Genomic DNA, 71,430 nt, shown 5'->3' with positions numbered 1-71,430 from the left:
CGGAGCCTGCCATCCCTCCTTTTTGGGACTCTGTGTGCAGGGGCTATGTGGCCTTTTGGCGGGGGAGGACGGATACAGATTCCTCTGCTGCGTGGCTCTGTGGTCCAGGACAGGGACCGTTGCATGAGATCTGTAACCCCCCTGCCCCGCTACAAAGTCACGTACCCCTCCACCCACACAGAACCTGCAAACCACCTCCCATACCGACCAGGGTGCGTACTGACTGCAGTGTGTGTGTGACCTGCTGCTGATCCTGCTCCCATGTCTGTACCCTGGTAAAGGTGATTGTACTGTCAAATTACCAACCCCCTTCCCCCCCTTCAAACACAGTCTCCTCTAAAAGAACATGACGGAAACAGTAATTAACAGAAAAGTATTTTTTATTATCAACTAGACAGTTAGGGGATGAAACTGGGATGGGGGCTTGGGTGAGGCGGGAAGGAAAGGACTTCTCAAAATTTAGGGAATGAGAGCTTTTGGGTACTTGAGCACTCTGCTGGGGTGCAGTGACAGTTTACACGGCCTCTGGCGCCCCTCCTTCTGGTTATTTTGGGTGAGGGGGGTATGGGACTTTGTGGCGGGGGAGGGCGGTTGCAGATACACTGCAGGGGGGCTCTGTCCTCCTGCCTGAGGTCCTGCAGAACATGCACAAGGCGCAGGAGCATGTCCGTTTGCTCCCTCATTAGTCCAAGCAGCGTTTGAGTCGCCCACTTGTCTTCCTCACACCACCTCTCCTCCCATTCGCTGTTGGAGCGCTGGTACAGAGAGAGGGTCTCCCTCCACTGGCTCTGCTGGTCCGCCTCGGCTCGGGAGCAGCCCATAAGTTCAGCGAACATCTCGTCCCGTGTCTTTTTCTTTCGCCGCCTAATCTTTGCCAGCCTCTGTGAGGGGGATGCTGTGGCAGGTCTGGAGACAGTCGAAGCTGTGTGATGGGAAAAAGGGAGTGAATTCCTTGCAAAGATAAATTTTTGCGAACAATGAACACAGTCTAGTCTGTCTCTGTGAATTCTGGGTTGAGATCCCAGTGACTGATGGGGCAAAAATCATTGTAGCGGGTGGTTCTGGGTAAATGTCATCAGTCATCCCTTCCTCCGGGAAAGCTACAGCAGACAATCATTTCAAGCCCATTTTCCCTGGATTGCCCTGGCAGACGCCACAGCGTGGAAACCATGGAGCCTGTTTTGCCTTTTGTGCCTGTCACCGTATGTGTACTAGATGCCGCTGACAGAGGCGGTCCAGCAGCGCTACACAGCAGCATGCTTTTGCTTTTGCATGACAGCAGAGATGGTTACCAGCCATACTGTACCATCTACCATACCATAAATTGGTAATAAGATGGTCATGGTTACCAGTCCTTTTGCACTGCACCATTTGCTGCTGTCATAAGTGCCCCTGGCTGCTCTTAGCCAGGGGCGCAAAAGCCAAAATTGGGAATGACTCCCTGAGTCAATCCCTCCTTTTTGGTATCTAAAAATAGAATCAGTCCTGCCTAGAATATGGGCAAGTGTACTAGAGAACCACTGTATCAGAGAACCAGAGAGCACAGCTGCTCTGTGTCAGATCCTGCATAGATTATGAGCTGTATGCTATTCACAGGGGGTGCTCCTGCAACAACCCCACCTGTTCATTCCATTCTTCCCCCAACCTTCCTGGGCTACCATAGCATTGTCCCCCCACTTGTGTGATGAAGTAATAAAGAATGCAGGAATAAGACACAGTGACTTGTTAGTGAGAAATGAGTGGAAGGCAGCCTCCAGTTGCTATGGTAGTCCAGATAGGACATTAAGGAGTGTGGAGAAGAGGAGCCCAGCATCCTGCTGCTAGTCCAGGGGCTTTGAATTTTTTCTTTACACATGAAGGGTGGGGGCTGATGAAGCTCAGCCCCCTGTTGCTATGATGAAGACGGTTACCAGCCATACTGCACCATCTACCATGAAAAATTAGGTTCACCTGACATTGGGGGACCTGACAGATGCTAGTCGGCATGGTTACCAGTCCTTTTGCACTGCCCCATGTGCCAATAGGCTGATGATGAGGACGGATACCAGCCATATTGTACCATCAGCCATCCATAGCGTGCGGGGAGCAAGGATGTTGGTGTTGAGTGCTGCACCATCGCGTCTATCTGCAGCATTCAGTAAAGATAGGGTGACATGTAAAAGAGTCAAGAGAGGATTGTTTTCCCTTTCACTTCTGGGGGTGGGGGGGCTGCGTAAATTGCCTAGCTATGCCCTGACCCACCGCGGACACTGTTTTTGACCCTAGAAGCATTTGGAGCTCAGCCAAGAATGCAAATGCTTTTCGGAGACAGCAGGAACTGTGGGATACCTTGAGTCCTCAGTCCCCCCTCCCTCCATGAGCGTCCATTTGATTCTTTGGGTTTCCGTTACGCTCGTCACGCAGCAGCGTGCTGAGTCTCTGCTATGCCGTCTGTCCGGAGATTTTTTAAAAATACTTTGGACCAGGCGTAACATTACAGTAATTCCCCTAATTAGATGCAGGAGTCTCCGAGCGAGATCACCCTGAGGACGGTCACTGAAGGAGATAGAGAGCGCATGCTGCGTGAAAGCCAGCACAAACCAGGGCCCTGTGCAGCCGTGCTCGGGGAGGCAATGCTCCCTGAGTACCTCATGAAAGCCTCGCGCGGAAAAGTGTGCTACCACGGAGCACCCAATAAGGCAGCTCTCCCCAGGAACCTCCTGCGGAGGCTTTTCGATTACCTCCAGGAGAGCTTCGTGGAGATCTCCCAGGAGGATTTCTGTTCTATCCCCATATATAGAGAGACCTCCTTTTCACATACTTCACATTCCTGTTATATTAAGAATAAAAGTTTACATGGTTAAAGCACTTACCGACTGCTCCTTCCCCTGATTCAGGATCCGGGTTAATGGCCGGGGACGGTTGGTAGGGGATCTCCGTGACGGTGATGAAGAGATCCTGGCTATCGGGGAAACCAGCGTTGTAAGCGCTGTCGCCTGCCTCGTCCTCCACAAACCCTTCCTCATCTTCACCGTCCGCGAACATCGCCGAGGAACTGGCCGTCGACACTGTCCCATCGTCAGAGTCCATGGTCACTGGTGGGGCAGTGGTGGCAGGCTCTGTAGCGTCCGTTTGCTGCTTTGATTTTTTGGTAGCCTTGTCTGGGGTCCTTGATTTTCACGCGGCGCTGCGTTGCATCCCGCCTGTATCTTCTGTCTCTCATGGCTTTGGAGACCTTCTCGTAGGTCTTTGCATTCCGTTTGTTGGAGCGCAGCTCCGAAAGCACAGACTCCTCGCCCCACACACCGATCAGATCCAAGAGTTCCCGGTCAGTCTATGCTGGGTCCCTCTTTCTATTCAGAGATTACATGAACTCCTCTGCTGGAGAGCTCTGCATCGCTGCCGGTGCTGCTGAGCTCGCCCCGATGTCCAACCACGAAATGAGATTCTAACTGGCCAGACAGGAAAAGGAATTCAAATTTTCCCGGGACTTTTCCTGTGTGGCTGGTCAGAGCATCCAAGCTCGGACTGCTGTCCAGAGTGTCAACAGAGTGGTGCAGTGTGGGATAGCTCCCGGAGCTAGTAAGTTCGATTTGCATCCACACCTAGCCTAATTCGAGCTAGCCATGTCGAATTTAGCGTTACTCCACCTGTCGGGGTGGAGTACCGAATTCGAACTAAAGAGCCCTCTAGGTCGAATTAAATGGCTTCCTGGTGTGGACGGGTGCGCGGTTAATTCGAATTAACGCTGCTAAATTCGAATTAAAGTCCTAGTGTAGACCAGGCCTCAGAGGAGGGAAAGAGACATTAACTAATTCCCACAGTCCATGGGGACCGAGGAGGGAATAACTGCACAGCTGGGTGGGAAGTGGTCAGAAAAGAGTGACGCGTGGAGAAGGTTTTGGATCAATCTTCCCTCCACACCTTCCCCAAATGCTCCATTCAGCTTAACTGAGGCAGTTCTGGGGGAGAAATATTCTGTGCCTGTAAAGGGCTGGTGCAGATCACTGCCTCCTGGAGCAAATGGGAACCTTAGTAACGTTTCCTTCCCTGTGCTGCTGAGGGGAGCACAGTGCAGGTCGGTGCTTCCCCTGCTTGGCCTAGTGTAAAATTTCATTCTTCCCTTTTTCATTTATTAGAAGAAAATTTCTTGTTAATTTCACTAAATTTTGCCATGATGTTTACCTTTCATTTTAAATAGATAAAGAGTGAGGCCAATGAAACAAACAAGGAAAACCGGGAGAATCACACTCAGAGCCACCATCCATGGATTCGCCCTCGGGAAAAAGAAATCTGAAAAATAAACCCCACGGGATAGGCATTAGTTTGGAAACAGGGACAACGCTATTTTTTTCTCTATTGCACGTAACTATGTAAATAGTCCCCAGCAGGACGTATGTGAGATAGGAGTGAAAACATGACCCCCTCTCTGCTACACAAAAAACCAAAACCTGATTTTAAAAATTACTCCAACCAACACAACTTTAGCACTGATTAACCTGTGAATAAACAGGCCTGGTTTGATTCATGGTATTCAGAGCTTCATTGAGTTCAGGGGCAAATTCTCTGCTCACAAAACAGCACTGACTTCAGTGGAGTTATGGCAGCAAACAATTTGCTCCTCACTGTTCAGCAGCATTCAGAAATTGCAAGAGTATTTTAGTGAGTCACTAATAATTTCCCCAATTATTTCAATGAATTATAATTGCAATTAATCCAAACATTAAGTGCTGAAAATTGATTCATCTTCTTTTGCCGTTCTTGTTTTTAAAGCATTTAAATCATCTAACCAGGGTGGGCATTTCAAACATGCCTAAGGCCTTCTCCACACAGGATTTGTGCACTGCTTTAGTGAAATTGGTGTAACACTCATGCAGTCATCGTTACATTGATTCCACAGCTGACCACGTATCAGGACTGCCCCAATGTAACTAAACTGATTGACAAGACTTTAAATTGTAAATCAGCTGAATAGTGTCCTTTCTCCATTAAGTATAAATCAGTAAGGAACTGACTTAAGCTAAAAACATGGGACACTCTGAAACTGAAATAAGAGCATTCAGACAAGGGGTTTCATCAATAACTCAGTAGCTAATCAGTGCAGCTTGCGTGTGTAAACAAAGGCAAAGTGAGTTATGAGCACAACTCCCACTGAATGTCAGCGGAAACAAGCCCACGTAATTTGGTGACATTTCACTTATTGAAAAGGTAGCAAACAAACCATAGTGTACAAATTCACAAAATCACTGTGGTGAAGTTAAGTTTTTAGGAACAAACTCTTTCAAGGTTTGGTAAATATTTCTTCTCAAAATCATACTCTTTTTTTAAGAAAGATTTTCAGTAGTATCAGAGTTAAGATTAAATTTACATGAAACCCAAAACTTTGATAATTCTGAATCTTCAAAATTAAGGCAATCAGATTGCCTGAGTTGTGACCTGTTAAGGTACCAGTTTCTGAACTTCTTTGTTTTTATGTAGGTTGTAAAATATGCACAACAGATACTTCAGTTCTTTGTTTCCTATGTTTTGTTTTGTTTCTGATTAAGGTGATTAAAGTGTGTGGGTTTAGCTGGTAACTGACCTGCTATATAAACTGTTGATTCCTTTTCTTGATTGAGAACGGTGTTCCTGATCCAACAGGACAGGTTCTGGTTTGAACGTTCTTTTATAATAATAGAATTTTCTGTTTCAAACAGGCCACTATCCCCTAGGGATTTTGCTTCAGACAGAGATGGTAATTCTTGCCCACTGGGATCTCTCCATAGCACCTTGGGCTCTGGGTACCACCCAGCCGACTGACAAACCACCCAGATCCCTCCATCCGGGTGACTCTCCACAGAGATTAGAGGATTGGAGCCCAAAGCTAGAAGAAAATTACATAAATGTGTGACAAATCAATGGGGCAACTTAACAGCTAAAAGAATGAGTGAGAGATTGTGGATCCCTTACTCCCACTAGAGATCACTTGATCACGTAGAAGGGATAAATGAACACTGGAATTTCTTTATTCCCAATACCCATGAACACAGGAAACGATGTGAACAAATATTTAAAATAATTTCAATGAATAAGTGAGAGATATTGTCCTCTCTACCCAAGAACAATGGAGCACTGAACACATTTGGAAATCTGGTCACTTCATTTAAATACCTAGTGGGATATGAATTTTTCAGAAAGCCAGTTTTTAGTATATTGGATAAACATTTTGTTTGTTCTATTTTTAAATAAATAAATAAATCTAACTGGCTCCATGGTTACTGTGTCAGAGCAGCAGGGGACAAACGCTCGGACTCATCCACTAGCGGTAAATACATAATGTCTCCCTCCCTCACCACCATCGTTATGTGGCCTCAGCCAATCAGAAAGCTACAACTGATTTTGACTGCACCCCAACTAACTACCTGTAGTGACCACATCAGAAGGCCCTATAAACCTGGCAGTCCCACCTTAGCCTCGCCTCAGAATGACTGCAGAGAAATTGGAAGAGCACAGGCTGTCCATACTTGAAAGGCTACAGCAGCACAGCTTCACTACTGTGGTGCTTCAGTGGAGACACTACTTACACCAATGTCAGGACTTCTCCTGGTGTCATAGGTAATACACCGCTCTGAGAGGCAGTGGCTGGGTTGACAGAAGAATTCTTCTGTCGACCCAGCCCTGCCGGCATGGGGACTTAGATCAGCTTAGTTTTGTCACTCATGGGGTGTGCATTTTTCACACCCCTGAGAGACAGTTAAACTGACCTATTTTTCTAGTATAAACCAGGCCATATTTTTCTAGACGTCTTTTCCCTCCTCTCTCTCCCTCCTTTTGAAGTCAGCCAAAAACTTCTTTTGGGGAAGGAAATCTCTTGACCATTCTGAAGAGGTCTTTAATAAAACGTTGGGAAAGTTTTCAGTATATTTTCCAAAGTGTATGAACATGGTCGTGTGCTGAAATCTAGTCACGCTGTGTTACTCTAAAATAATTCACAAGCTGCTAGTCACAGTTGTTGCAGTAGAAAAGAACAAAAACTGCAGCCCAGACTAAGATAATACAGACAAGAGCAGCTGACCTGCTATCTTCAGGTCCAATGGGGCTTCTTCATAAAAAGAACCATCTTGAACAAAACAGTTGTATTGTCCTTCATCTGAGCGTCTGATATTAAGAATCCGCAAGGAAACATTTCCATCCGTGATGCCAGCTTTCGAAAGCTCTGTCCTTCCATGATAGTCTGGCATCTGGTTCCCGTATTGATCCTTCCCATGCTGATACAGGTGGACAAATGAAAGGAACTCAGATCGGAACCATCTCACCTCTATGTTCTCAGCGCTCATCCTGGGAGACAGGTGACAGGGTAACACAATGGCCTCACCCACAATGGCAGTGACAGGGTGACCAGGACCGGTCACACTGAACTGGGCTGTGAAATACACCAAAGCAAAAAGAGAACAAGATTAAAGATTAAAAAAATATATTCATGACTGATTCAATAGGTTCAGCGTGAGGCAGACACCTGGCATGCAAATTTTCAACCTGAATATTTGAAATTTGGAAAAGTTACAAGCAACTGAAAAGGGCATTAATAGTAGAAAGTGACAGGCCAGCTCAGATAGAGGTGTCACTGAGAACTCCCCTTATATTACTTTGATATGCCACAGAGCTATTTCAGTGCCCCATGAACGGGCAGGGTGACCTGAGTATATACACTGTGTACCTGAGCTCTGTGATCTGTTCCGGCCTTCACTATATTTCTGATGTGATTCTCATTGTTGGTTTTAATATGAGAAGGATGAAAAGATGAAATCCTGACTCCATTGAAGTCAATGGAGATCTCTTAGGATTTCACCCTAGTGTTTTGGGATCCAGCCTGTTTGGACACCACCTCTCACCTCATATAACACAATTTTCCTCCTCTGCTCCCCCTCCTGCAGTTTTTAGTGGGCCTGGGTCATGGCTAAGGACATTTTCAGTAAAGAGTCTTCAACTTGGGTCACAGAGGATGCAAGCACATGAAGTAGGATGCTCAGCGTGACCCGAGGTGCCTAGGGCAGCCCATACTGGAAATGCCAAGGGCAGGGCAGGCTGCAAAAATGAGACCAGATTCTCCCAAAACCAGTGGTTTACATTATAATTAGATTCACCAGCCAGTCCCTAAACCCTGTTCCTGATCCCCCACACTGGTTATCAAGAAGCTATAAAAAAGAAATCACACAGCCTCCTTTACTGCATTCCAGTCTCTGGCTCCCGATCAGTGAACAGGTTCAGTACAGTAAGAAGTTACTTAAAACTCTGTTTACTTTATAAAATGTTCTTCTGATTCCCCCAAAAGACCAGCCACATTACCAGATCAATACTAGTTTGAATCTTACCCAAAATACCATGCTGCCAGCCAATCCTTTAGTATCTAAAACTAAAGGTTTTATTGTAAAAGAAAAGGAAAGAAAGAGAAGAGAGTTGTTAAATGGTCAAAGCAATCAGATACATACATACATACTTCAGAGTCCACATATAAGGTTCTTAGCAGCACTGGTGAGTTTCCTAACTTGTAAAGTCCCTCTGGAACACATCCACAGCTTGGATGGGTCTGTCAGCCATTTGTCCAAAGCATCAGTTTGTATAGAAATTACTCCAGAGGTGAGAAGCAGGATTGAAGACAAAATGGAGAAGATGTAGCTGCCTTTTTATATCCCTTTCCATGTGGCTTGTACATTTGTTGTCCCAAACACAGGCTCCCAGCACATGGGTATGGAAAGGTATTTGGAGTCTCCTGGCCATAGTCATGTCCCTACATATCGTGCTGACTCATAGGCAGAGCCCCTGGTTCATTGTGCCCCTGATTGCCCTTGATGGACCATCAAGCAGGCTGGATAGTGCTGATGCCTGGTCTGCCTGGGCATGTCACCCAGATGCACAGCACAATTTTGAGACACAAATATACCACACATATCTTTAACTTATGATCCAAAGATGATACATACCTGTAAACATGATCATATTTAGCAAATCATAACGTTTCCACTGATGCCTTACATGGCATATCTTGTATATGATTTATTGTGCTTTTGTAATATTGTTATCAATAATATTATAAATGGTCACCCATATTCCATACCACATCACACTCAGATACTATTGGAACCCAACTAAAGGACTTCTTTGAGTGAAAACAGGGGCCTGGTGAAATTGTCTGGGCATATGCATATGATCTCCAGGAGAGAATGAGCAAAGTGGAGCAGCGAGACCCTCGACGAGTTCCAGACCCAGATATGGTTCTGAAAGAGCAGTTGGTGCTGGGGCTCTGGGATGATTCCCGCTGCCATGAAATGAAAAGGAGGTTTAAGAAAGAGCCTGGTAAGAAGTTCTATGAACTCATGCCAAACCCCCGTACAAGAAGTGGGGGCCTAGTGAATGCAACTACTGGGGAAAAGGTCCTGCCCCAAAACACAGATAACATTGGAAAGTTTAAGTGAAGGGGTCCAAAAACTGGCAGTCCAACAGGAGGAGATGCTGCAAGTGATGACTGAGTTGATGAAAGAAAAAAATCCCATTAGTATGTCAAAATATCCAAAGGCACCGGGATCACCGAAGATCCCCACTGAAGGATGAGCTGGGAAGGCATATTTGTTACACTTGTGAAAGGCCAGGGCATGCTAGCTGAGAATGTTCACTGAGAAGGAGAGCAGAGTCCCAGGCACTCAAAACCAGTGTGGCACCAGGAATGAGTGGTCCATCTACAGTAGAAGGCCAAGCAGTGGCATAAGGATTCCTAGGCATGTCCACGGTGGAAAATCACTCTACATACAGTGTTGAAAGGAATGTGGGCAGCGCCAGCATATCTAGTGACTTCTGTAAGTGAGCATTTGGAGACTGTCTAACAGCTGAAGTATGTATAGCAGGGGTGAAGACCAGATGTTTGTTAGATACTGGCTCAGAAGTCACCACGATTACTGAGTCACGTTTTCAAAAATATTTGAAGGACAAGGAGCTGACCATGCACAGCACACAGTTTGTACATCTAACAGAAGTTAATAGACTGGCAATCCCAGTGGTGAGGTGCCTTGAAGCAGACAGAGTACATGAGCCAGACATTGCCAGGAAAATGCATCTTCATCCTGAAACACAAAGCCTCTGAAGGGAGCCATATGGAAGGAGGAGTCCCAGGGATTCTATGAATGAACAACATTAGTGAGCTGAAGGAGCTACTCTTGCCAGGAGAAGGAACCAAGGGGATGAGCCATCATGAACACTCTATGAAGAATGCTGTTCTGAGTAGAGTACTGGCTCGAGTGGAGAGGCAGAGTCATTCCCTGATCCCCACAAGGTGGACTGGAAATGTTAAAGTAGGCAGAAAATAGGAGACCATTATTCCTCCTTGGAGATGGAAGATCCTTGAGGATCCTTGAGGATCGCTGCAGGGTACCAGGAAATACCAATGAATATCGAGTGCTGGTACTAGAGACTACATCTGGGCCATGCCTACCTAATGGACTCCAGTCAGCTAATGTACTGACTAGTGTCATCAAAGGAAGAGTACCAGTGAGTCTTCTAAACTCAAGCGTGAAGGCTGTGGAGTTGCAACCTCGAAACAGAATGGCAGAGGTACACCAGCCTGAGGAGGTGATCCCTCAGGTGACGATGACATTTGAGAAGACTGGAAATGAGCTGCAGGTGACAAGAAGGGAGAATGGAGCACAAGTTACCTTTCCTCAAGAAAGATGTGGTGGGAGACTGACAGTTCCAGTTCAAGCAGAGCTCAAGGGGCTGGTTCCTGAACAAGTAGCTAACTTAAGGGTGTTGCCAGAGAAGCATCAAGAACTCCTTTCTATGGCTGAGGTGACCAATTTTGATGACCGGGTCAAAGGTGTCCATGACAACCCAAAGACAGCCAGCGAAGCTGCTCTCAGTACAACTAAAGACACAGCCCAAAGTAAGAAAAGGATTCATGATCACAAGTACAATGGGGCGCTCATCAGACCGTGGCTGTGCACCAGTTTGTACCCATAGATGCCGAGGACTTAATAAAATAAAGAAGTGGTGGTCAAGTACCCACATTGCAGTCGCTCAGAACAATCCTGAGCTGCCAGTTTACACTATCCAGCCTGAGTGAGGAGATCCTGAAAGAGTAGTGCATAAGGACCAGCTAAAATATCACCTTTTAGTCCAGTCAGGGACCATAGGAGGCATAGATCAGTGTGCCCCAAAGAGACTGAAACCAGTTGAGGGATGGCTCTAGTCCCACAAACAGAATACCGAGGGGAACAGAGTGGGGCAAACCCAAACCCTAACAAGAATGGCCAGATCCCTCAAATTGACCTGGTGTTACCAGGGGAAAGAGAAATAGAAATTGTGGGTCATGAACCATCAGTCTGAAGACGGTCCCAGAGAACTACTAAGGGTGTACTGCCTGTTAAATTTAGAGATAAGTATGTTATTGATTCTATGTAGTGTTTTAATGAATATTATCCTGTATAGTAGGAAAAAGTAGACATAGAATGTTAAATATGTTGAATGTTCTTTTGTTAATTTTGTATATGACATGATGTTGGTATATGTTGCAAATATGGGGCCCGGATGTACTGGTGTGAATGTTGTGGCTATAGTGGCAGAATTTTAGCAAGGGGGAATGTAAGAGGATTTTTGGCCCCTTACTAAAACTCAGTGAGGGTTTTTTGGTTGGCTGGCTCCCGGTATCAAAAGGAAGGGAAGGGTTGGTGGGAAATCAGGACCCTGAGACTGACAGTCCCCAGGGGCAATGGGGAGAGGCCAATGCTCCAGGTCAGCCTGATTGACAGGGCGGGCAGGCTAAGGAGGGAGTCAGGTGGCCAAGGGGGTCCCATTCTCCGTGTGAGCTGGAATTGCTGGGACAGGCAGAGTGGGGCTGAGCTAAGGAGAGAGCAGGGGCCCAAGCTGATCTGGGGAGCAGAGCTGTGCCAGCCAGAGAGACCCAGAGAAGCAGCCCAGGGAGCAGGTCAGTGCTTGGGGCACAGCTGCAGATGCAGCCCAGAGAGCAGAGCTGTGCTGGGAGCAGGGCTGCAGCAACCAGAGCCAGAGAAGCAGCCCAGAGGGTTGGAGGCAGAGCAGCAGCAGCACAGAGGAGAATGAAACCGGGAGCTCGAGTAGTCTGGAGTCGGGTGCAGTGAGCAGCTAGGGCCAGCAGGGGGAGAGGGGGACCCTGGGCAGAGGGCCTATGCAGGGAGACCCCACCAATCAACAGTCCTTGCAGGCCAGACTGGGAGGGGGATCATAACCCCAGTGGGGGTGGGCTTATGCTGGGAAGAAGGGCCCTGCCACTTAGAGCCTGAAGGTTTGTGGCTGCCCCTGCAGCATCCCGGCAGCACAGCCAGTGTGAGGAACAGATTGTGAACTTCCCTGACATTCCAGAGATGGCTGGTTGTGATGTTCCCTGCCACAGAGCAGGGTGATGTGTTTTCCTTCAACCTTTCCCATTTTTCCTTATGTTTTTAAAACTGATTGCTGTCTAATAAATTGTATTTGCTTTAAATTGTATGTAATGATCAGTGGGTCAGGGAAGTGTCCAGTGCAGAGAGAGCACCTTGGAGTGGGGCACCCTAGCCCCTGCCCTGAGTGATCACGACAAGGTTGGGGGTCAAGCCCCCTGCCAGGAATCCTGGTCCCAGCCTTGTTGGGGTTACAAGGACTCTGCCACACAGGAGAGTGGAAGGGGAGCCCTCGGGGTCAGGCAGCGCCTCTGAGTAAAAGGAATGGAAGCGAGGTCTCAAATCCTTTCACTAGCCCATTTCACTGGGATCGCGTAGAAGCCGGGAAAGTTCCCCACAATAGTGGAGCCATTTCCCCACTTACACTGATCTTGCGGTGTGTTTAAATTTACACACTGTGAGTAGAGCATGTTGTTAAGACACTTCAGGAGCTTAAATAAATCCTCTAAGAAACAGCAGACACAGTGCAGACTCCTACCTGATTCCATCTTGTGAACATAACAAGTAAGGAAGAAAACAATAAAACCAGGGAGAGGGGAGCTGGCTCTGGAGCTGTGGCAGAATGAGAGAACCTTCATCTTCACTGTAGCTTGATCTAGACAGGAAGAAGGAGGAAAAAATGTACCATAGTGAGCATAACACCAATTAACATTAAATCATTAAAGTCAAGCATTAAAGAGGACACATTACATAAAAAAGGAATAAATATATTATTAAGTGAACTCTTTCATATTACGGAGTTAGAACAGCCATTGCATTAACATTGAAAATGTGTTTCCTTTAGGAGTCTGATTTTGTCCCATTCCTACAAAATCCCTTTAAAAAAAAGGCAGATCAGAGTAAAAGTTGGTAGTAATTCCATCAATGGAGAAAAAATTTTCAATGAATGAGAAACAGTGTGTGTGCAGGGCCGCCCAGATGATTCAGGAGGCCTGGGGCAAAGCAATTTCGGGGGCCCCTTCCATAAAAAAAAAGTTGCAAAACTATAGAATATTATATTCTTGTGGGGGCCCCTGCAAGGCCCGGGGCAAATTGCCCCACTTGCCCCCTCTTCCTCCGGGCGGCCGTGTGTGTGTTTGTGTGTGTATGAGAGAGAGAGAGAAATATTCCTGGTTTTTTTTTTTACCCATTTATTTTCTTTCAGCATATCAGAGGCAAAATTATTCAGTTCCATAAACAGAGTTATTAAGTAACAGGGATGAAAGAGAAAGATGCTCCCCATACAGTTGGATCTGCAAAAGTTTGTAACTTACTTTACAAAACAGAAATATACACTTAGTTAATTCATAGCAAATCTCCCTTTGAAGGCATTGAGAGCAGGATCAGGTCCAGTTTTACTGAAGAAAATATAGGAGCAAAGAAATAGATTCTTAACTCAAATAACCAGAATAGTCTGGAGTTACATTACAATGAAAGGAGAGGGGAAAATAGCTCATGTATCATTTTCAATATATATTTCTAAAGCAAAGTTTATATTGAGAGTAAAACATTTATCCTGAGATTATTGGATCATTTTGCAGTTAATAATTCACTCAAGGAATAAATGTCTACTAGGAGCTATCAAAGAACAAGGGAGATGGTATTCAAGTGACAGAACTCACCTACCTGATGAATCCTGGAAATCAGCTTTGGAACAGTTTTGAGCTCTCCTTGGTGTTCCGTGGTTTTCTAAAATCCTCATCCATTCTTCTCCAGTTAGTTTGCATTGCCTGTGACTATTTAGGTTGCAAAATGAATGCTTAATAAAAAATTACAGAAACAAAAAACTGAATCTTGGTCTTTCCTTCCATATTTCTGCTGAAATGTTGTTCATTCATTGTTGGACAGTGAAGTGAACTGTGTCTGTCTCGATGCCTTCACTAAGATGGAAGGCAAACGTAGAAAAATAACTGGAATGTTGTGGTGATTTCAATCCCTCCCTATTACATCCTCATCACAGTTTGGAAAAAGCAAGCAAGCAAGAAAGAAGCGCAGCTAGGGAGCCAGTGTTGGTGGCAGCAGACTCAGATTTTGAAGGGCCCCAATCTGGCTGAAGGCAATGAGAATTTCCAAGAGGCTCAGCTTCTTGCTCCTTGAGAATTGCTCAGTATTATCACCATAATCATTATAGTTTCCATCTCATCCTCCAAATGGAAACACCCCCTTTAATTACTTAAGTAATCAACAACCTTTGTCCTGCTACACTGGAGTTTCTGGTGAAGGTATCACTGTAAGGTCTGAAGGTTAAAGCCCAACCCAGCTCTGTTCTCAGATAACAGTCTAACCAGGATCAAAGAGCTTTAACTGATTCTAAGTTCTGATCAGCTAGCAGACACAGTGCTTTCCTGGCAGGGGTGAAAGTAACTTAAAGGACTTACCCTATGCGGAGCCCTGAGTAGGGGGCGTGGCCTCAACTGGAAGAGCCGGGGCCTTTAAATACCTGGGCCGTTTAAATCAAGATTTAAAGGCTCCTGGGCTCCGGCTGCAATAGTGGTGGCTGGGAGCCCCGGGCCCTTTAAATCACCCCTGGAGCTACCAGCTGCAGAGGTGGCTGGGAACCCTGGAGCTCAGGGGAAACTTAAAGGGCCTGGGACTCCAGCCACCACTACTGCAGCAGAGCCACGGGCTCTTTAAATCACGGACAGAACCCCAGGGGCTCACAGCTGCTACCCCAGGGCTTGGGCAGAGATTTAAAGGGCCTGGGGCTCCGATGGGGTAGCAGCGGCCAGAGCCCCAAGCCCTTTAAATCACCAGCCTGGGGAAGCTGGTCTGGTCCGGCACGACGTACAGGCTCTTGCTGGTATGCCATATCCAGACCATACGGGCTTACTTTCACCTCTGTCTCCTGGTCTAAGTCATCACCACAGGTTACTGAATTCCTGACTCACAACCTTCCATGTGTTTGTTCCTTTACAAGTGGTCAGTGCACTAATGGGGTCAGACTGAGACAATCACAGGGCAATATTTTTAGAGGGACATGTAAGAATTTGCCATCACGTGAACAAGACTTGGCTGTATTTTAAAAAAGCGTTATTGAGGGCACAGGAACAAACCATCCCGATGTGCAGAAAGAACAGCAAATATGGCAGATGACCAGCTTGGCTTAACAGTGAAATCTTAGGTGAGCTTAAACTCAAAAAGGAAGCTCACAAGAAGTGGAAACTTGGACAGGTGACTCAGGAGGAGTATAAAAATATTGCTAGAGCGTGCAGGAGTGTAATCAGGAAGACCAAGACACAATTGGAGTTGCAGCTAGCAAGGGATGTGAAGGGTAACAAGAAGGGTTTCTACAGGTATGTTAGCAACAAGAAGAAGGCCAGAGAAATTGTGGGACCCTTACTGAATGGGGAAGGCAACATAATGACAGATGATGTGGTAATAGCTGAAGTACTCAATTCTATTTTTGCCTTGGTCTTCACAGACAAGGTCAGCTCCCAGACTGCTGCACCGGGCAGCACAGTATGGGGAGGAGGTGTGATGTTATTGACACAAACTGGGATCATATAGATCATTGTTGCAACCAAGGTCCTGTAGTGGCACCAAATCTTGTATAAGGGGGCCAAATAAGGTGTCTAAGACAAGATTATGGTTTGCTGATTATGATTATGCTATCTGGGTGCATGTATCATTTTTTAATTTAAAGTTATAAGTATTAACGCTATACTCTCTGTATTTCAAACTTGTGCTATGCTTCTGGATGACACCCCAGGCAGTTTGGCATCAGCACTGCTTGGCCTGCTTGCTGGCCCATTGAGGACCATCAGCTGTACAACTGACCCATTGAAAGAAGGCAGATACACCTTGTGACTCAGCAAGATATGAAGAGACATGTCTATGGATGGAACGCTAAGGTTTTTTCTTACCATGTGCTGGAATGATTGTCTTTGGAACAAAGAAAGCAAGGCCATATGACAAGATACTATAAAAAGCTGCTGCAACTCCCCCATTTTGTCTTCAATCCTGCTTCTGACCTCTGGATGGACTTTGCTACAAACTGAAGCTCTGAACAAAGGACTTAATGACCCATCCCAGTGGGGGATGTACTCCAGAGTCTTGATTTGAACCTGCAGTTTACTCCATCGCTGTTACAAGCCTAACCCAAGAACTTTGCCATTACTGGATGTAATTGATTCCATTTAACTAATTCTAGCTCTCACCTATATCTTTTTCCTTTTATGAATAAACCTTTAGATTTTAGGTTCTAAAGAATTGGCAACAGTGTGATTTGTGGGTAAGATCTGATTTGTATATTGAACTGGATCTGGGGCTTGGTCCTTTGGGATCGGGAGAACCTCTTTCCTTTTACTAGGGTATTGGTTTTCATAGCCATTCTTCCTCATAATGAGTGGCAGCAGTGGTGATACTGAGAAATTGGAAACAAGGGAATTGCTTGTGTGACTTGTGGTTAGCAAGTTGGGTAAAACCAAAATCTTCTCTGTTTGGATGGTTTGGTTTGCCATGGTGTGCAAAGGAACCCCACCTTGGGCTGTAACTGCCCTGTTTTAAGCAATTTGTCCTGAATTGGCTCTCAGCTGGGTCCCACCAAAGCCAGCATCATTACAGGAGGTGAGCAGCCCTCAGTGGTGAAAGGACAGGTTAAGGACTATTTAGAAAAGCTGGACATGCACAAGTCCAGGGGTCCAGATCTAATGCATCCAAGAGTGCTAAGGGAGTTGGCTGATGTGATTGCAGAGCCATTGGCATTATCTTTGAAAATGTGTGGCAATCGGGGGAGGTCCCAGACAATTGGAAAAAGGTAAATATAGTGCCCATATTTAAAAAAGAGAAGAAAGAGAACCTGGAGAACTCAGCTCCTGGAAAAATCATGGAGCAGGTCCTTAACGAACCCATTTTGAAGCACTTGGAGGAGAGGAAGGTGATCAGGAACAGTCAACAGGAATTTACCAAGGGCAAATCATGCCTAACCAACCTGATTGTCTTCTATGATGAGGTAACTGGTTCTGTGGATATGTGGAAAGCGGTGGATGTGATATATCTTGACTTTAGCAAAGCTTTTGATACGGTCTCCCACAGTATTCTTGCCAGCAAGTTAAAGAAGTATGGATTGGATGAATGGACTATAAGGTGGATAGAAAACTGGCTAGATTGTCGGGCTCAACGGGTAGTGCTCAATGGCTCAATGTCTAGTTGGCAGCCAGTATCAAGCGGAGTGCCCCAGGGGTCAGTCCTGGGGCTGGTTTTGTTCAACATCTTTATTAATGATCTGGATGATAGGATGGATTGCACCCTCAGCAAGTTTGCAGATGACACTAAGTTGGGGGGAGAGGTAGATACACTGGAGGGTAGGGCCGGGGTCCAGAGGGACCTAGATAAATTGGAGGATTGGGCCAAAAGAAATCTGATGAGGTTCAACAAGGACAAGTGCAGAGTCCTGCATTTAGGACAGAAGAATTCCATGCACTGCTACAGGCTGGGGACCGACTGGCTAAGTGGCAGTTCTGCAGAAAAGGACCTGGGGATTACAGTGGATGAGAAGCTGGATATGAGTCAGCAGTGTGCTCTCATTGCCAAGAAGGCCAAAGGCACATTGGGCTGTATTAATAGAAGCATTGCCAGCAGCTTGAGGGAAGTGATTATTCCCCTCTATTCAGCACTGGTGAGGCCACATCTGGAGTATTGCATCAAGTTTTGGTCCCTCCACTACAGAAAGGATGTGGATAAATTGCAGAGAGTCCATCAGAGGGCCACAAAAATTATTAGGGGGCTGGGGCACATGACGTATGAAGAGAGGCTGAGGGAACTCACCCCATCAACCTCAAATAGTACAGAAGCTAAAACACCACATTTGACTAACCGCACTCCAACTTTTTTTGACTCTATTTAATTCTGGTCTGTAAAAACACTCAATGCTTTCAGCATTATGTGGAGCAATGTAAGAATATCTGGGAAGGAGATAATCAATCCTCAAAGGGAGAACTTGTGACTTTAACAACCATTCTGCCCATGGGGGGATCAGAATAAATAAGATGCTCAGGCTTAGTGTAGACAAGGATATGTGGTGGAAGGTCCCAGAGGAGACATCCTAACTAATCCCAACCACTTTTCCTACCACAGACAGAACTTTGATTCAGCAGAGTGGGTGAGTGATTTAGCAGAGGCAGAGGTGGGATCTCCAGGCTTCCCACAAAAGGCCCTGTAGAAATCAGGGAGAAGGGGCAGAGGGGCTGAGTGAGGAGAGGCAGCACCTCTCTACCCCTATGCTCTTCCTTGCCTCATATCCCATGAGCCCCAAACACTTGATAGCCCTGGCATTCAGCTCCCCTGCTTCCCAGTTCCCCCAGTTCCAACCAAGCTGTCCCCCTAATTTTATCAACCCCCCTCCACTGATTTGTTGTATAACAATAATATTTATGACCAAATATGAAATTCCGCATCACACACTAGATTATATAACATGTTTATCAGCTTACCAAGAGCAGAAAAGCTATTGATCTTATTATTTGACAGGGACTTTCCTGGTTTACCCTGAGCATGTCTGGCAGGTCCCAGTGACCTCTGCTTTGCCCTGTACCCCAATCAGGACCATTCAGGGCTGTTCCAAACACTGACTAGCAAGGATATTGAGTAAGTCAAGAGGGCTTCATTTGCACTCCTTCCCAAAAGGGTTGATCAAAGTTCTTCTTGACTCCATTAAATCAGGCCACCATTGATTATATAGTGCTTATTCATTGGCTTGTATATTACACCTCTACCCCGATATAATGCGACCCGATATAACATGAATTCAGATATAATGCAGTAAAGCAGCACCCTGGGGGTGGGGGGTGGGAGGCTGCGCGCTGCAGCAGATCAAAGCAAGTTTGATATAAAGCGGTTTCACCTATAACGCGGTAAGATTTTTTGGCTCCCGAGGACAGCGTTATATCGAGATAGAGGTGTACTAGAGGGCTTCGTTTGCACTCCTTCCCAAAAGGGCTAATCAAAGGTTTTCTTGACCCCACTAAATCAGGCCAACATTGCTTATATAATGCTTATTCATTGGCTTGTATATTACTAGTCAGTATATGATCCATTATACACACTAAACGAAACATAATAATTATCCCTGCAGTCAAAAGCGTTGAAACCTTTCAAAAAGTGTAAAGCTGAGTCGGAGCCTCTCTGCCTGGGGTCGACAGCCTGACCCCTGCCACCCGGAGCTGACAGCCTGAACCCCGCCATGTGGGGCTGAAGCCTGAGCCCGCTGACAGCACAAGCCCTGAAGCCTGGGGCTGCACACAAAGTCCCACTGTACGGGGCTGAAATCACAGAGGTCATGTAAAAAAAAAAATCACAGAATCCAGCACCTGCAGGACCCACTTGTAGCCTTGATTACTGCAATATTTTTTGTGATCTCTCACCCCCCCCATTTCCTAGCCTTTGACCCCCTTTTGGGTGAGGCCCCCCCAATTTGCGAAACACTTGCCTAGTGGTTAGCACACTCTCCTGAGAAGTGAGGGACTCTTGTTCAAATACTTTCTCCCTTTCAGGTGTGTCGCTGGCAAACCCAGCACCAGTTTACGCCAAGGCCCCTAGGTCTCACTGAAAATGCCTGGCTGGAATCCAGTCTGGCTCACCTGTGTGTTAGTTTTGTTAAAATAGGGATTCGATTTATGAAAATGTGTTTAGATTTTATGAAATGCTTGTGAGTAGCTGCCTGCATTAACTTCATTTATAATATCTGTATCCCTCGTTATATAGTAATCGTTAAGTGTTTGCTCAGTAACTATAAAAATATTTGCTGTAAGACTGTAAACCCAGTGAGGAGGGACGCATCACCAAGGGCGAAATACTAGATTACCACAAGAGGTGTCATCTCCTCTCCAACAAAAGAAGGTCCATAGACACCAGACAAACCATAATGGAACATCAGTGGAAAAAAGACTTTGCTGATTCCTCCCCACACACCCATGAAGAGGAGATGTGCACAAATCCTCATCCCATCAGCTTGATCTCTGGGGGGAAGGGAATAAAATGCTTGTCAAAAAGAAATTGTTTTCTCTAGGATGCTTGAACTCTGAGGGGTGAAGATTTCTAAGCATAAGCAAGAGCTCCCCAGGGATTAGACCTAAAGGACACATGGAGCTTGCATATTACAGCAGCTTCTGTTAGACACATTTGTGTGCGCATGTTTACCTCCTTTAACATTGTAAAAAATGTTCAAATTTCTTTTCTTAGGGCATGGCTACACTTGCAAGTTAGAGCGCATTAAAGCAGCCCTAGGCGCCCTAACTCATGACACATCATACTGGCAAGGCACGTAGAGCGCCCAGACTCCGTGGCTGGAGTGCTCCTGGTAATCCATCTTGAGAAGAAGCATAATGCTTGCTGAGCCCCGGCTGGAGTGACGCGGCACCAGTGCGGATGCCCTGGTTTGTTAATGTGCTCTGATCGGACTCCAGAAGTGTCCCACAGTGCCTCTTCTAGCCACTCTAGTCATCATTTTGACTCTATTGCCCTGCCCTCAGGTGACCAACCATCAGACCCGCCCTTTAAATTTTCTGGGAATTTTGAAATTGCCCTTCCTGTTTGCTCAGCCAGGTGTGGAGTGCTCTCAGCAAATCTTTCCAGGTGATCATGCTTCCACGCACCACTCTGCTCATCAGGTCGACCTCTACTGCCCTGGCCTCAGGTGACTAACTGTCAGACTCGCCCTTTAAATGCCCCGGGAATTTTAAAAATCCCCTTTCTGTTTGCTCAGCCAGGTGTGGAGTGCAATCAGTGAATCTTTCCAGGTGATCATGCTTCCACGCACCAGGCGATCCCCAGTATGGAGCAATGGCAAGGTGCTGGACCTCATCAGTGTTTGGGGAGAGGAAGTTGTCCAGTCCCAGATGTGCTCCTGCCGTAGGAATTATTATAATGATGGAAAGGGGCCATGACTGGGACTCACAGCAGTGCAGGGTTAAAGTGAAGGAGCTGTGGAATGCCTACCACAAAGCCCTCGAGGCAAACAGCTGCTCTGGTGCTGCCCCCATGACCTGCTGTTTCTACAAAGAGCTGGACACGATACTTGGGGGAGACCCCACCTCCACTCTGAGGACCACCACGGACACTTCAGAGCCCACTTCAACAAGGCAGGAGGAGGAGGAGGAAAGCAGGAGTGAGGATGCTGGGGAGGAGGGAGACACCCCGGCATCCCTAGATGCATGCAGCCAGGAGCTGTTCTCAAGCCAGGAGAAAGGTAGCCAGTCGCAGCGGCCGGTGCTTGGGGAAGGACTAGGGTGACCAGATGTCCCGATAAAATCGAGACTGTCCCGATATTTAACCCTTTGTCCTGCGCCCCGATCAATGTACGATCAGGACGCCGTTTGTCATGATATTTGGGTAAGGAGGCGAGTAGAAGGGAGGCCCTGACCCTGTGGGTGCTCCGGGGCTGGATCATCCACAGGGAAAAATTTCAGCCAAGCTCCCCACTCCTCACCTCCTTCTCTACCCCTCCCCCCAGCATGCCACATCCCCGCTCCTCCCCCCACTCCCAGCACTTCCTGTGGCCTAACAGCTGTTCGGCGGCGCTTAGTGCTTTCTGGGAGGGAGGGGGGAGGAGCAGGAACGTGGCATGCTCAGGGGAGGAGGTGCAGAAGAGGCAGGGCAGGGGCGTGAAGGGGATGGAATGGGGGCGGGATGAGGGCAGGATGAGGCGGGGGATGGACGAGCACCCACCCAGCAGAGGGGAAGTCAGTGCCATAGAGGTGAGTGACGGGCATGGGGGTGAAGATGTGAGTGGCAGGCCAGGGGGTGAGGAGGTGAGCAGTGGGTGGGGGACTAAGGAGGGATGCAGCAAGCCAGAGGCGGGCCGGGGGATGAGGAAGGCCACGGTGGGGGTGGCCGAGCGGGAAGGGGGCAGGACCTGGGGCAGAGTGGGGCGGGGGGAGCCTGGGAGGCGCATGGGGTGGACTGTGGGTACAGCTGATGACACCCCATGTGTCCAGATATTTTAGTGTGGTGATCTGGTCACCCTAGGAAGAACAAACCCCAGAGGAGGTGCCCGGTAAAAGGCTTTCATTTTAGAACATACATAAGAACATAAGAATGGCACCTCCTCCAACACCCCTCATCCTTACAGTCTTCCTGGGCTTCCCCCTGCATCATCTCCAGGGCTCCACTGCCTCCCCCCAGTGATTAATTTGTATTGAAAGAGGTGCCAAAGCTCAGCTCCAGAAGAAATGAGGCACTGGTTTGGCAACCCTGATAGTGGGTTGCATCTTGCCAGAGCCCACGGCCTTTCCACAGCCCTCTGGCCACTCCTGGTTCACCAGGGGCTCCATTCTAGTTTTTTGGGGGCGAGAGGCAACTTTAATCGTGATTCCAGGGGCTGCTTAGGCACTTGAAAACTCTAGGATTTTTTGCACATCATAATTTAGGAATTAGCTGACAGGAACAGTGTATCTAATTCCTATATAATGAAAGATTAAAAAAATATAGAAACTCCAATTAAAGCGACATTTTAAGTTTCTATGTAAATCTAGAACAATCAGGAGTTAATACAGCAAAATATTCCCAATCCCAAACTTTGAGGTATCAGTTCTTGAGCTTTAACATAGTATCAGAAACAAATGCTTGATACTTTTCAGAGTAGCAGTCGTGTTAGTCTGTATCCGCAAAAAGAACAGGAGTACTTGTGGCATCTTAGAGACTAACAAATTTATTTCAGCATAAGCTTTCGTGGGCTACAGCTCACTTCTTCGGATGCATAGAATGGAACACACAGACAGGAGATATTTATACATGCAGAGAACATGAAAAGGTGGAAGTAGGCATACCAACTGGAAGAGTCCCATCAATTGAGATGAGCTATCATCAGCAGGAGAAAAAAAACCTTTGAAGTGATAATTGAGATGACCCATAGAAGGTGTGAAGAAAACTTAACATAGGGAAATGATTCAATTAGTGTAATGACCCAACCATTCCCAGTCTCTGTTTAAACCTAAGTTAATTGTATCGAATTTGCATATTAAGTCGAGTTCAGCAGTCTCTCTTTGGAGTCTGTTTTTGAAGTTTTTTGTTGCAAAATTGCCACCTTCAAGTCTGTCACTGAGTGGTTGGAGAGGTTGAAGTGTTCTCCCACTGGTTTTTGAATGTTATGATTCCTGATGTCAGATTTGTGTCCATTTATTCTTTTGTGTAGAGACCGGTTTGGCCAATGTCCATGGCAGAGGGGCATTGCTGGCACATGATGGCATATATCACGTTGATAGATGTGCAGGTGAACGAGCCTCTGATGGCGTGGCTGATGTGATTAGGTCCTATGATGGTGTCACTTGAATAGATATGTGGACAGAGCTGGCATCAGGCTTTGTTGCAAGGATAGGTTCCTGGGTTAGTGTTTATGTTGTATGGTGGGGCAGGTACTTGTCCCAGTCCTGCGGATGCTGATTCATAAAAGTCCTCAGCATCATCCTCAGGGTCCCATAAAATCTCTCCACCAGCCTGTTGGACTGAGGGTGATATGCAGAGACCCAGATGGGCCAGACCCCACATTTCTCCCACAAGCCCCGGAGCAGGGCTGACATGACATTGAACCCCTGGTCCGTAAGGGGTTGGTCAGCAGCACATCTGCCATGATGTCTGCCTTGGTGGAGGACAGAGTCACCGCCTCTGGGTAATGGGTCACGAAATCCATCACTTCCCCAACCGGGTCGCCTTGCTGAGGAGCCCCACTATGTCCATAGCCACATTTTGGAAAAGTTCCTCTTTGATGGGCAGGCATCTCAAGGGAGCTTCACCCTTATGCCAGGCCTTCCCCACCCTCTGGCAGGAGTCACAGGACCTGCAGTACTTTCAGACGGTGTCACAGACTCCAGGCCAGTAAAAGTTCTGCAGCAGCTGCTGCCTGGTGTGCTGGATTCTCTGATGTCCGGAGAGAGGAACATCCTGGGCCAGGTACAATAGCCCGCGGGAGTACTTCTGGGGGACCACCAGCTGCCTCCCAATTCCCCACAGTTCTACTGCCCCTTGGGGAGCCCATTCCTGACACAGGAATCCCTTCTCCCACAGGACTCTGTCACTGCAGCCTTCTCCAAAGGGGTTTGCAGCGCTGTGCCCAGCAAGTTCCCTTAGCTTCTCCAAGGAAGGATCCTTCTGCAGCTTGGTCTGGGATTCAGCTGCTGGGGAAGGGAGTGGAACCTGTTCCCTCTCACTGGCTGGGCCTGGGGTCACAGCCCCCATAAGCCCTGTCCCTGGTTGCTCCCTCTCTGCTGTGGGATCACCTCACCTCCCAGCAGCACGTCTGGACCAGGCAAGCCTGGTTGGCAGCTGTCCTGCCCTGCCCTGCCCTGCCTGTGTCCCCCCCTCCCCCACTCAGCTGGGGTCTCCGCTCCCCTCATGCTCAGCGCTGTCCTTGCTGTCCCAGTGACAGCAGGCAGCGAGCTCTCTGCTCTGGTCACAACATCAGAGCCAGCGTGAGCCCCCTCTCTGGTGTGCAGGGTGGTGGGGAGCATTTCTCCCTCCCACTCAGCCCCAGGGATCTGGTTACAGGTAGGCAGGTATCCTGAGCCCAGCAGCCCCTCCCTCCTGCCAGCCAGGTCATTTGCATTTTCACTTTCAGTCTCAGCCAATTGGTTCTCTGAATTCAAATTCAATTCCTCGGCCATTACAGGAGCAGGGTCTGGATCCTGTCCCAAAGAGACACAGTCATCCCCCAATAGGACATCACAGCTGATATCTTGGAGAACCCCAACTACCAGACAACCTGACCTCTCCTGTGTCTGCACAGTGATCTGAGCCATAGGCAGGGCAAATGGCTTCATACCTGGGACCTTCACCCAGATCACACAGCCCTGCAGCATCTGGTGGGGCTGCACCACCTGGGGTCTGGCAACAGTTTTCTCAGTCCCAGAATCTCACCACCCCAGGAATGTCTCCCCATTGACCATCACCTTCTGCTCCCACTGGGGATCCGAGGGGTCTGAGCCCAGGAGAGTCCACACAGACATATAGGCCCGGGCCAGGAGTGGGCAGGGGCGGCAGCTTATATGGGCTCGAGGTGCTTAAGCACCAGGAATATTCAAGGCTGAGGGCTCTGTTCCACCAATATTTGGAGCTGGGTTTCTCCCCTGCCCCCACCTGGGAGCTTCCCTGCCTGAAAGAAAACAGCCAGTGCCTCTCTCCTTTGTTTGTGCTGCTTCTGCCTAAGGCTATAGAGATCAGCGGCCGGCAGCCTCTTGGAGCACCGGGGGAGGGGGAGGGGAAGAGGGAGAGAGGAGGAGGAAGGAGGCACACAGGTGCTTGGGAGCTCCCCCCACCCCAGGGGCAGCAGCAGGGGTGGGGAGGCCACACATGATGGCAACCCCCCGCCCCGGTGTGACGAACTGGGAATGTTCTTAATGTTTTCTCTGAATACTGTGTTAGTACCTCAGTGTCCCTTATGCAGTTCTTAAGTATCTAGGTGGTGGATCAGGGTGTGTGATTGCTACAGAGCAAGGGGCCAGTACACATAAATGCCTGACACTGTCTCCTAGCAACTGATGGCCTCGGCCCCTCCTCTGCAAAGGTGCCAGCTGAAGGTGTTGGAGACAAAGAGGTCAGGTGACCTCCTGGCCTGGGAAAGGAACTGAGCAGAGAGGAGGGGCTGGAGGGGGTTTGGGAGTCTGGAGCTGGCTGGGGTTGAGGAGGAAAGTGCAGACGTGGGGGTCTGGCTCACTGCGCCCAGAATGGACCCGGCTGTGGGGTCTTGTTCGCTGTACCTACAAGCTCTGTTTTAGACCGTGTTCCTGTCACCGAATAAACCTCTGTTTTACTGGCTGGCTGAGAGTCATGTCTGACTGCGAAGTGGGGGTGCAGGACCCGGTGGCTTCCCCATGACCCCGCTGGGGTGGGCTCGCTGTGGGAAGTGCATGGAGGGGCAGAGGATGCTGAATACTCCAAGGAGAGACCCAGGAGGTGAAGACGTGTGAGCTTCTTGCCCTGAAAAAGTCTGCTCCAAGGGAGAGGAGGCTCCCCAAAGCAGGGCTGGCTTTAGGCCAATTTGCCCGATTCCCCCGAATTGGGCCCCGCACCAGCAGCATCTCTCCCGGAAGCAGCAGCTGTTGCTGCTAGGCAATGAGAGACGCCGGCCGGCAGAGGGCTGAGGCAGAGGCAGCTGCGTGGGTGTTACAGGTCAGGAGAGGGAAGGGGGGAGGAGGGAGAAGGCACATGTGCTTTGCAGCCTTCCTTCCCCTCCCCTCTCCTCCCCCCAGCACTTACCTGGAGGAGACGCCGAGGGAGCTTCTGGTCCGGTGGGAGACATGAATCTCTGCAGTGGACCTCGCTCAGCTGAGCAGCTGCTGGGGCTTCCAGCGGTGAGTGTCTGACCCTGTGATTCCCCGTAGGTTTGTAATATTGGGTTGGTGGTGTGGTTTTCGGTGGTGTTGCTGTTTGAGGGTGAGTCTGTGCCTGCCTGTGTCTGTTTCAGAACTAAAGTTGGGATCATGTAATGTAACCCAGGAGAAAAGCCCCGAGCCGGTACTTAGTGCTGTGAACTCCAGGTGAGAGAGAGAGGGAGGTTTGGAGGAGGAAATCAAATACATCAAGAGGGGAGAATGCGAAAGGTCTGCAACAGGGCAGGCTGAGACATATCTCCCCACACACACACACAAGAGGGGAAACTGAGGCACAGAGTGATCTGATTCCCCTCTCCAAATTATTTTGCAAACGAAGGGGACTAGGACTCCTATCCAAACCAGTTCCCTTCCCATCAACTCTGCTTTCCCTGCTGCAAGACCGCTGTAGGGGCTGAATATTTCCATTAAACTATGGCTCCTTCGTTTGCCCTACAACAATAAATTAGACTGGCTTTGGGGGGGGCTATACCCCCCAAAGCTGTGTGGATATTAAGTTTTTTTAAGGGGGGGCATGATAATATTCCAGATCAATCAAATGCCCAGCTCAGCTTTCTATCCATCCAACAGCTCTCGGACATGGAAGGAAGGTGCTCTTGGGGCAGAGTGGTTGCAAAACAGGGATGAATTTAGCGGGGGGGAGGGAGTCCGGTTGAAATCCCGCCTGATGCAGCCATACAGAATCACTGGCAGCGCTGGGAGAGACCAGGAGTGAAAACAGGTGACCTGGGTGTGTGGGGACATTTGTCCTCAGTCCTGGGCTCTGGGATGGACTAGGCTGGGTGGTGGGTTCAGTCTAGTCTTCCAGCCTGTTGCTCTCACTGGGGTTTGTGGTTTTTATCTGGCTCCACCGAAAAGATCAGACAAGCCCAGTAGAAAAGGGGGGTGAGAGAGGCGGGAAAGGGTGTGTAAGGGGTTAAAGAGACCCATCAACGCAAGAGTAAAACCAGAGTTTGATTGGGTTTCCCCCCAGCCACCACTCCTGCAAACACTGGGCAAGGGGCAGCCCCATTCCCCACCGAGGCTATGGTGAGGGGCAGCAGAGGTGGAAGGAAGCCACGTGATGGCAGTCCCCTCCCCCAAACCCCCACCACCCCCTCTCTGGCCCCCAAACTCTGTCCCAGAGCCTGCACCCCTCCACCCTTCCTGCACCCCACCCCGTGCCCCAGCCCGGAGCCTGCACCCAGCACCCAAACTCCGTCCCACTCAGCCTGGGCAAAGCTCTCCTTGATCTGGCTCCCAGCCCCTCTCCAAGGGTTGCAGCTGTCTGGAGGTGCTGCCTTCCACACCTTCCTAATTCACACCTCATTCATTCAAGAGGGCAATTGATTACAAAGTGGGGGGAAGATCTTATTCTACTCCTAGCAAAAAGACATTTTTCTTTTACCTTAATTACACTACCTTTGGGGCCTGCTATAACATATTACCAAGGTTCAATACGAAGTCATGTAAAAGTTATACAAAAATGCATAATGCAGAGATTTATCTACAACTGCATTGACTGACTGCTGTGTGCAGTAATATAGTCACCCCTGGGTCTTTGAATGAGGCTTTATACTTGGGGGGGAAGGGTGAGGGGGCAAGTGGCGGGTGGGCAAAGAGGCGAGCAGTGAGCCAGCAGGAGTTCTAGGGGCGGGTATGGGGGTTTCTGGCAGGGGAAGGAGGAGGTGAAAGGAGGTGAGTGGTGGGTGGGGGACTGACTAGGAGGGACGCAGCAAGCCAGCAGGGGGCTAGGGGGTGAAGAGGGGTGTGATGGTGAGGCTGAGCAGGGAGGGGGCAGGTCCTATTTTACTGCTGTGATCTGGTCACCCCATGTGCGCCGTTTCTTCCTCCCCCCCCCCCAACCTTGTTTTGATGGGGCGGAGCTGGGGAAGGAGGGTTTGTTTCCACGGGGCCGGGCGGCGCTGGGGGGGGGGAGGAGGGGGCAATTTTATATTAATAAGAAAATGTTTTATAAATTTTAATAAAATAAACATTAGTGAAGAAAATCAGTTGTACAATTATCAAAACAAATTATTTTCCTAATATGAAAGTGCAAATCAGCTAATTAATATATGATGCAATGTATGTAATATATAATTTTGTTATTATTTATATAATCATGGAAAGTAAATAATACATAGAAGAAATGAAAGGGTTTTTTTTAACTGTGTTTTTGTTTTAGTCATCCCTGCCGGGGCCCCATCGAAACTGTTCGAATTGGGCCCCGCACTTCCTAAAGCCGGCCCTGGCCCAAAGTCCTGACTGGCTTTGTGAGGAGCAGTTCCAGAGCATCGCCCAGGGACTCCGTGACACCCGGTACCCACCATAGGGGAGGCGAGTGGGCTTTCTGGACCTAAGAGAGTCCCTAGGAGCATGTGCAGTGACTGTGGTACAGAGTGAGTGTGCTGCGGGGGTGGGGGGCGGAGGGGAGAGGAGGGGTCCCTCCCCTGGAGCTTGCTGCTGCCAGTAACGGGGTGGGGGGGGGAGTCCTCTCTGGCCCTAGCCCTGGGGCAGCCTGTTTGCACCCTAAGTTCCTTATCCCCAGCCCTGCCCCACCCCAGAGCCTACGCCCCCAGCACCCCACCCCTGAGCACCCTCCTGCACTGTGAACCCCTCATCCCCAGCCCCACCCCAGAGCCCTCACCTGAGGGGAAAAACATGCAACTTAAATTTGGTGGTCAGTTTGGAGTATCATTGTGTTTAGCACAATACGTGATTATTTTACACCCCTTTAAAGTACATAACTAGTCGTATACAGGTGTTACAAAGTGGGAATGTTCTTAATGTTTTCTCTGAATACTGTGTCGGTGCCTCAGTTTCCCCTATGCATTTCTCAAGGATCTAGATGGTGGGATAAGAGGGTGTGATTGTTGTAGAACCCTAGAGGGCCAGTGTGATGCCGTCTGCACAGAGAATGGCCGAAACCCTGTCTCTGGGCAACTGATGGCCTGGGCCGCTCTCCTGCAAGCTGCCAACTGGAGAACAAAGAGATCAGGTGGCCTCCTAATTCCTGGAAAAGAGACAAAGGCCAGAGGAGAGAGTGTCAGTGCCTGTGCGGACTTCCAAGAACGCATGGTGTGGAAGGGGATGCTGGAATGCTTTGGAACTACTCCATACAAAGCCAGTCAGGTCTCTGGGGGAACCTCCTCTCTCTGAGTGTACTATCTCCAGGGCAAGAAGCTTACACCTTCCTGAGTCTGACCTCGGAGCATTCAGCAAGCCCTTCCACACTGTGCGCTTTCCGCACGAGTGTGCCCAGGCAGGTCCTGGGGCAACCAGAGGTCCCTGCACCCCAACTCTGCAGTCAGACGTGACTCTCAGCCAGCCGGTAAAAACAGAAAGTTTATTAGACGACAGGATCACAGTCTAAAACAGAGCTTGTAGGTACAGAAAACAGGACCCCTCAGTCAGGTCCATCTTGGAGGGTGGGGAGCCCAGACCCAAGTTCTGGGCCTCTCCCCATTTCCCCAGCCAGCTCCAAACTGACACTCCCTCCTCTAGCCTTTGTGTCTCTTCTGGACAAGGAGGCCATGTGATCTCTTTGTCCCCAACACCTTCAGTTGGCACCTTGCAGGGGAAACTGAGGCACCCACACAGTATTCAGAGAAAACATTAAGAACATTTCCACTTTGTCAAAACAGGTGCAACAAAATTTAATACCATATATTGAAGTAGGCAAGTGCTGCTTCTGACTTTCCACTTTTAATTGACCCTTGTAATCTTGTGGTGCCGACGCGTTGTAGCTTCATTTTATATTGGCTTACAGGGCGAGAGGAGGGGGGGGGATGACCATCATTTTGGGCACCACCAAAAATTATACAAACCTGCTGCCTATGGGAGTGGGAGCCTGTCCACCACCCCACACATCTGGCTGACAGTGTCTATGGCCTTGGGACCCAGCAAGGGAGCTAGATACCAGGGCTTTTCTGCAGGATCCCCCTGGTTCAAATCATTCGCCTGCTCGAAGGCAATACGGTGGGCATCCACATCCTCTCCCTCCTTAACCAGGGGCAGCAATTTAGTATCAAGGTTCCCTCACCCCGGGAAGTCCCCCTATGCCTCTTCGCTCCACCATCACCAGTTCATGCTGCTGCTGCTTCTCCTGTAGCTCTTTCTTGGGCTCCCACTTTCACAGTCCTCTCACTCCTTCCCACTGTGCTCCAGCTCTCTTGGACTCAGCTCCAATCCCATCCTTCTCAGATCCCCTGATGGGGAACCCAATCATGAAGACCCCCTATCTGGTTGGGGACAGGAGTCTTGGGGATGCCTGGCTACTGCGCCAGCTGCTCCCACATCCTCTTGTAGCCCCATTTGGGTCAGGAATTTGCTCCTTAGAGTGGTCACCATCTTCCACTGTGGTTTGGTGAACTTTCCAATGTATAACCCTCTCTTTTTTCACAGGTTTACAATGTCCTTCTTAAGGAGATGGTGATAGGCCATCACTTTGCTGTTACCAAGTTGTTGTGGACTCACAGGCCTGTGTGCTGACAGCTCCCTACGGTTTCCAGGAAGAACCTCTAGTGTGCCAGCCCTTCTCAAAGTCACCACCTCTCTCCCAGGGTGAAGCCGCACACTCCTCTACCCCTGGAACTGCTCATCGCAGTCCCCAGAGGGACCCCATTACTGCAACAGTCGTTCTTGCTGGTCACACACTCCCAGGGGTTAAGCGTAGCTCCTTCGCCACCTGAAACCACTCCTCTCCCAGCCTTCAGCACACCTGGTTCTCATTAATCCCCCTTTGTTTTACTGCTCCCCAGTCACTTACTACAGGAAACTCCATCCACGGGGTGCAGTAGATCCCACTGCTTCCACCAGTTGGCATGGAGTGTTGGGGAGTCAGGGTCATGCACCCCCCACTTCCTTCAATTCACTGTGACTCTCAGCCAGGAAGTAAAGCAGAAGATTTATTAGATGACAGGAGCATGGTCTAAAACAGAGCTTGTAGGTACAGAAAACAGGATCCCTCAGTCAGGTCCATCTTGGAGGGTGGAGAGTCCATACCCAGGTCCTGGGCCTCCCCACATGTCCCCAGCCAGTTCCAAACTGAAACTCCCTCCAGCCCCTCCCCTCTGGCCATTGTCTCTTTCCCGGGCAAGGAGGCCACCTGACTTCTTTGTTCTCCAACACCTTCAGTTGGCACCTTGCAGAGGAGGGGCCCAGGCTATCAATTGCCAGGAGACAGGGTGTTGGCCATTCTCTTTGCAGACCCCTGCACACCCCTGCCCTCTAGGGCTCTGCAACAATCATAGACCCTTATCCCATCACCTAGATACTTAAGAAACGCATAGGGGAAACTTATGCACCCACACACTACTCAGAGAAAACATTAAGAACATTCCCACTTCATCACACCTGTCACTCTAGACTGTGGGCACAATTTCTGCCGAGCCTGCATCAGCCAGTGCTGGGAGGGATCAGATACAGCTGCCTTCTGCCTCAGTGCAGAGAAACTGTGCAACAGAGAAACCTCAGGCCCAACAGGCAGCTGGCAAATGAAGACATAGCCAAAGGGCTGAGTTTACAGGCAACAAAAGGAGATGGGGTATGTGGGGAACACCAGGAGGCTCTGAAACTGTTCTGTGAAGAGGCTCAAACCCCCATCTGTGTGGTGTGTGACAGATCCCAGGCACACAGAGCTCACACAATGGTTCCTATAAAGAAAGCTGCCCAGGAGTACAAGGTAGGGAATTGCTGCCAAATTTAATGGGTTAACTTTGGGTTTTAGTTACAAGATTAATTTCACTGGAAGCTGCCTGTTACATGTATATCTGCATCATTCAGCTCTCCAAAGCCTTTGTTGTGTGGGAAATACTACTGAAAAATAAATGACCTAGAAGTGTGGCAAGAAGGGGAAAAACAGTCTTTAAAGGTACCTGACATGGGAGACTTATCTGAGAAGCTGAATCCTTGTCAAACCCAGCTTCCATTGGGGAAATAAGGGAACTTTTTTACCATAGGTGTCAACCGCGTGTGTCCTGCTGGCAGGCCCATGTCTCCTGACTGTGGAGCTCAGGGGGCTTTGGCAGGAGAGGAGGAGGAGTAAGGAGTGGTGCCCTCAGGGGACAGGGCAGAATGGTGTGAGTAGAGTTGGGGTGAGGCCTTGGGAAAGGGTGGAGTGGGGGCGGGGCAAGCCCCTCTCCCCTGACCAACACATTGGAAAGTTGGTACCTGTGCTTTTTACAGAACGGAAGCTGTTAAATGATCAGTGAGGCTTGAATCACAAGAGCTGCAGGCTGGTCTATGAGAGTGCTGCCTTCAGGCTGGAGATGGGGAAGTTACAAGCTGTTGATGTTGTTACTGATTTGTATCATAGAACTTATTAGTTATATTTGGATCACAGCAGTTCCCACAGCCCCCAGATGAGATCTGGGCCCTGCATAAAACACAATGAGGGACAATGTCCACCTTCAGCAGGTTGCAGACAAAGTAGACAAGACAAAGGGTGGGGGAGAGACACTGAGGCACAGAGAGGGCAGTGACTTGTCCAAAGTCATGCAGCAGGTCAGTGGCAGAATTGGGAATACAACCAAGGTATCCGAAGGCCCAGTCCAGTGCCCGAACAGCTAGACCTGGTGCCACCCCCACAGCAGCACTGAGCATGAGGTTTCTCACTGGGATTCTGAACTCCTGTGTTGCTCCATGAAGGGTCAAACTCAGATGCTGCCGGCCTGCACTAGAGGAGGTCACTGGGCTAAATGCTGCATGGACCCTGAGCACCTTGAATCTACACACAAAAGGGATCCAAACAGCTCAGGTTCATGACAAATATCACTGGATTCCAGCAAAACTAACCCCTGGACGGTGCAGACCTGGGTCAGCCTGACCTGTCCTGTGGTGTATGTGAGTAAGGACCAGCCTCACCATTTTTCACTTCTGATCCCTGTTTATTTTCCTGGGTCTCTTCCACTCTCCTCTCCTCCCTCCCACAGATCATCCCCCATGCCGCTCCCTTCTTTCCCCTGATCTTATCCCTTCCCCTCTTGATGCCCCAGTGAGATCTAATCCCACAGATCTGCACAAAATGCTCCCTGGAGCTTCCAGCTGCTCCCCAACCCCACAAACCCGGATTCATTAATTCTGTGTCCCTGCCACCCCTACATTTGCCTGTCCCCAACCTGGCTGTCAGTGCTACCCTCTGCCCCTCCTGCAGCTGCAGGGGTTCTTCCCCCCTCGCATCCCTGGGGCTGAAGGGAGGGAGGAGGAGGAGCTTCCAGGGGCCATAGAGATGAGGAGCCAGGGGTTGGGTAGATGGGAGTCCTCCAAGATCGTAGAGACTGGGGTCCATGAGGCTAGAGAGGCTGATTTCTGGTTCCCCCCTCTGCTGTGTGTCTCAGGGACGCAGTCGGAGCCGGGATTCCGCCCACACCTGGAACCAGGGTTGGATTCTCCCCACAGGGACAGAGCCCGGCGGGAAAGTGAAGATCGGGGCCCCGTCACCAGCATCGATAAATGTCACCTGCCCCCAGTCACAGTCAAGATAAACCCGGATCCTGCTGGGGACCCGGCGCTTGGGCAGGGGGGTTGCAGGGAAGGTGAGAGCCCAGAACTGACCCCACCACCGCTCCATAGCCCAGATCCCCCCCTCAGGGCTACGGCTGATCCATCCCTTCCTCCCCACAGACTCTCTGGCCACCCCGACTGCCCAGAATCGCCCATCCCCAACCTCCACCTCCCAGCAATGTCTCCCCGAGGTGAATCCCTCACAGCCCAGCACACAGAAGTCAGTGTCAAATCTCTCAGGGTTGTCGGGCAGATCCTGCTGTGTCTCTCCCCATCTCACACTTTTCCGATCCTCAGACAGGACAAGTTCGGGATGAGCCGTGTCTGGATCCAGAGTCACATTCGCTGGGGGGAGAGAGAATCAGAGTGTTAGGGGTAGAGCTCGGCCCTGGGGGAGGGTTTGATGGTGTCAGTGACAGAATCTGCCCCATCTGGAGAGTGACTCAGGGAATCTCCTTCCTCCAGGATGTAACTGACTCTGACAGGGAGCAGCTCTGAGATGTCAGCCCAGTGCAGGGGAGAGTCACTCTTCAGGGAGGTGAAAGAGCAAGAAGATTTGCTGAGCCGAGACTGAGACTCCAAATGTTTCTCATCCTGCTCTTCCCCTGATGGAGACTAGAGACCCTGGAATCATAATGAAGCCCCAGTAGATTTCCACTCATATTCACGTGGTCACAATTATTTTTTCCCTGATGTGCCCTCCCTCACTTCATTTTAAAACCTTGGAGCTTGGCTCTCTCTTGTTGATGCCAGCATGATGCCTGCTCCATCCTGCCATGTATCTGAGCTCTGTAGAGAATGACAAGATTTCAATAAATCTCAAACTAAAATTCTGTAGCTAGTCACCAGGGCCAGCCAATGAGAATGATCAGTCCAGGTTTCAGTTTTTAAAATTGGGATTTTGATTTAGAAGCAAGTACCTTCTACAAGAGATGGAAGTTAGAGGTGCGGAGAGGAGAAAGAGGGTTTGGAAATTACTTCATGAAGAAGAAGGTGGCAAGGATGGTTAAAAACAGCAGAAAGTTGGGATTTGGTGGAGAGAGGAAAAAAGAGAGAAAAGAAAAATGCAGAATTTGAAGTCTGAGTAGAGTGACTCCTTGGTTTGAACTCTTGAGGCTGGTCACTCTTGTTCCTCCACCTGACACCAGGGCTGGGATCCTAACAGACAATAACTGCTCAGTCACTTGGAGCAGGATTATGAGAGAAATGTGTAAGGAGGGCGTGTTGTGATAGTCCTTTCCTCTCCTCCTTTGAACCTCAGGACTCTGTCTTCTCTGAACAGGGACAATATTATACTACACTTTCTTCCTTGTTTTTTTGTGTGCAGTGAAAGGGTGCAGGATCTCCCATTGATTAAATATGAGTTGTAATTACCTGCATCACTTAGGGATCTCCTCCACTCTGGAAGCAAACACATAGATGGGGATGAGAATTAAGCCAGACAAATTCAGCATCAATAGGATTCATTATCACAGAAAAGGCTGCATCAGAGAGAGAAACAAAACAAAACAAAAAAATGCCCTTACCTAGGTCTACTTGAAGTTTACCTAAATAACAAACAGAAATAAAAGGACATCTTGTAAAAGCTTCTCCTGGGTGGAATTAACCACTGCCTGCCCCCCAGTCATTGATCAATTGGCCTGTCTACTGTGCATTGTTTTACATCAGTACAATCCTAGGGATTGGACACAGGATAAGCCATACCAGTGCTAGTCACTTTTCACACTGGTGTAGCTGCATTAGGGGTCTGACCAAGTGCAGTTCTATAAGGAAAGCAGAAGGCAGCCCAAAACTCTCTGTGGCCTATATGCCAGCCTTGAGCTGAGTTATAACTCACATGCCTCACCTACATGCCAGGGCTGTGGGCACTGGGTACACAGAATCCTGACCCAGGGGACCACACCCTCACTTTGATCCTGGGCTGCCACCAGCCCCTCTCGGAAGTTCTTTTTATGGAGCTGGCATGGAGCCATTTCTGCCATTGGCATCAAGTGCACAATCCCCCTGGTCACCCACTGCATGCTGCCTCTTGAAGACACATGTACAATATTGGCTTCCTACCCATTACCGATATAACAAGTTATGCAATTAGTATTACTTATAGTTTTCAAGTTGACATTGTCACATTCATTCAAAAATATTTCAGAGCATATCATTGGTTCTACCAGGAGAAAATGGAACTTACTGATAGTGTTGAGATGTTTCCCTGAAAAAGAAAATATAAATAAAATTATATAGGGACTTTTTCAGTGACTCTAGATTTAAAAGGATCTTTTCATTATGAGTCCTTGTGTAATAATAATGATGCTGCTCTGCTAAGCCATTGCAGCTCTCCAGGGACTTGCAAGTTGGGTGCCCAGTGGAGGAGAAATCAGTGACACAGAGTTTGGGTACTTTCTAAGTATAATTTGATTTATTTACACACAGACCTGTCCTAGAACAGAGATGGTCACGAATAGCACACACGCAATCCTTTCTTTCAAGAACTTCACCTAGCATCAGGGCTTGGTTCCCAGGGAACACCAATAATTGATGCCAGTTGACTAATAAATCATACTCTGTTTTGAAAAGGCTGTTTCGTGTCACTGAAAAAACTTGCTGTGGCACATAAGTCCCTGAAGAGCATACAAGCATGTGTTCAGGAGTCTGTCTAAGTGTAGACTAGCTGGGGAGAGCTCTTGGTGTAAAAACCTGAGTTCTGGAGCCCAGAGGCTCAGTTAAGGAAGTGATGAGGCTGTGAGGCCTACTGTGAAGGAAGACTGAGATCTTTTGGATGTGTTGAAGACTGAAGGGGTTCCTCCAAGAGACTGTTTAAGAGCTGGAGTGTGGATCCATGATATTTGGCTCCTAGAGAATCTTAAGAATTGACTCTAACCTGAGATCAAGACAATGAGCAAATTGTCCTGTTACTTGTTCAGCTTCCTCTTCTTGAACATTTGCAGAACCCCAAACTAACAACACAGCCTGTCTTCTCCACGACAGAACATTTGCTCACAAACTAAAACAAAGTTAAAAAAAAGAAAAATTTGGAAGACTCTGTGTACTGGCATCCCCAGTTAGAGCCTTCCATAACAAAAATGAAACGCCATTCATTAATACTGTAATAATCTTTTGAATACACTAGAATTAAACAGCACAAACTTCATAAGGCGAGGATTTTTGTTCGAGCCAAGGGTACTTAAAACCCCCAAACCACATTGATTATAGTAGGAGTTGGGAACCTAGCTCCCTCAGGCTCCATTGATAATCTAAACTGGTAGAAACCAAGTGTTAGGCTTATTTTAAGATGAAGAGGAACAGGTTTAAATTAACCTGAAATAAACTCCACTTAAATTGATGTGTCCACACAGAGGTTTGCATTGGTTTAACAAAATCCATTTAATTTCACACCTTAAGCTGATGTAACTTTCTCATGTAGAAAAGTCTAAATGGTCTTTTCTAAGGAGAAAATCTCATTCTGATTACACTGCATTTTCCCCACTAGAGCTTTACCTCTTAACATGAACAGAAAAAGAGTAAGGCTGATGAACACCAACAAAATCACCAGAGTCACACTGCAAACCACCGGCCAAGGAGACATTCTTGGGAAAAAGAAATCTGAAACACAAAGCCCACATTAGTTCGGAAATAAGAAACACTACACTATAGTTTGGAATGACAAACAGTGTGTACTTTTATTCTAGAAAAATGTATTACATCAGGATTTGTTTGAAACAAGTGTGGGAAAAATTGCTCCCTGCAAGATAAAAATTGGCAGAAACCAATTTTAAAGAGAGGTTCTGCTCACACACTTTTGATAGTATTGAATGGTGTATTAAATACTATGTGACGTGCTACCAGCCTCTCCCTGTCTCCGTCTTCCTCTCTCCAGCATACAGAGGCACCAGTAGAAAAAAGGGCCTGGGGAGCACCACCAGAAAAGTGTGGGGGGAGGGGGAGCCGCATAGGCTGTGGGGAAAAAAGGGGAGGGGCCTGCCTGGGCCACATCGTGCTGATGCGAGGGCTTCAAGAGACCCACATTGCCCCCCTCCTCCCCCACCCGCCTGTATATATAAGTTGGCCTGGTCACAGCACCTGTTATTAAGGTGGCTCCACCATTCCCATTATAGAACCTTCTTTTCAGTTGCTCACTGCTTTGCCAGACTTTAGCCATCTGGGCAGAAAAGTTCTACGCTGGGTACCTGCCTCAGGTGGAACTCTTTTTTTTTTTTTTTTACAAGTTTCAGCCAAAGTGGTTCCACTGTTTCTGAGAATGAAATTGGAGAATAACTCATTGTTTTGACATTCAAAAATAAAATAAACATCTGACGACCTTTTCTAGGAGAAGCTTTAGTGCCACGGGCTTTTGAGCAGAAATTTGATATTCAGCAGGGTGTGACCTTTGTGTCAGGGATGTGCCCTGTCCCTGCGAAAATCCATCCAATAATTGGGCAAGTGATAAGCCTCTGAAAAACTGTAGTTTTGTGCACACTCAGAGTTCTTAGAGTTCAACAGTTAAATGCTCTGAAGATTTTGTCCTCACTGAGCCTGCTCCATCCCCTCACAGCCCCTACTGCTGACCTGACATCCCCACACTCCAGGTCAAGGATAAAAGGGCAAAGCTGAGCTTTCCCTGCAAATGCTGCTCCAAGCTGGTGTGGGGTTGGGCACTAGAATGGACAGCAGGGGGCCTCTCGCCTGTGCTCTCAGTGCCCACTCTGCCGGTGTCTAGGCAGAGCGGAGGTAGAAGGTGACGGACTAGAATTTAAGAGGAAAGAAAGCTAGACCCGGAAGGAGGTAAAGGAATAGATTGGAACAAAGTGCTTGGTGAGAGAGAAACTGTGCCTGGGAATGAGGTGGAGCAGGACTCTGGGCAAGGACACTGGGAACCAGTGAGGGAAATGGGAGGACTGAAAGTGAGAACTGAGACCAGATGAGGAACAGGGGCAAAGGGACAGACTAGAACAAGGCCTGACAAGGAGACTGAGACTGGGAACCAGTAGGGGAACAGGGAAGAGGAAGGGGAGTCAAATCTGACAAGGAGCTGGAGTGTGGGGTTACATCTGAGGGTGACTGGGCAAAGAGACAGTGCAACCAGCTTTCAGAATGGAGAGAGGTAAACAGTGGTGACCCCAGGGGTCTATTCTGGGACCAGTGCTATTCAACATACTCATAAATGATCTGAAAAAAGGGATAAAATAGTGAGGTGGCAAAATTTGCAAATGATACTGTCATAGGTTTATTCCCCACTTTGAACTTTAGCGTTCACAAGATGGGGGCCTGCATAGGCTCCTCTAAACTTAAATCCTAGTTTAGATCTGGTAAAGCTGCCACCAGCCAGATTTTAGTGTCTGGCACACTCTCTGTTCTCCCAAAACTTTCCCTGGGAACACAGATCCAAACTCCTTGAATCTCAACACAAAGGGAAATAAACCATTCCCCCCCTACCTTCTCCCCCCCTCCCCTAGCCGTTGGGAGAGATCACCACAGATTCAAACTCCTTGAATCAAAACAAAGAGGGATTCACTTTTCCCCCCTCCCCTTCCCCTGAAAATCCAAACAAGGGAAGAAATCAATCAGGTTCTAAAAAAAAAGGATTTTATTAAAAGAAAGAAAAAAAGTACACTATCTCTGTATCACCAGGATGAAAAAATATACAGGGTCTAACTTATGAACTTGGAAAGACTTCCCCCCCTCCTTTCTCAGAATAATCAAAGTAACAGCAAACAGAAATAAAAAGATTTCTCCAGCACACACACAATTGCAAATGTAGAAATTAATTATAAGACTAATCCGCCTTTCTAATACTCACTATACTGAATAGAAGAAAATACTTCAGGAAATTTGGAGAGCTGGGATATATGTCTGGCCCCTCTTAGATCCAAAGAGAGAACAAAGACCCAAACAAAGACACAGACAAAGACTTCCCTCCACAGAGATTTGAAATGATCTTGTCCCTTGATTGGTCCTCTGGTCAGGTGTCCGTCAGGTTACTGAGCTTGTTAACCCTTTACAGGTAAAAGAGACCTTAACCCTTAACTATCTGTTTATGACAGATACAAAATTACTAAAGATAGTTAAGACCCAGGCAGACTGCAAAGAGCTGCAAAAGGATCTCTCAAAACTGGGTGACAAGTCAACAAAATGGCAGATGAAACTTAATGTTGATAAATGCAAAGCAATGCACATTGGAAAGTGTAATCCCAACTTTTGGAGGCAAGGGGAAATAGCATGTGATCATGGTATTAGAAACTGTATCATAGAGCATAGAGGACAAAGGGACCAAATTTAGAACACACAGGGAACCTGAATTCTGGTATTTCCCAACTTTTGAATCCAATTTTCATTTAAGGTGTTTTGTGTGTGTGCACATGGCTGAGCATGTGGATTTTATTTATATATAAATACATGAATAGTGCATTTGTGTGTTTATATTTTAATTCTGGTTGTCCCTATCCACAGTCTTCATGCTGTTGGATAACCAGGCTTCTGAACGCATCATCCAACCCAGGAGCCAACTCAGGGGAAAGCGCTTCCTTCTTTTCATTAAACTAATTCTACAGTTAAAACATGTAGGAAGAGAAATTATAGGGAATCAACAGACAATTTACATTTAAGTAAAATTAAAATGTTTGTAACAGCAACAAACTTCCACAGTAAAAGAAAATCTGACGTTTTAAGAGTGGAAATAAATAATTCATAGAGGGCTGATAAATATTAAAATACTCTTCACTTCAGCTGGCATAGGAGCTGATCTGCCAAATGGGTGTGTAGGAATTGATCCAAATCCTATTAAAGTCTTTAATCGGCTTTGGATCAGGCCCACAGCATTTTGTTCTTATGGCAACACCCTTCCCTGTGTGAAGTTTGGCAGAGGGTGAGAAACCAAATTTCAAATTAAAATGTGGACCTTGTAGTGAGTGACACACTCACGTGACTGTTCCCAGGGCTCCAGACTTTCTTGGCCCTGCCTTGCTTCTGACCCTTCATGAGCCAAAGACTCAGTAACAAATTTCCTCTATGTTGGAGATCACAGCATATCACATCTCCCTCTCCATAGTCACTGGGGCAAGAAGCCTAGTCCTTGATCCACCAGACCACCAGGAGGTAGAAAGTCCAACCAATCAGTAGGACCCCCAATATACCTTAACACTGCTCGGTGGTGACTGTATGAGAAAAAGAAATCAAATTTCAGCTTAAACATACATTAATAAAAAGATATAAATAAAATATCAGTTTGTTCTTCTATGGGACTTCAAACACCAGCCATGATGTTTTTATTATAATCATATCCATAGTGCATTTCTAGGCAGAAATACATTTGGATTTTAAAATTTAACCTTAATTCTGAATTTCCTGTGTCAAAACTACTTGTTTCTGGGATAATTACTATATCCCTGGAATGTATTTTACTCTAAATTGTGTTCTGAACCTTAACTTAATGTAGTTTTTGGTGAGGAAATATTTTAACTTTTGTATTATTTAGCAACCTAGATTTTATTTCTTCTTTTTTTTCCTCCCCAGTTTGGGATATCAGTGTTTGGTTTTGGTGGTAACTCACCTGATATATAAAAAGTTGAGGGTTCCTTTTCTAGGCTGAAGTAAGCGTTCCTTATAGAACAGGATAAATTCTGGTTTGAATTTTCTGTTATAATGATAGAACCTTGTATTTCAAAGAGCCCACGTCCATCTTTGGATTTTGTTTTAGTAGAGGAAGATAAAAGCTGCCCACTGCGATCTCGCCACAGCACCTCGGGCTCTGGGTACCATCCAGCCGACTGACACACAACTCGGATCCCTCCATCCTGATAACCCTCAACAGAGATTTGAGGTGCAGAGCCTGAAGCTAGAGTAAAATGAATCAGTGTTAATGATATACATATACAGCCTAGCATATAAACGTTTACATTTTCAATAAACTGATTGAATAAATTTTATGACGGCTATTTGTAGAAACAGGAAACTTGACTTTAATGAGACTTAAGTACTTGATAAGCATTTTGCAGTCCTGCAACCTCAGAGATGGAAGTGAAAGTCTTACAGAGCATGGGAATGTGTAATCAGCAGGTTAGTAGGTGATGCGAAGTGGGCAAGGAATGCAAAAGAATTTCCTTTGGATTTCTGATTTCTAGGCTTTGAAGGTTTTTTGTTCACAGATTCAATAGATTTTTAAGGTCAGAAAGGACCACTGTGATCATCCAGTCTGACCTCCTGGATCACACAGGCCATATGTCTTCCATGAATTAATTCAAGTCCAAAAGCTGTGGCTGTCCTAGCACACCCCTTTTCACCAGCGGTGTTCGAGTTGGTGCAGTGGGTCCTGATGCAACTGTAACTCTCGCTGAATAAAGTTTTTGTTTTGATTGTACTGGAGGTGAGGAAAATGTGTTTTTTTCACTACTGTCCCACCAGAGATCAATTTATACCTGCAGTGAAGAGTGGCATTGAATATTTAACCTCTAACTTCTTAGCATGAACAGATAAAGTGAAGGATTATGACACAGAAAAATCTTGCCTCTCTCTCTCTTTCCCAATGACTGTTCTATTGTGTACAAATACTTAAATAGTTGCTGGGCCAGAGAGACCGGCTCCATTGACCAGAGGTTAGTGCACCCCCCTGTGAGGTGAAAACCCTGGGTCTAGTCCCCCTGCTCCAGTCACTCTTTCACTATTTATCCAACCTGGAACAACTTCAACAGCAGAGACTGAGGGAGCCTCACATTAGAATTTCCCATAGCTCAGTGTTCAGAGCACTCTCCTTAGAGATGGATGACCCTGTTTGATTCCTTTCTCCACCCTGCAGAAAGAGGGGAATTGAAGTTGGGTGTTCCACAGCCCAGCTGAGTGCTCTAACCACTGGGCTAAAAGTTATAAGGTGGGCACCTCCTCCTCTGGTTATTTTGTGTGGAGTGGGGCCAGGCACCTACAGTAACTCCTCACTTAACGTTGTAGTTCTGTTCCTGAAAAATGCGACTTTATGCAAAACCATGTTAAGCGAATCCAATTTCCCATAAGAATTAATGTAAATTTGGGGGGAGGGGAGGTTCCAGGGAATTTTTTTTTGCCAGACAAAGACATTATATACATATACAGTATAAGTTTTAAACAATTTTAAACGAACAGTTTAATATTGTACACAGCAATGAATGATATGAAGCTTGGTTGAGGTGGAGGAGTCAGAGGGTGGGATATTTCCCAGGGAAAGCCTTAGTGCTGAATGATGAACTAGCATTCCACTGAGCCCTCAAGGGTCAACACCCTGCTGTTAATGTAGCCTCACACATTACAAGGCAGCATGGACTAAGGTAGGAGGGAGGAAACACAATAGATGCAGGGCTGTGGCTGCAAACACTTCCCTGCAAAAACTGAACATGATGATGAGCCCACACTATCCAGCTGGAGCGCACCACTCCCTCTTCCTGGCGGCACATGCATGGCTGCACAGGTGCTGACTTTCCAAAGTGCTGGGGGGGGGGTGCATGCATGAGTGAGAGAGAGAGAGAGAGAGACGTGCATTACCTCTTTAAGTACGCTGACCCCACTTCAAGCATGCTGCCTTTAAAGCAGTTCAGACAGGAAGCATCGGCTTCCAGCAAGCTCCCTCCATTCTGTCCCAGAGCCCTGCCCCCCTCCTCTGCTTTGTGGAGTGGGGGGATAGGAGTGGGGGGACAGGAGCAGGGGGGACATCTTGACATCTGCACCCCTCTTCCCCTCCCTCCTAACCCCCAGCAAGCAGGAAGCTCCCGGGAGCAGCTGCAAGGAAGAGGGCAGGAGCAGCATGGCAGTGGGGAGAGCCACCTGAACTGCTGCTGGGCAGCTGCTGAGCTGCATACCTTACAGAGAATTTAGAGGCGCTGATGGGGGGGGTCTTCTAGCCCCCCCATGGTTCTAATACCCCCAAGGAGGGTCTGCTCTTCCGGGGAGTCCTGCAAGCAGTGGACAAAGCAGGCAGCTGCCAAAGGACATTATAAGGGAGCACTGTGCAACTTTAAACGAGCATTTTCTCTAATAGATCAGCAACATAACAATGAAACAACGTTAACTGGGACAACGTTAAGTGAGGAGTTACTGCAATTAATTCCTGCAAGAAATGCAGGGCCGGATTAGCCCCAGGCCCTCAGAAGAGTTATCAGATTTTCTGGGGCCCCTCCCTGTACATAAGTTGTCTTCCTAATTTAAAATAAAATGATAACATGGGGGGCAAAGGCTCAGGGCTTCCCCTAGGCTCTGGGGTGGGGCCAAAATGAGGGGTTCAGAGTGCAGGAAGGGGCTCCAGTTGGGACAGGAGGTTGGGGTGTGGGAGGGGGTTCAGGGCAGGAGGTTGGGGTCTGAGCAGGAGTTGGGGTGCTGGAGGGGGCTCAGGGCTGAGGCAGGGGGTTGGGATGCAGGACGCTTACCTCGGGCAGCTCCTCTTTGGCGGCACAGCAGGGCTGAGGAAGGTTCCCTGCCTGCCCTGGCCCGCGCCACTCCCAGAAGCTGCCGGCATGTTCCTGGCTGTGGCCCCAGAGGGTGGGGCAGGTGGTTCCACATGCTGCTCTTGCCTAGAGACTCTGCCCCCGCAGCTCCCATTGGGTGAGGTTCCTGGCAGGGGAGGGCAGCGCATGGACAGAGCTTCCCTCCCTGGTTGCTGTGAACCAGTCTCCCAGCTCCAGCCCAGCGGAGTATGTGTGTGTGTGTGTGGGGGGGAATGGCAGTGCATGGAGCCTCCTTGGCGCCTCGCCAGGCAGGGCTGGATAATGCAGGGGCTATAGTGGCTGCAGACCGGGGCCCCTCAAAATGGGATGTTAAATGGGATGGGATCTGAGTTACTGCAGAAAACTCTTTTCTGGGTGCTGGCTGGTGAGTCTTGCCCACATGCTCAGGGTTTAACTGATCGCCATATTTGGAGTCAGGAAGGAATTTTCCTCCAGGGCAGATTGGCAGAGTCCCTGGAGGTTTTTCGCCTTCCTCTGCAGCATGGGGCACGGGTCACTTGCTGGAGGATTCTCTGCAGCTTGAGGTCTTCAAACCATAATTTGAGGACTTCAATAACTCAGACATAGGTTAGGGGTTTGTTACAGGACTGGACGGGTGAGATTCTGTGGCCTGCATTGTGCAGGAGGTCAGACTAGATGATCATAATGGTCTCTTCTGACCTTAAAGTCTATGAGTCTTTAAAAAATTATCTGGACTTTGGCAGCCCAGAGATCTTTTTGCAAGGCCCCCCTTAGCCTGGAGCCCTGGGCTGCAGCCCCTGAAGCCCCAGCGTTAATCCAGCCCTGAAGAAATGATTTAGGTGCCTATGCTGTCTGGCTTCAGGTGTCTGGTTCTCATTCATGGACCACCAGCAGAGACAGACACCTCCCTGCAGCCTGCACTTAGCTGTCCATCTGTCAGTGCGGGGCTGGGGCTTAGGACACACCTCTGTGGTTCACATTTCCCATTGGCTGGCTTAGGCACCATCATCTCCTCTTCTGGCTGTTTAGTGTGAAGTGAGTCAGAGACCTAACTCATTGCCATAGGAAACATGTTAAGCATTTTCCATTTTCTTCCTGAATTCTAAAGGAGGGACAGAATTCGGCTTCGAAAAGAAACTGAGCTTAGGCTGGTAACTAAGAATCAGCTGCTGCTACTGCTAAATGTCCAGTGAGGATCTCCCTCACCCCAGGATAAAAGGAAACCCACTATTTGTGGGTGTCTCTGTCTTTTGAAGAAGAGCAACTCCCTAATGTCTAGGGATATTGTCCATTCCCTTAGTTGGATAGAAAGCCTGTACAGAGGCTGAAATATTTCAAGGCGCAAACACCAGCACTGCTGTTAGGGGAAACAGGGAAGTGAAAGGGGATTCACGGGTAACAACATGCAAAATGATAAAACACTAAGGCCCAACTCCACAAAGAGAATTGATGTTGCAATGCCAAGCACCAAATGGCCTAACTTTTAAGATGTTTAGACAACCACTGGAATCCACAAGCCTGAGTTAGGTGAGAGATCAGTGCCTGAGAATGGGACCCACAAAATCCAGCATCTAGGGAGGAAGCTGCCTAAAACAGCTCAGAACAGATGTTGATAAGAGAGGTGTATCCTAGTGGTCCGCTGTGCCAGATTTCAGAGCCTGAACACAGGCTGGATTGAGGCCCCTATCTCTGCTTGTGACCCACAGCCTGGCACACTCTCCTGGAGTCGGTCACCTAAGCCACTTTTTACAATCTGCACTGGAGCTGGTACCACCCATAGAATTTTCGTCCCACATGCTGAAGATGTGGGAGACCCCTGGTTCAACGATCCCCTCGCTTAAATGGGGGGGAAAAGAAAGTGAACAGGGGCCTCCTACTGCCAGGGCTGTCCCTATCCATACACACAGTACGCAGCTGCATAGGGCACCAGGATATTTGGGGCACTAGAAAATTTGGTGCCCCAAATATCCTGGTGCCCTACACAGCTGCGTGCTACTCCAGCCTCTGCTCTGCCTCTTCCCCATGGTCCCCACCCCCACTTTGCACCTTCCCCAAAACCCCCACCCTGCTCCACCCCTTCTTACCCCTGCTCCACCCCAGCCCTGCCTCTTCCCACCCCTGTTCTGCCCCATCCCCACCCCTACTCTATCCCTTCCCCAAAGCCCCCGCCCCTGCTCTCCCCCACCCTTTCCCACCCTGCTCTGCCCTCACTCCCTTGAGGACTGCAGCAGGGGTCAGGCACCCTGCACTCACTGGCAGCGGTAAGTGGAGCAACCTGGCCCCAGCTTGCTCTGATCCCTCGGCTCCCAGACGTGCCGCCAGTGAGTGCTAAGGGGTGGTTTCCCCCTGCCCCCCAAGGCTGGGAGCCAGGGGAGCAGAGTGGAGCGGGCTGGGGCCAGGTCACTCCACTTCCCGCCACCCCGTTAGTGTGTGGTCGGGCCTGGTTGCCCTGCACTCAAAGGGCGTCAGGAAGTAGAGTGACCCGGCCCCAGCCCGCTCCCGCCACAGAGGGGCTGCGTAGGGCACCAAAATGGCTAGGGATGGCCCTGCCTACTGCCCATGAGTGTGCTCTGACCCTGGGCTCTCGGATATTCTGATGTGGGGCTCTTTCATTCTCTCCTGCTGAAGCTGTTTCACTTAGGACAAATAATCATTTGCAGTCATTGGAGCAGGAGGATTAGATCTTGGGTCTCCTTCTAATACGTGAGAACCCTGATCATCGGCCTACAGATTATTCTCACTCTCTCTCTCTCTCTCTGGCCCAATGACTAATTTAGGATCTCATTTAATGACTAATTGGAGGATTTATGGGGCACCTGAATTTTAGACTTCGGTGTCTGACATGGGGAGTTAGGTGCCTAAGTACTTTTGTGGACTTTTACAGACACATTTTACTGACCTTCTACCTTCAGGTCCAGTACTGCTTCTTCATAAATTACATCATCTTGAACAAAACAGCGGTACTCTCCTTCATCAGAGGGTCTGACATTCACAATCCTCAAGGCAACATTCCCATCCATGATGCTGGCTTTCAAAAGCTCTGTCCTTCCATGATATTCTGGCATCTGCTGCTCATACTGATCCTTTCCATGCTGATACAGGTGCACAAACGAAGTGAACTCAGACCGGAACCATCTCACCTCCATGTTTTCAGCGCTCATCCTGGGGGACAGGTGACAGGGTAACACAGTGGCCTCACCCACAATGGCAGTGACAGGCTGATCAGGTCCAATCACTGTGAACCGAGATGCTAAAGGCAGAAAGAAGATAAAACAAATAAAGTAAATGTACTTCATATTCCCTATTAATCAATGACACTCATAAATTAGAATCTCTTTGTGCGTATTTCCTATTCTGTGCCTCTATTGCAGTGCTCTGTCATTGACTAGGACGTGTCCTGAATTTATAGATGAATTTTACAACAAACAATGCATTTGGATAACCATAAGTTATATTAGTTTTAATGGAAACTGAAATACTTTCTGCCATTATCCTTACAAGCAGCTCCAGATAGAATTAACTTGCATTTGCAAACCTTTCAAATCGTTGCTTTCTGTTTGAAACAGTTTAAGTTTTTTTGAATGTTATAAAAACGTATAAACTAAGTTAAAGAACATTATTAGGGTACAATTCAGGAAAGAATCTTTCTTCAGGAAGGAAACTTCCGCATGTGTTTAACTTTAAGCATAAGCTTAAATGCTTTACTCCAGTGGTTCTCACACTTTTGTACTGGTGACCCATTTCACACAGCAAGCCCCTGAGTGTGACCTCCCTTATAAATACAAAACACAACTTTTAAACACTAGTATTTAAACACTATTATACATGCTGGAGGCAAAATAGGGCTTGGAGTGGAGACTGACAGCACACGACCCCCATGTAATAACCTCGCAACTCCCAAGGGGTCATGACCACTAGTTTGAGAATCCCTGCTTTACTCAATCAGGAGCGAAGGTTGCCAAACAAAGCACTTAAATATTAGGAGATGCCAGATTGTGCTACTTTATTTCTGCCTCCTTTTGTGTATGATACAGTCTTCTGTTCTATGATCTCATTACTGGCCTTTCCACAAAACCCCTGTTTCACTCAGAGACTGCTCAACTGGCATCAATAGAGAGAAAAAAGAGGTTTCCTACAGCCAACCACTGCCTTGACTTGATGCTCACAGGGAGTACTTTGCTCATGAGCTCTGTGAAGTCAGCTGGGTGTTTGCGCTAATACATCCCCTCCCCTTGCCCCCCGCCTCTCCCCTCAGTTTTAATATGGGAGATAGATAGGTGGCCAGGAGACCTTCAAAGAAGAGTCTGAAATCCTAGAACTCCTTTGCCCCCTGTTTCCTATGGAATCTGCACCTACACAGTCCAAGCTGATTAGGTTTTTGAGAAGAAAATGGGCATGTTGAGGACATACAAGAAGGGCCATATTAAGAAACTGGATGGATGAGGTGTAGTTATTAATCCTGAAGGCCTGGGGAGACATTTTACTGTATTGTTACCCCCTTTCAACCTCAGCAGCTAGTCCAATTTTGGGGCCTGTTGGAAGTAGACATTGATAGAGCCTAGTATTCTCTTTGTTGCATTTTTTTTATTTATAAGGAATGTACCAAGTCCTGCTTCTCCAAATGCAGGAGGAACCAAAAGCGAAAGGAGTTTTGTAGCTTACAGCCCCAAGCCTTTCTAGCCAACAGACTCAAAAGTTCTCTCTGTAGCTTTTTCCAGGGTCACACTGTGGTCACAGGCGCCTGCTTGGCTTCTTTGCTTTTTTTTTGTCTCCGCCTCTCTCTCTCTGTTCTTGTCCGCTGTCAATTCTGCGTGTTCGCTCTCTCAAATCTCACACTCCCACACTCACCGGGTCACAATACCCAGTGGAAAACCTTCTGCCTGTCGTTGCCACCTCCTCCACACACCCAGCACATCCACAGTTCTATGTTTGGTCCACACTAGCACTTTTGTCGGTCAAACTTTTGTCGGGCAGGTCACTCCCCTGACCGACATAAGTTTCACCGATAAAAGCGCTGGTGTGGACAGAACTGTGTCGGCAAGAGAATGTGTCCTCTGCTGCTTGTTATGGGTGGTTTAATTATGCATAGAGCAGCTACAGGGGAGATTTTACAGTGGCGCAGCTGCAGTGGTACAGCTGTGCCGCTCTAAGGCCTGGTCTACACTAGGAGGTTATGTCGAATTTAGCAGCGTTAAATCGAATTAACCCTGCACCCGTCCACACAACGAAGCTATTTAGTTCGACATACAGGTCTCTTTAGTTCGATTTCTGTACTCCTCCCCAACGAGGGGAGTAGCGCTAAATTCGACATGGCCATGTCCAATTAGGGTAGGTGTGGATGGAATTAGATGCTAATAGCTCAGGGAGCTATCCCACAGTGCACCACTCTGTTGACGCTCTGGACAGCAGTCCGAGCTCGGCTGCTGTGACCAGCCACACAGGAAAAGCCCCGGGAAAATTTGAATTCCTTTTCCTGTCTGGCCAGTTTGAATCTCATTTCCTGTTTGGACATCGTGGCGAGCTCAGCAGCACCGGCAACGATGCAGAGCTCTCCAGCAGAGGTGTCCATGCAATCTCAGAATAGAAAGAGGGCCCCAGCATGGACTGACCGGGAAGTCTTGGATCTGATCGCTGTGTGGGGCGATGAGTCTGTGCTTTCGGAGCTGCGCTCCAAAAAACGGAATGCGAAGATCTACGAGAAGATCTCCAAAGCCATGACAGAGAGAGGATACAGCCGGGATACAGCGCAGTGCCGCGTGAAAATCAAGGACCTGAGACAAGGCTACTAGAAGATCAAAGCGGCAATCGGACGCTCCGGATCCCAGCCCCAGACATGCCGCTTCTACGAGGCACTGCATGCCATTCTAGGTGCGGCCGCCACCACTACCCCACCACTGACCGTGGACTCTGACGATGGGATAGTGTCCACGGCCGGTTCCTCGGAGATGTTTGCGGACGGGGAAGATGAGGAAGGAGATGAGGAGGACGAGGCAGTCGACAGCGCTTACAACGCTGATTTCCCCAACAGCCAGGATCTCTTCATCACCCTCACAGAGATCCCCTACCAACCCTCCCCAGCCGTTATCCCGGACCCTGAATCAGGGGAAGGCTCAGTCGGTAGGTGCTTTAAACATGTAAACATTTATTTTTAACAGAACAGGAATATTAACTATGTGAAAAGAAGGTCAATATGTACGGGGATAGAACAGAAATCCTCATGGGAGATCTCCACGAAGCTCTCCTGGAGGTAATCGAAAAGCCTCCACATAAGGTTCCTGAGGAGAGCGGCCTTATTGCGTCCTCCGTGGTAGCACACTTTTCCGCGCCAGGCTATCAACAGGTACTCGGGTGTCATTGCCTCGACGAGCATGGTGGCATAGGGCCCTGGTTTTTGCTGGCTTTCACGCAGCATGCGGTCTTTATCAGCGTCACTGATCCTCATCAGGGTGATCTCGCCCATGGTGGGCTGCTTTGAACTAGGGGAATGTTAGTATTGGGACTGCTTGCCTGTTCCTTTACATAACTGTAACCGGCGGTTTACAGCCACGTGGTGGAGGCGGGACAGGGGCAGCATACAGGGATCTTTTCCGGTGACAGTCGCGAGGGGGTGGGACAGGGGCAGAGTTCATGCTTTCCGGATTGCCGGCAGGAGGAACAGGCCAACGCTAGGAGCATTGCTTTGACCGTGACAGGAGGGCACTGCTATAAATTAAGTTTTAAGCAGCCAAAAGTCTACGGCTTACCATGTGTGCCTGCTCCACGAATTCTGCTGTCCTGCCCCGCTTGTCTGATCTCCTCTGCAAGACCCCAGGCAATGAATGCGAAGGCCGAAAATTCGAACTTGTCCTGAGTGCGCATGAGATAGGTGCTGTGCATGGTCTTGTTCACAGACACAGACTAGACTATGTTCATTATTCGCAAAAATGTATCTTTGTAAGGAATTCACTCCCTTTTTCCCATCACACAGCTGCGACTGTCTCCCGACCTACCCCGGCATCCCCCTCACAGAGGCTGGCGCAGATTAGGCGGCGAAAGAAAAGGACACAGGATGAGATGTTCTCAGTACTTATGGGCTGCTCCCGAGCCGAGGCGGCCCAGCAGACCCAGTGGAGGGAGAACATGTCGCAGTACCAGCGCTCACACAGCGAACGGGAGGACAGGTGGTGCCAGGCGACTCAAACGCTGCTTGGACTAATGAGGGAGCAAACGGACATGCTCCGCCGCCTTGTGGATGTTCTGCAGGACTGGAGGCAGGAGGACAGAGCCCCACTGCAGTGTATCTGTAACTGCCCTCCCCCGCTACAAAGTCCCATACCCCCCTCACCCAAAGTACCAAGAAGAAGGGGCGCCAGGGGCCGTGAAAACTGTCACTCCACCCCTGCAGAGTGCTCAATTAGAAAAAGGCTCTCATTCCCAAAATTTTGATAAGTCCTTTCCTTCCCGCCTCACCCAAGCCCCCGTCCCAGTCTCATCCCCTAACTGTCTAGTTGATAATAAAAAATACTTTTCTGTTAATTACTGGTTCCGTCCTGTTCTTTTAGAGGAGACTGTGTTTGAAGGGGGGGAAGGGGGTTGGTAATTGGACAGGACAGTCACCTTTACCAGTGTACAGACACGGGGGCAGGTTCAGCAGCAGGTCACACACACAGTGCAGTCACTAGGCACCCTGGTCAGTCTGGGAGGTGGTTTTCATGTTCTGTGTGGGGGGGGCTATGTGACTTTGTGGCGGGGGAGGGCGGTTAGAGATCTTATGCAGCGGTCCTTATCCTGGATTACAGAGCCACGCAGCAGGGGATCTGTAACCGTCCTCCCCCACCACAAAGTCACATAGCCACCACACACAGAGTCCCGGAGGAGGGGTGGCAGGCTCCGTTGAAACAACCAGTCCGCCACTGCGGACCGCTCTAGGAGCAGGAGTCTGTCATTCCTCGAGTTTAGAAGCGGTCTTTACATCACTACACACCCTACCCACCACAGTCTGCGTCCCAGTTTCAACCCTTTACCGCGAAATCAGTAATAAAGAAAACGGTGTTAATTAACAAAGTTCCATGTATTTTATTTTTAAGCGTGTGTTGGAAGGGGGGGAATGGGGTATGTAACTGCAGAGGAGAGTCAACATTAGTTGGGTAAAGAAACGGGGGCAGGTTCAGCTTCTCTGTAAACAAACTTAATAGTCACAGGTTACCCTGCTCGCTGAGGAACCTAGCTTTCAAAGCCTCCCGGATGCACAGCGCTTCCCGGTGGGCTCTTCTAATCGCACGGCTGTCTGGCTGGCGTAATCAGCAGCCAGGCTATTTGCCTCAACCTCCCATCCCGCCATAAAGGTCTCCCTCTTGCTCTCACAGAGATTGTGGAGCACACAGCAAGCTGTAATAACAATGGGGATATTGGTTTCGCTGAGTTCTGAGTGAGTCAGTAAGCTTCTCCATCTCCCCTTGAGACGTCCAAAAGCACACTCCACCACCATTCTGCACTTGCTCAGCCGGTAGTTGAAGAGTTCTTTGTCACTGTCCATGGCGCCTGTATAGGGCTTCATGAGCCAGGGCATTCCTGCAGGCGTCTAAACAGACCAGAGTTCCTGAAAACACGCGCGTCATGAACCTTGTCCAGCCATCCGACGTTGATGTTGGTAAAGCGTCCCCTATGGTCCACCAGTGCTTGCAGCACCATTGAAAAGTAGCCCTTTCGGTTAATACACTGGCTGGCCTGGTGGGCCAGTCCCAGGATAGGAATGTGAGTTCCATCTATAGCCCCACCGCAGTTTGGGAATCCCATCGCGGAGAAGCCATCTATGATGACCTGAACGTTTCCCAGGGTCACTACCTTTGAGAGCAGTAGCTCAACGATTGCGTTGGCTACTTGCATCACAGCACCCCCCACGGTAGATTTGCCCACGCCAAAGTGGTTCGCTACTGACCGGTAGCTGTCTGGCGTTGCAAGTTTCCAGAGGGCTATGGCCACTCGCTTCTGCAGTCAGAGCTGCTCACATCCGGGTGTCCTTGCGCTTCAGGGCAGGGGACAGCAACTCGCACAGTTCAAGGAAAGTTCCCTTACACATCCTAAAGTTTCACAGCCACTGTGATTCATCCCAGACCTGCAGCACTATGTGGTCCCACCAGTCCGTGCTTGTTTCCCGGGCCCAGAATCGCCGTTCCACAGTATGAACATAACCCATTGCCACCATGATCTCCACGGCGCGGGGTACCGTGCTTTGTGAGAGGTCTGTGCCACTCTCTGACTTCGTGTCCTCACCGCGCTGCCATAGCCTCCTCGCCCGATTTCTCAGCATCTGACTGTGAAAAAGGTGGACGATAAGGTGCGAGGAGTTGACAACGGCCATAACTGCAGCGATGATCGCAGCGGGCTCCATGCTCGCAGTGCTGTGGCGTCCGCGCTGTCACTCACCAGAAAAGTGCGCGAACTGATTGCCCGCCGGTGCTTTCAGGGAGGGAGGGCGGGAGTGATGGTTGAATGACGACAGTTACCCAAAACCACCCTTGACACATTTTTTCCCCCAGCAGGCATTGGGGGCTCTACCCAGAATTCCAATGGGCAGTGGGGACTGCGGGAACTGTGGGATAGCTGCCCACAGTGCACCGCTTCCAATGTCGACGCTTGCCCTGTTAGTGTGGACTCACAAAGTCGAATTACTGTCCTTAGTGTGGATACACACGTTCGACTTTGTAATATCGGTTCCACAAATTCAATTTAAGTAGAATCGAACTACTCTGGTAGTGTAGACATAGCCTAAGGTCTGTAGTGTGGACATACCCCATGCCTCTGCGCAGACTCTATTTAGTCTTGTTTTAGGTATGGCTACTTTATTCTCTTTTACAGCTATATTAAGCGAAAGGGTGCATGAACACACCAATTTGAACATGGTCAACTCAATACAGAACAAGATGTCGCCCAGCTCATAATAATTCATTTATTTTTTTACTGATGTTGATACACTTGGGAACTTGTGCTGATTTTTGTTCAGTTTTGTATAATGTAGTTAAATAGGGTTATTGTTGTTACGTTGCACTCCATATTCTTATGGAAATATGCTTATTAATACGACATGACAGAGTTTGAATAAAGCATTTCCAGTTATGTGACATATACTTGGAAAGGTTATAATCTGCTGAATGTGTTCATCCTCTTTGTATGCATGTGTCATAAACAGATAGTTAAGGGTTAATGTCTCTTTTACCTGTAAAGGGTTAAGAAGCTCAGTAAACCTGGCTGACACCTGACCAGAGGATCAATAAGGGGACAAGATACTTTCAAATCTTGGTGGAGGGAAGTCTTTTGTTTGTGCTCTTTGTTTGGGGGTTGTTCGTTCTCGGGACTGAGAGGGACCAGACATCAATCCAGGCTCTCCAAATCTTTCTCAATCAGTCTTTCATGTTTCAAACTTGTAAGTAATAGCCAGGCAAGGCGTGTTAGTCTTATTTTTGTTTTCTCAACTTGTAAATGTTCCTTTTTGCTGAGAGGATTTTGCCTCTGTTTGCTGTAACTTTGAACCTAAGGCTAGAGGGGGTACCTCTGGGCTATAAGAATCTGATTACCCTGTAAAATATTTTCCATCCTGATTTACAGAGATAATTTTTACCTTTCTTTCTTTAATTAAAAGCTTTCTTTTTAAGAACCTGATTGATTTTTTCCTTGTGTTAAGATCCAAGGGGATTGGGTCTGGACTCACCAGGAATTGGTGGGGGAAGGGAGGGGGGATGGTTAAATTCTCTTTGTGTTAAGATCCAAGGGGTTGGATCGGTGTTCACCAGGAACTTGGTGAAAAAGCCTCTCAAGGCTGCCCAGGGAGGGGAAGGTTTTGGGGGGACAGAAAGTGATCCAGACACTGACATTTCTGGCTGGTGGCAGTGTTACCAGATCTAAGCTAGTAATTAAGCTTAGAAGTGTCCATGCAGATCCCCACATCTGTACCCTAAAGTTCAGAGTGGGGGAGGAACCTTGACAGCATGTATCATTTCTATGTCTGAAGTTAGAAATATGAAGTGTAAACCGATGTTACTGTTACTAAGGTAGTTATGCCAAGTGAGGGCCATTAAGGTACTTCAGGAACTTGATGATTCTTAAGCAAGAAACGATGGGATGTTGATGGATTTGTTTTCCTGTAAGTCTGTGGGACGCCTGTGAGGAGGAGGGGGGATGGGGGTCCCTGCATAGGTGCTGACTTCCACTCTGCCCTGTGAGTGCTCAACTCCCCCTCCCATGGCCCCGCTCCTGCATCGCCCTCACCCCACCCCAATTCTACCCCCTTCCACAAAGTCCCTGCCCACCCTGCCTTTTCCCACCCCAGCTTCGTCCCCTCCCCACTCACATTCAACCCCTTCCCCCAAGTCCCCGCCTCTGCCCTGCCTCTTCTGTGCCTCCTCCCCCAAGCCTGCTGCATCCCCACTCCTCCCCCCCCGACCGTGGAAAGTCCTACGTGCCACCAAACAGCTGTTAGGTGGTGGGAGAAGCACTGGGAGGGAAGAGGAGGAACAGGGACGTGGCACACTCAGTAGGGGAAGATGGGACGAGCGAGCCAGGGGTGGGGGGAGCTTGGCTGTCAGTGGGTGTGGAGCATCTGCTAATTTTTCTCTATGGGTGCTCCAGCCCTGCAGCACCCACGGAGTCAAAATCTATGGGTCCCTGTGAAGACACGTGTCTGTCAGCTGATGCTGGAATCCATCTTAGATTTTATATTTTTCCACAAAGTGGGGGGAAAGTTTTAAGAAAGAGACAAAGGATTCCTGCCTTTTGCCAAATCTATAAAAGGGTATGAGGCTGGATAAAGGGGGAATCATGAGGACACCCCTGCTTACCACCCAAGATGCCTGCTGGAACTAACAGATACTGAACAGATTGGGCCAGAATAGAAATGAGTCTAGTCTGTGAAAGAAGCTTATTGGAACATCTTAGAGGGTAAGTGTAAATCATTGTTACCTGGGGGGCAAACAGTCTGTGCAGATCTCTCTTAACTTCGAGAAAGAGGGCAAACAATATGAACTTATACATATAAAACTTTATACAGTGTAAAATGAATGTATCTGAGGTTCAGGTCCCATTGGGGCTCTGCACTGGGGTGCTGAGGCAAGTCCCTTTTAACTGAGCCTTCCCAGAGCTGAGTTGATCTCAGTGTCTGTATTCTGCAGAGGGGTGTGGCCCTATCTCTGTGTCTGTGCTGGAGGAGGCCTGGAGGGTCTGGCTTGGCAAGACAGAGGCAAGGGGTGCCCAGGCTGGCAGAAGGGTTAGGTTCAGTGGTATCTCAGCACATCAAGTGACAGTCCCAAGGAGGTCCTGACGAGGGAACCCATCACAATTGCAGAAATCATACAAATGAATAAATCCTGTAAGAAGCAGCAGAAGCTACAGACATTACCTGATTCCAGCTTCTGAACATAAAATGTAATGAAGAAAATGATGAAATCAGGTAGAGAGGAGCTGGTTATGGAGCTGTGGCAGATTGAAAGACCCTTCATCTCAGTGTAACTTGATCTAAATGACAGGACAGGGGGATAAAATAACAACAAAAAAATGTATTGAGTGTAACACAGTCACAATGATTGAAGGCAACGTGGATGCAGAGAAAATGGAAAATTATGAACAAGGTACATTATTGGCAAAACAAAACAAGACCCTGCAGCACTCAACTTAATTGCATTTCTCTGGTTCTATGTAACTTTCAATAACGTTCTGAAGGTTGCATCTGATCAAGCCCAACATTTCATGGAATACTCCCGACATTGATCAAAAGCTGTCTCCTGAGCAAGGGAAACCAACCAATGTGCAAATCAAATTTTTCTTAGCCAAAAATATCCCACAGTAGGCAAAGGTTGTTAAAAGTGAACTATTGAAGATACAATGGGTCTGGTCATGGCACAAAACCAACCCAATCACAGTTTTCAGTCCATTTGCCAAGGCCTTTGAGAAAAGTATATAGCTGGAGCAACGCAGAGACACAGACCCTTTACCTCCCCAAGGTTCCCCTTCTTTAACAAAGGGGTGAGTGTAATATCGTCTCCCTGACGCTCTCCTGAAAAACATGGAGCAAGTCAGTGCCAAAAAGGGTCCAAAAGGCCTTGCAAAACTCAACAAGCATTACCAGGTGTCTTCCCTGGAGCATTTAGGGCATGTGACAATGTATGGATTCTGGGGGACATTTGAGCATATTATGAATAATTAAATGCTTGTCAGATGGATCCCAAACAAATGGCTGCTTGTGCATTTGATGGAGCTGCAAACTTCTCTGGAAGACATGGTGGAGTATGAGCTTTGCTCAGAGAAAAGTGTAACCCTAATCTCTCCTATATACACACTGCAGAGGTCATCTACTCCAACTAGTGCTAGTACGAGCTGCAGACTCTTCAAAAGACATTTAAAAAGCTATACATTTAATGTCTTCATTATATTCTTTTTTCAGCAAGAGTCCAAAAAGACTGAATATCTTGGAAAATATAGAAGATACACTGGGACTGAAGTTCAAATTAGTCCAACCTGGGAAAACCTTCTGGCTTTCTCATGAGTGATCCTTGGCTGTTGCCTTAAAATTACTCCAGCCGTTATTACTGGCTTTGGAAAGAATCTACCAAGATGGGATGGCTCTAAGTACTGAGGCTGGTGGATTACTTTTGCTACTATGTTCAGAGAAGACTATTGCCATTCTCTCTCTTGTAAGTCTACTGTTGAAACCACTTGGGTCATTAAACAATGCCATCCAGGCATCTGCTACAACAGTAGTAGATCTTTGTCCAGCAATAGAAGCTATATATGGATCAATCAGAGAGCTACCCATTGAAAAAGTACTGGAAGAAGCAGAGACTTCAGTCCAGAAGTTGACTAATGAAGGCATTTATACTGAATCTTTAAGTGAAGAGGACAAGAAGAGTTTGTTAAGACAACTGAAAAAGCACACAGACTTGATTCTTAAAAATCTACAACAGTGAGTTCTAGATTCTACTCAACCTCGACGTAGCTTTTACAGATCCCTGTCCATAAAACACTGACAGTTGAGTGGAGTGAGGCTCTACCAGAAATGGGGGCTGCCATGTGCTCAGGACAGAATAGAGAATTTGAACACAGAGTGGAATATCATACGAGGAATGAATGAAGATTTAACTTCAACTTCTTTTTTATCATCGCTAGTGGCTCAACCCGATCTTTGTGCTATGTTTCCTGGGATGAAAGAAGTAGGAATTCATCTCTTGCTACTCCCAGTCACAACAGCTGCAGCTGAATGTTCTTTTTCATCATTGAATAGAATTTTGTGTTCTGAAAGAAGTCGCCTTCTGCCTGATCATGTGAATGAACTAATGAGCATATCAGTTGAAGGAATGGAAGTACCAGACACATAAGAAGCCACCGAAGATGAACGCATTGCATTCAAGAAGTTCATTAACAGAGTTGTGCTAAATTATAACAAGAAACCAAGAAGGATGTAGATGTTGTGCTTCTTAGAAGGCTTGGAGTAGCCAAGTTTCATTTGTGTGATGATTTTAAAACATGCGTTAATTCTAATAAAATGGTCATGCAACATTTTTCAGTTTTTACTATGGTGCCATACAGCCCACCTTCACCCTCATGCTCTCACTCCTCATCAGCTCTGAACCTCCCCCCCCAGTAAATTCGAACACCCGCCTTAATTTCAACTCCTGGGAAAAACACTAGGGAGAGCTGGGACTGGAACCACGTTGTTATACCAATAAAAACTAGCAGGATCTTATTAAGAGGGATAAGGCAAAGATGCCACATTTATTGTAAATACCATAACAAAACAAAAGACAACAGTAAACAATGTTGTTTTACTACTTATTTCTATCACTACTTATTCCTTACACACACACACTCACTCACTCATTCATTCAGGTTCTGTATAGGTGTCATAGTTACCAGCCTAGACGTTGCTCATGCCAAGTTACTGGCCAGGTATCTTGGTCATGAGGATGGAGCTGAGTCTGTGTCAGATGCATCTGATGCTCCTGGAGGCTGGCAGCAGAACCATAGACTCAAAGTTCTCAGTCTTTAGAGTCCAGTTTTATAGGAATGTATTCCTATGTCAGTCCATGAGAGTTGCTTCATTTTGCTGTTGCTAACTCAATCAGCAGGTAGCTGGCTCCATGTTGTCAGATGCTTGTTTTTCCTTCCTTTGAGGGGGTGGGGGGTCATTTGGTTGATCCCACTTGACACCTTCTTCAGCCGACACTGAATTCTTCAGGCTGGTAACTCCCTAACCATTCATTCACATACATTCTCTATCTTAATCACATTTAGTTCACTGTCTCTTTACCTTTTGGGGTGTTACCAATTTATGTGAGACTCCCTGTCTTTTAACAAGCAAAGATAAAGTGAGATGAAAACTTACAGAGGGTGGGGGTCTCTATCTATACACTATAACAGCTACTGTTTTGGCTTACTTAGAGTTAATTAATGTTTAGCAAGTTTTATACAAAGTATTTCTTTGAGCTTAACAAGTTTTATACCAAGTATCTCTTTGAGCAGGCTTCACACAGACACAGCTGGTGGCTTGCAGGTTAGAGGCTAAATGTTGGTAATCACAAATTTACTTCTAACATAAACCTTAAGTTATAAAGTATCAATTAACAATAAATCATTTCTCATATAAACCATGTTTAATATAAACCTTCTTTAATATCCCTACAACGTCACCTCCATGTTCTCAGCGCTCATCCTGGGGGACCGGTGACAGGGTAACACAATCTCTTCACCCACAATGGCAGTGACAAGGTGGTCTGGTCCAATCACTTTAAACTGTGCTGTGGAATGTACCCAGAGATAAAGAAAACAAATGCAGAGAGAAAATCATGTACCTTTAATTAGTGGTACACACAAGACAGGTCCTGTTTTATGTATTTTATATTCCATGGAACTATTTCATAGATTTAAAGGCCAGATGGGAGAATTGTGATCACCTGATCTGACCTGCATAACATAGACCATAGAATTTCCCTATGGCAAAGCACTAGCCGTCCCTGACTGGGAAGTGAATCCAGACTATGGCAATGACAGCACCAAATGCTGATCACTAGAACAGCAGGGAGAATGAATGAACACTCTGTGTTCTGAATTTACATATGGATTTTTTTAAATGTATTTGTGTAATTGTTATTCATATAAATATAAATAAATGCTGACATTCTCAGTGCTCATCCTGGGGAGCAGGGTAACAAAACGTGATCGTTGACAGTGTCAGTGATAGCATGCTCAGGGCTAATCATCGTACACTGTGGTGTTAGAGGTACCAGGACTAGGGCCAGCCCTACACCAAATGACGCATCTTTGACACACATTCTTCCATTTATTAAACCGTTGAATACCTTTTTAATCACATTTGTATCTCATTTCATGACGTTGATGCACAATTTATCTCTGTCACATAAGATGATAAATTTGCATGCTAGGATCTGTAAATCTTATAGAAACTTTTTAATTTTAAGAATAACTGAAATGTGCTAACATCAAGAAATTGAATTGTGCACCAACATTGGGTGGACAAGTATTAAATAGTGTTACAGCAGGTGACACTTAGAATGGTAACAGGGCCAGATTTAGGGGCATTTTACTTCAAACATTCTATTTTCCCTTTTATCGCTAACAACAAAAACAGCACCCGGAGCCTGGCACCCGCCATGTCCGGCACCCCAGGCAGTCACCTGTCCCTAAATCCAGCCCTGACCAGGACACAAATGAAAAGTAATTCAAAGAGAAAAAATATTTTACATCTACCCCCTCAATTCTTCTGCCCCTGGCAGTAGCGTGTTCTGCATAGAAAGTAGGATTAGGCCTGGTAAACTAGGGAAAGAAAGTGGAGGAAATTTTAAGTGACTGGGGACCTGATCCCAATCCTGCTGATGTCAGTGGAAAGAATCCCAGTGATTTCAATGGGATTTGGATCAGCATCTCAGGCCCTTGCCAGCTTTCGGTGCTCAGGTTTGCAGTGTGGGAATCCTGTTATCACCTGAGGACTAGTTGGCAGCTTCTGCAGACTGTCACCTCCTGTTTCCTTATCTGTGCTCTTCAAACAGAAATCTGTGACCCTCGTGCTGGGATCTGCTCTGGCTCCCAGTATATTTCTGGTGCAATTCAAGGTGTCTGGTTTTTGACACATGAAGCACTAAATGGTTTAGGACCAGGCTACCACCTCTCTCCTGATGGTGGCGGAGAGCAGCTGGAATGCTCAGTCTTACAATCCCACTGGATTTAGTGGGAGAAGAATGGTGGTGAGAAGCTTTCAGTGAAGGATCTTCAGCTTTGTAACACCCCATTGGTCTGGTACATGTAGAGTCCATTCTCTGTTGGGAAGGGAATGGCTGGAAGAGGATGTAATTGAGATAAGGTGTGTTGGGGAGTTATTAGTCCTGAAGGCTTAGGGAGACAGCAGGGCCGACTCCAGGCACCAATGGAGGAAGCACATGCCTGGGGCGACACATACTAAGAGGTGGTATTTATTCCATCCATTCTCACGGTGGCATAGTCTGGGTGGTTTTTTTTGTTTTTGTTTTTTCGATTGAGGCAGCAAAACTGGTAGAGCCGGCCCTGGGAGGTAGGAAGGTGTTTTTAAAACAAACCAAACAAAAACAAACCAAACTGCTATTGGTCCATTTACCTTTGTATTTGCAACTAAAGAGAGAGTGATGGGCTCTCTTTATAAATATAAAACCTAATCATTTTAATGCTTTAGGTTTGTATTACACCACAGTAGAAGAGTGTCCATCCAATGAGCTGGGCCTTCTTGGCAATCTTTACAAAATACATGTATGAACAGACTGACAATTACCCCCAGGTCATATCAAATAGTCCAGCACCAACAGAAACCACAGCTAAAAAACAACAAGTATGGCCCTGTTCCCGCTCTGTGCTTACATTTACACACTGGGATTACTTCCATTGACTTCACTGGGACTGCTCACAGTGCATAAAGTTCAGCCCATTTGTAAGGCACTGCAGGCCAGGGGCATAAACAAAAACCTCTAGGAAGCCATAGAGGCCGTGAGGATTCCTACCTGGTTCCAACCTGTGAACATAAACAGTTATAAAAAAAATAATAAGACCAGGCAGAGAGGAGCTGAATCCGGAGCTCTGGCAGAACGAGAGAATCATCATCTTCACTGAAACGTCATCTACAACAGGAAGAGTAAAGAGAAAACAATAGTATAACTTCATAAGTAGGCTGCAGTGATTAGGACAAGCGGGATATTAGAGTTCAAGGAATAGAAGATTGCAAAGGACCTATTAAAGAGGGGGGAGAGGGATAGCGATAGCTCAGTGGTTTGAGCATTAGCTTGCTAAACCCAGGGTTGTGAGTTCAATCTTTAAGCGGGCCACTTAAGGATCTGGGACAAAAATTGGTCCTGCTAGTGAAGACAGCAGACTAGACTCAATGACCTTTCAAGGTCCCTTCCAGTTCTATGAGATAGGTGTATCTCTCTCTTTCTCTAAATAGGGATAAATGCATTATGTGAACTCATTTGCATATTATGCAGTGACAGCAATCATACCATAGTCTGCACAAAAAAGAGCAGATCAGTGTAAAATATTAATGTCCCATGACCCAAAAGAGAGAATGAACTCCTCTGAATATAAATTAAGGGCAGGATTTTGAAAATCATTGAGCACTGGCCTAATGGTGCCCCACTGAAGTCAACGGGAAAACTTGAAATGACTAACAAGGCAGCAAGGTTAGACCAAGACTGAGAAGTTTTAATAATCTGACCCTAAAATAGTAGGTGTGAGGATATTTCAGTTTTGTAATTAAAACAACAGCTTTAGAAATTTTTTTTCATAACAATCCCATAAACCTCCCTCCCTCAGACACAGATTTTCTGTTCCCATCATGGGAAACAATAAGCCAGTGTAACAGGTAAAGTTGAATACGCTGTACATAAAACATAGCAGGTGGGAAATAGATAGGAACAGAACATGCTATGATAGTTTGTTTTTATTGCCATAGCATGTAGGCACCAGTCGCTGATCAGGACCCCATTGAGCAAGGTACTGTACAAAACATGTAACAAAATCCAGATCTCTGCCCATGTAGGAGATCCCCTCACTCATGGAGCTCTGTTCTTCCACACAGACAAAAAAATACATGTTGGGTTTTTTTTAAAAGTTGCCTTTTGGTATCTGAGATTTTAGGTCACACTCAGGTCATTGTCTCAAGCTTTTTTTCTGCAGTCACAAGGGCTAGAAACTTTCTTTAAAAATTAAAACTGAAATTCTCGCATAATCGCAGGACAAGAACAGGTGAGTTTTTATGGAAAATATAAAATATTTCAAGACTCTCGATAAAATTATGAAAGAATTGACACCACTTGAATATATTTCAATATATTTCTTTAAACAATACATGAAAGAAATGCCATTCAGAACAATGCAGAAATAACCACAAACACTTTCTTGTGATTTGATTTTAAAAAAAAATTCAAAATGAATTTTATTTCAAGTAGATTTCAAATGACAAGCTCAAACTAAAATGAATGAAAAGATTTATTACTATTATGTTTCTCCTGCATCATTTCTTTTAAAAAAACAAAAACAAAAAAAACAACACGAGAGTGAGAGCAAGAAAATGAGAAAGTCCCAAAACCCACTGCCCCAAAATTAAAGTGTTTGTGTCCATTCATTTTTTTCAAATTATTTCAAGCTGTTTTTTTTAAAAAAAGGAAAGATCCATAAACATTTCAAATCAATTGAACAAAAATCATGCAATTTTTTTGATGAAAAATAATTCCCCCTTTTTTAATCATGTCCAGAGATACCCTCATGAATTCTCCCCGCTGATGGTTTTTCACACAGGGAATAACCTGTCTCACAGTTTCTAATATGGGCCTCTCTTGCCATTATGCCATCAAATCTTCCCTAAACCCAGGACAATAAAATCACCCCTACTGGCCACCCTTCTGCAGCTCTGTGGCCACAAAGATAGGAGGCAACGTTAATTTATCACAGGATAACAATGCAGTGTGTATAAACTGATCACTCAGTGGTTGTTGTGGATCACTTGACATGCATACAGAAGACCAATATGAAGCTAAAAGTGATGACATGCCCTCATTGTCCAATTGCATTAAAGATTCTGGCCCAGATTCAGTAATTAACTCCATCCCTATTCAGCAATAAATTTCAAAGGGTGCTTCACTTTAGCCACATGCTTAATTCCCACTGATCTCAAAATGATTAAAAGCTGTAATTTGTTTCCATTGATTCTGGACAAAACTAGACTTTTTTTCCTTTAAAGTATCAGAAGCAAAGGGACTCAGCCCCAGAGTCAGGTCAAAAACTACTGACAACAGGCAGGCCAGGAAACTACACTGATTGCAGTTGAGTTTGCAGCTCTATGTTTATATAGTCTAAATACAGGAAGTTACTTTGTTACAAATCTCCCTCTAACTTCTCTAAAAACTGGATTGGGCCCAGGGTTGAGTGAAACACAGTAACAGAGGAAATGAATTACTTACTGAATGTACTGTAAAAATCAGGGTTAGGGCCAACAAAATAAACTTGTGCTATAAAAAGTAAAAGTGGTAGAATTAAAAACTCCAAATTACAAATCAAAGCACAAAAACCATAGCAAGTGCTATAATAGAAACAGATGGAATTGCTAAAACCAATAACAATTACTTAAATTTTTTTGATGAGCATTAGCTATTAAAATACAAAATAAACAGCACAATGACATGCATTGCACAGTGATTATACTGATAAATGACAAAGTGTTCAGAGTAATAAGAGTAATAGAAATAACATTTTTAAAGGAGCAAAACTATAATTAAAATGGATTACGAGAAGAGAGCACAATTCAGGGAATCACAGCAGCAGATAAAACAAATTTGTGAACTGTTGTGAGATTTCACGGAGACATATAGTGATAAGCGACTCTTTTAAATACTCAAAATGTGTAACACAGAGTTTGAGGGAATGTAGGTAAATTATTTCACAGCATCAAGTCTCCTGTAGCAATAAAGTAGCACAAGAGGCAGCAAGTTTGTATATTTTTTGGTGGTGTCCAGAACAGGTCCAACGGAGTTTTGCTGTGGGAGGGGTTTGGCATGCAGGCTCTGGGAAGGAGTTTGGGTGCAGTAGGGATGCAGGCTATGGGAGGGAGTTTGGGTGAGGAGTGCAGGCTCTAACCTGGGGCAGGGGATTGGGGTGCAGGAGGGGGTGCGGATGTGTGGGCTCTGGGACGGAGTTTAGCACCTCAGCACATTATATAAGAGAAAGGAACTGCAGTGACTTTATATTGACATAGAAACTGACAGAAGACTCTTTTAAATACTCAAAATGTGTGAGGCAGAGTTTGAGGGAGGGATTGTACGTATAATCTTTCACAGCATTAAGTTTCCTGGCTGTAACAGTAAAGTAGCACCTCAGCACTAAGTTTTATAAAATAGAGAGACTCTGCGGTGTCTAAGCACTGACAGTCTAGGAATTGGGAGGGGCCTGTGTCTTTAAGACACAGCCCCAGGAACCAGCCCTCTGCTCCCATGCTGACATGCAGCAGGGTGGGATTTAAAGGGCTCGGGACTCCCCGCAGCAGAGGGAGCTCCAGGCCCTTTAAATCCCAGGCCCAGCCCAACTGCCGGAGCTGTGAGGGGGGGATTTAACGGGCTCGGGGCTCCCCGCAGCCGCAGGAGCTCAGGACCCTTTGAATTCCCACCTGAGCCCAGCTGCTGGAGCTACAGGGGGGATTTAAAGGGCTCGGGGCTCCCCACAGCGGCCGGAGCATCGGGCCCTTTAAATCCCCACTGTGGAAGCCAGTGCAGTCCGGCACAGCGTACTGGCTCTTGCCGGTATGCCATACTGGACCTAACCAGCTTACTTTCACCTCTGGGAAGCACCCACCTACCCCTCCATCTGGCCCCCGCTGTCGGAGGGAGCCAGCCCAGTTCATCCCCGGGGTGCTCTGAGACTCTGCCCTCCCCCAGATCACAGCGCTATGTGCCCCTGGGCCTGCCTCTTGCTCTCGCCTGTGGTCTGAGCTAATTGTGCTTCTGCCATGCGCTGAGCCTGCCTGTTCTCAGGGCCACATTGGTCTGAGCTGGGTGTGTCTGTGCCCCACCCAGGGGCGGCTCCAGGCACTGGTATGCCAAGCACGTGCCTGGGGTGACAAGCCATGGGGGGCGCTCTGTCGGTCGCAGCGAGGGCGGCAGGCAGGTTACATTCGGTTGCATGCCTGCGGAGGGTCCGCTGGTCCCACGGCTTCAGCGGACCTCCTGCATGCGTGCCGCCGAATCCGTGGGACCTGCCAAAGGCAGCCTGCCTGCTGTGCTTGGGGCGGCAAAATACCTAGAGCTGCCCCTGGCCCCACCCCTGTGTCATGCACTGAGCCTGCCTGTTCTCAGCACCGCATCAGCTTCTGACCCCCCCCCCCCCCAGCATTGCCCTCCAGCCTGTGCCTGGGATGCACTTGGGCACACAGCTGGATGCCAGGGAGTGTGTGAAAAACATCACCGGATTCAGGGTAACCATAGGTGGGTTTTTTAATAACTTCAGCAAAAAATGATTTGGGAGAAGTTTGTTTTCTGTGCAAACTTCCTGCCTTTCACCATCAACCCCTCCCCCCATCTCTTTCCCCTCCCCCTCTCATGTCATTGAGGGAGAGTGGAGACTTTCTGCAGGAACGGAAGGAAGCCAACTAAGCAGGGATGGTCTGTTGGGTTGTGTCTAAGAATTTTACACCTGATATTTTTAACCTGAGGAAAAATATTCATCCTTGTGTGACCCTTCTGCCAGGTGAAGTCGGCAGCAAGAAGGGCCGGGTTCAATATCCAGGGGTGCCTCTTAACAATACAGCACAGAACCAGCTCGAGTCCCCACTCAGTAACCTGGGACAATTACAGATCACCCCAGTTGCCTCTAGAGTCAAAACTTCCCTCTCTCACAAGCACAGAGTGTGGAGGTAGAGAAGAAACATCCAATAAAATGGAGGACATTAACCCGGCATTCACTCGGGAAAATGCTGCACACAGGATTCATAAGCATAGTACCACAATCAAAACACCCACCCCTGAGTACGTTGGCCAGTGTCCTTTTGCCTCAGGGTCTTAAGTCCAACAACCAAAAGTTCCTTTAACGCGCCCCTCTCTGTTCTCTCCAATGCACCCCACTCACACTTGATATCCCTGGTCAGGGAAGACCCAAAATTCATAGATGCATTCACATGAGTTCACCTCCCACCCAGGAAAAGGTGGAAGGGGAAAAAAATGTCACTTGCTCCTCCAGCCATTCCATAGCTCCCACTGGGATGTCCTATAGTCCCACCACTTAGCACAGCTCTCAGTGATTTCAGCTGTTAGCAGGGAAACCTCACCACTAGTGCAGGCTACACTGTGTCTTTCACCAAAGACATTGTCCTATAGACCTGGTTATCAGTGATTTCAGCTCTCGTGGTCACTTAACAAAACAAAAGACTCTCCATAGAGCCTAAGAAGATTTATGTCTAAAGAAATCAGGCCTATCATTCTTAAGCAGCACTCACACTACCAGACAGAGACACCAACACCCACCTCCACATAGATTTGGCATCTGAGCCCCTTGCTTAGTGGATTCAGTTGAGTTAAGGGTGACCCTCCCTCAATCAGGATAAGGTCAGCACAGTTTTGCTGCCCTTTACTCACACAACCAGGATAACAACATCCCATGCTCCCTGCATTCAATACTCAAGTGATTTGTAACCCAACACCAGCCAAAACTGGTCACTTGGGCAACATTACACAGCTTCGTCTGCTAGGTACCTGGGCAGAGTGGGTGTATTCATGTAAATACAGCCTGGTCCTGAAGATTCTCTCTCTCACACACACACACACACCCAGCTCATCGCTAGCTGTCAGGGTACGGTTCATTCACACTTTGCATACACCCAGGTCAAAGGATAAAACAAAACATCATTCCCCTACCTTATGTCTATGTAACAAATATCAGCACAGCTCCAGGGTCTCTGGGGAGCTCCTGCCTCCCCCTTTCCTTTGAGTTACATAAACTCCAGCAGGAGCCTTTTTAATAAAAGTAGTTTATTCTAAAGTATGGATTGTTTCATCTGAGCATCTGGGGTAATTCTAGTGGTTTGTAATGGATGTTTAAATCCTTCCCTCTCTCTGTGCACTGACTGAGGCTCAGTGCTAGAGGGGGAGGAGGGGAATGGCAAGAAATCACATGATGTTATTGGAATGAAGAGACAAAGACAACTCAACATTCCTTTTATGGACCACAACTGAGATTTCTGCCAATTCATCCGCAGGGCCGGTGTGACAACAGAAACAGCTCCCTTTTCATGTATTCACACACAAACAAGTGAAAGAGCGCGCCTCAATTATCGAATAGCTCAATTTGGCACATTAGCCAGGAGGAAGCAGAATGTGTGTTTTCGACCACAAACCCTGTCCCTTCTGATTCGCAACCCCATGGACCAAGTGGCAGCAAGTCCTGAGCAGGAGCCCAAATGGTTACATTGCGTGGCAGAAACTGCACCTAGTTGCAAAACGGGAGGGTTGCTCAATGTGTCGTCACACCTGTCGCCGCAAGGGCAGCAGGCAGGTTGCCTTCGGCAGCATGCCTGCAGAGGGTCTGCTGGTCCTGCGGCTTCGGCGGACCTCCCGCAGGCAGCCTGCCTGCCTACCGTGCTTGGGGTGGCAAAATGCCTAGAGCTGCCCCTGACTGGAGTAACTATTACCCCCCCCCCGCCCCGCCTGTGCTGGGTTTTGCCCTTGGTAACCCTCTGCCAGTGCCTCACCCGAACTTAACGCCCCCTTCTCCCTCCTGCCCTGATTTTGCCCTTTAGCCCCTCTCCTAACTCTGCCTCCAGCTGCCTGACTCCCTGACCAGTCAATTTCCAACCCCTGCTCAGACCCTGGGCTCCCCACTGCTCTGATTCACCCCCTTTGCCCCTTTTTAATTCCTGTAAATAGCAGTCAGCAGATTTTCACGGCTAATATGGGCAGGGTGAAGGGCAGTGGCTTCAGCAGCTGTTACTGAGCATGCTCAGTTCGTGTGACCATACAAAAAGCCACTTTGCTCAAATAAAAAAGCCTCTGGCCCCACCAACAAACTATTTTGCCAGCACTGGTGTCCCAGTGCCAATGGGGTAACTGTCACCCCCTCTGCCCCTGCCGGGTTTTGCCCTCTGACACCCTCTGCCAGCGCCTCACCCCTGGGTTTAACTCCACCTCTTCCCCCCCATTCCTGATTTTACCCTTAGCCCCTCTAACGCTGCCTCCAGCTGCTTGACCCCCACCAGTAAATTTCCACCCCCTGCTCCAATTCGCCCCCTTTGCCTCTTTTAATCCCTGTCAAAAGCAATCCGCAAGGGCGGTGGCTTTAGCAGATGTACCGAGCATGCTCAGTCCGCCGTAAGTAGCACATTTCTACTGGAGCAGTATCATTCCTTACACCGGCAGAGCGCCCCCTGTGGCTTGCCACCCCAAGCACACACTTGGCATGCTGGTGCCTGGAGCCACCCCTGACCCCAGCGTGACAGACACCAGTGTTTGCAAAAATGATGGGGGGCAGAGGGGCTTTTTTATTTCCCCTCTCACAGACAGGTGTAAGGACACAAACAGCTCACACCTGACCTCTCAGCATCAGCTTCCCAGGGCTGGGTTCTTAAAGGCACAGGCACATCAATGCAGCTCCTCTTTGTCTGATCTAACTAGGGTGACCAGACAGCAAATTGTGAAAAATGGGGATGGGGGTGGGGGGTAATAGGAGTCTATATAAGATAAAGACCCAAAAATTGGGACTGTCCCTATGAAATTGGAACATCTGGTCACCCTAGATCTAACCTACAGAGGCTATGGCTACACTACAAAGTTCAAAGCCCTGTGCTCCTGGTAATCCACCTCGACCAGGGGATTAGCTCTGAGCACTGGGAGATGAGCCTGTCCACACTAGCGCTTTAAAGCACTCAAACTTGCTGCGCTCAGGGTGTGTGAAGAAGTGAGGTTTTTACCCAGGAAATCTTATGCCCAAATAAATCTGTTAGTCTTTAAAGTGCCACCAGACTCCTTGTTGTTTTTGTAGATACAGACTAACACGTCTACCCCCTGATACTTAATTCAGTGAAACATTTTACATATATCCCCTCAGAAACAAAGAATCCCTTATCACTGTTTCTGATTGCACAGAGTCTCCGAGCAGTTTCCCAAATTGTCTTATCTGCTGCTGGGATTCCCTGAATTCCCTGAATTTTTTATTCTAATTTTTATTTCTCATTTTTAGAGCAGACGTTTATTCTGTTCGATCATCTGACTTCCACTCTGACTGAATTTCTGGCCTATTGTCAAAACTTTGTTTTGAGTCAATCCACCAATGGTGTAAATATTGGTAGTCAGACCAATAGTCCACCTCATCTAAAATCCTGTCTTGTGACAGTGGCCAATGCCAGGTGCTTCTAAGGGAATGATCAGACCTGGCAACGACTCATTGAACCATCCTATTGTCTACTCCCACCATCTGGCAGTCAAATAATGTTTTAGAGACATGCAGAGCCTGGGCCTGAACCCCTGATTATCTTGGCTAATAACCAATCTACTTATCCTGAGGGACTGATCTAATCTTTGTTCAACCACTCATAGTTTTTCCTTTCAAAATATAATGAACACACATCTACAACCCCAAGATACCTTTACAGCCACAAGAATTTTAAAATCATGAGTTATACACCCTTGAGTCAAGAAATTGTAATAAATAAATGATATTTTTGGGGGGCCTCTTTGTTCCTGAGCCTGTAGGGTGCAGTAAGGCCAGTTCCAATGCCTTGAGCCAAACACCTGAATGAATCGTAGTCTACCCTCATACTCATCACTCATGGCAATGATG

The 71,430-nt window shown here is 47.5% G+C and overlaps 2 protein-coding genes across 4 annotated transcripts in view; both read right to left on the bottom strand.

The window, feature by feature from the left end:
- Window positions 1-8,955, bottom strand: part of LOC123346667 (butyrophilin subfamily 1 member A1-like) — a 25,399-nt gene extending 16,444 nt beyond the window's left edge. The window contains exons 1-3 of the mRNA XM_044984142.1: window positions 8,940-8,955; window positions 7,034-7,381; window positions 5,561-5,842 (exon numbers count right to left, since the gene is read on the bottom strand). Coding sequence (XP_044840077.1) covers window positions 5,561-5,842; window positions 7,034-7,381; window positions 8,940-8,955 — 646 coding nt within the window. The remainder of the gene's footprint in view (window positions 1-5,560; window positions 5,843-7,033; window positions 7,382-8,939) is intronic.
- Window positions 8,956-31,178: 22,223 nt separating this feature from the next.
- On the bottom strand, window positions 31,179-68,711 carry LOC123347061 (butyrophilin subfamily 1 member A1-like). 3 transcript variants are annotated; one of them, XM_044984504.1, is made up of 9 exons: window positions 68,514-68,711; window positions 56,984-57,099; window positions 47,513-47,863; window positions 41,739-42,023; window positions 37,691-37,795; window positions 36,384-36,404; window positions 35,725-35,745; window positions 35,573-35,599; window positions 31,179-34,543 (listed from the first exon to the last, which is right to left on the bottom strand). In XM_044984504.1, exons 2-9 carry the CDS (start codon window positions 57,081-57,083, stop codon window positions 34,029-34,031), a joined length of 1,425 nt encoding a protein of 474 aa, XP_044840439.1. In that variant the 5' UTR covers window positions 57,084-57,099; window positions 68,514-68,711; the 3' UTR covers window positions 31,179-34,028. The 3 variants fall into 3 exon arrangements, with proteins under 3 accessions (XP_044840439.1, XP_044840441.1, XP_044840440.1); XM_044984506.1 differs by lacking the exon at window positions 56,984-57,099; XM_044984505.1 differs by lacking the exon at window positions 68,514-68,711 and having other exon boundaries at window positions 56,984-57,175.
- Between the last annotated feature and the right edge of the window lie 2,719 nt (window positions 68,712-71,430).

The sequence above is a fragment of the Mauremys mutica genome, chromosome 12 (assembly GCF_020497125.1).
Source record: "Mauremys mutica isolate MM-2020 ecotype Southern chromosome 12, ASM2049712v1, whole genome shotgun sequence".
Lineage (NCBI taxonomy): Eukaryota > Metazoa > Chordata > Testudines > Geoemydidae > Mauremys > Mauremys mutica.
Note: the sequence above shows the minus strand (reverse complement) of the source record. Positions and strands in the feature narration are given on the sequence as shown.

Coding starts and splice junctions, on each gene's coding strand:
- LOC123347061 (XM_044984504.1), bottom strand. CDS start 57,083: ATGAAGGGTCTTTCAATCTGCCACAGCTCCATAACCAGCTCCTCTCTA. Junction 42,024..47,512: donor ACTGGACCTGAAGGTAGAAG/GTCAGTAAAATG, acceptor ATTTTACTCTAG/CTTCAGGCTCTGCACCTCAA. Junction 34,544..35,572: donor GAGATCCCTAAGTGATGCAG/GTAATTACAACT, acceptor CTCTCCCCCCAG/CGAATGTGACTCTGGATCCA.